The sequence below is a fragment of the Uloborus diversus genome, chromosome 1, assembly GCF_026930045.1.
Source record: "Uloborus diversus isolate 005 chromosome 1, Udiv.v.3.1, whole genome shotgun sequence".
NCBI lineage: Eukaryota > Metazoa > Arthropoda > Arachnida > Araneae > Uloboridae > Uloborus > Uloborus diversus.
In genome coordinates this window covers 240,600,945-240,673,033 of record NC_072731.1, presented here as the reverse complement: position 1 = coordinate 240,673,033, position 72,089 = coordinate 240,600,945, and the positions used below count along the sequence as shown (strand labels likewise).

The 72,089-nt window shown below is 31.7% G+C and overlaps 3 protein-coding genes across 3 annotated transcripts in view; 1 reads left to right on the top strand and 2 right to left on the bottom strand.

Moving 5' to 3' along the window:
* LOC129226088 (nuclear migration protein nudC-like) overlaps nt 1–5,655 on the top strand; it is a 15,982-nt gene extending 10,327 nt beyond the window's left edge. The window contains exons 8-10 of the mRNA XM_054860681.1: nt 1–75; nt 1,346–1,464; nt 2,913–5,655. The exon at nt 1–75 is cut by the window's left edge and continues 9 nt beyond it. Of these exons, the coding sequence (XP_054716656.1) occupies nt 1–75; nt 1,346–1,464; nt 2,913–2,964 (246 nt within the window). The 3' untranslated portion in view covers nt 2,965–5,655. The remainder of the gene's footprint in view (nt 76–1,345; nt 1,465–2,912) is intronic.
* An 8,955-nt stretch (nt 5,656–14,610) lies between these two features.
* Nucleotides 14,611–25,268, bottom strand: LOC129219530 (XK-related protein 6-like). Its single transcript, XM_054853874.1, has 3 exons — nt 24,601–25,268; nt 23,019–23,236; nt 14,611–15,251 (listed from the first exon to the last, which is right to left on the bottom strand). The coding sequence occupies exons 1-3, from the start codon at nt 25,266–25,268 to the stop codon at nt 14,611–14,613; spliced, it is 1,527 nt and encodes a 508-aa protein (XP_054709849.1).
* Nucleotides 25,269–38,138: 12,870 nt separating this feature from the next.
* On the bottom strand, nt 38,139–56,749 carry LOC129226078 (mitogen-activated protein kinase 15-like). The gene is made up of 13 exons (XM_054860670.1): nt 56,647–56,749; nt 55,924–56,022; nt 54,271–54,391; nt 52,068–52,198; nt 51,096–51,259; nt 49,839–49,978; nt 46,758–46,815; nt 46,516–46,650; nt 44,850–44,952; nt 43,424–43,493; nt 40,494–40,558; nt 39,600–39,746; nt 38,139–38,327 (listed from the first exon to the last, which is right to left on the bottom strand). Exons 1-13 carry the CDS (start codon nt 56,707–56,709, stop codon nt 38,139–38,141), a joined length of 1,485 nt encoding a protein of 494 aa, XP_054716645.1. The 5' UTR covers nt 56,710–56,749.
* Between the last annotated feature and the right edge of the window lie 15,340 nt (nt 56,750–72,089).

Below are 72,089 nucleotides of genomic sequence, written 5' to 3'. Positions count from 1 at the left end.
ATGGAATGGTGGAGCAGACTTGTTACTACAGATCCAGAAATCAATACAAAAAAAGTTTCTCCCGAACCATCGAAGGTATATATTATTCTAAATAATCCTTTTCCACAAGTAGTTATAATCTGTCATCATACAGGGTTCGTACCAATGATTTACTACTTGTTTTAGAAATAAAAGGCAATATTGAAGGTTCTTAAAAGGCCTTACATTAATAACATAACCTTGAGAACTGATGAGATTATTGCAAATCAAAAATGAATGTTAGTAGGGATTATTATTATTTTTTTTTAGTTTATGAGTTAGGAATGGAAGGAATGAAGAAAAATTAGTGTTCAAAATTTTTCTGAGCTTGGACATTTATTTAACTTAATAAATTCCTTTTTAAATAAATATAAAGGCCATAGCTAGGTTTCTATGTTAAATCGCCCTTGCCGCTTTTTCTACTATATTATTATAGTCATAATTTTTAAACAAAAAGCTGATTTTTGTCGACGGAAATAAAATTTAAATATTTTTTTTTCAGTACTTTTCTGAAAAGTCACTCACCAAAATTTGTCAGAAAATGTCTTTTATACTCTTCTACACTCTGGATTTTTTTCATAATTTTGGGCTTAAACAAATAAATATTTTATATTGCCAAAAAAAAAATTCATTTTAACTAAGTCAGTAAAAACTCATCTGCTAAGTAAAAAAGAGAATTAAAAAGGGGGGGGGGGGTTTGAGTGCAAAAAGAGTACCGTAGCGTTCAAATTTTAACTTTAGAACCTGAAAATGACATTTTTCTGTAATATGAAGGTGAAAAAATGCTCGCAAAAACTAGAATAAAATATCCACAGAAATCTATGATTTTTCTGTATCAGATATAAATTGTTCCAATGTTCCAAGGTAATTAGCATGTGGATTATAACTGTTTTTAACTAATTTAATGCTAAAATGTAGGGAAGCCTTCAATTTAGAAATCTATTGTTGAACAATGCTTTTACTTAAATTTGTAGTGTGAAGAAAATCATTGAGAAAAAATATCTGTTGCCATTTTTTTCTTGAATAGGAACAAATAAAATTCTGTTTTCTCTCACCTTTGTTTTGTGGCTCCTCTTTAGTTATTTTTCCGCAATCTGTCGGGAAATTTTAGATTTTGTTTTTGTTCAAGCTTGACTGTTGAACACTCGTCACTTCGACATAAACTTTATTTTTAGTATTGTTTTTTCTAATAAAAATCTTTAGCAATTTAATCAAATCTTCAATTTGTAGAGCCTGTATGAATATTTTTGTCACAATGTAATATTTACAGATGAATTTTTTATTATACTTGAGCTATACTAAGTATTTCAAATTTATTCCCATTCAGCTGTCAGACTTAGATCTCGAAACTCGAGGTATGGTTGAGAAAATGATGTATGATCAGAGGCAAAAAGAACTTGGTTTACCTACATCAGAAGAACAAAAGAAACAAGATGTCTTAAAAAAGTAAGTTCTACTTTTACTTTAAGGTATGAAAATTTGCTTGAAATTAAATTCATTTCAGTAACACTTAATTCAACTTCATACCTATTTCGGCATTCTCAAAATTTTGTCCCCAAATTTCTGCGCATCTTTGGTTCTACACAATCATGCTAACATGCCCTGTTGCATTCCGATTGTTCACGTTTACTCAATCACTAAAAATTATTTTGCTCAGTGGACCAATATATGTTGACTTTTCTAAGACTTAGAAATAAAATAAAATTTGTTTTATGGCCATGAGTGGAAAAATCAAAGGTGAAAATTGAAACTTCAAAAACCAAACTATTGAACTCCAAGCCACCAGAAATGTAAGTTGTTATGAGAGAAGTAGTTGACAAGTTTTTGAAAAGAATTTTAACAATTATACTCAAAACTAATGGTAACAGTATCAACTTTTAACCTTCAGATTTCTGCTCAAAAATACTCAGTCACCATGCGTCCACTTCTAGAAGTATTCTTCAAAAATTTTATACTTTTGGTTTAATACACAAATGCAACACTAGAAAACAAATCTGATGGAATAACCCTATTCCTTGTACTAATTTCTCAAAGCAGGTGACACAAATACGTCCCTATCTCCAATCAAAAATGAGCGTCTATTAATGATTCATTTCTAGTTCAACAGCAGACATCAAAATTGCTAATTAGTGTGTATTCATTAATACAGGAAGCATGTAATGATACACCACATTTAATTACTCCATAAAAATGTAGTTGGTCTAATACAATAAATTAAAAGTTTAACTTCTAAAAAACTTTCCATCACTGCACTTTTTGTATACTTCATGTAGACTTATTCAGATATAGGTTCTTTTCATGTACTGTCCAACCACGGATTGTATGGAATTTTCAAACGTCCAGATAAGACGAATCGATCTGAATGAGGGGGAAAAGTAAAAATTTGATGCGCGTATTCCGCTCATTTGAATGAGACTCTGCTTCTGCAAAAGCTGACATTGCTAAAAAGTAATAGATTCGTCCATTTCAGGCTGTAAAATGGATATTTTTTTCCATACAATCCGTGGTCAAACACTAGTGTCGCACATGCACACACACACACCCCTACACATATCCACACACTTATGCTTACACACAGACACAAACAAACACACTCACTCGTGATTGCGAAAATCATAATTTGAATTACAGGTGCCAAAATTCAATTTTTTTTTTTTTTTGTTTTGTTTACTTTTGAAACATGTGCAATTTTTAGTGTGCATTCATGATGAATAACATTGGAGGAGACACTATCTATAAGGAATAATTGTCTTTTAAGCATTGATTTAATTGGAATCACAAAGGAACTTCATGGAAAGAATTATCATTTTTCCCCAATACATTAGTTTATATTTTTTGTGAATTTTTTAAGTGTTTACTTGTATTGTGTTAATGCACATGTTTTAAATTTTTAGGTTTATGGAAGCACATCCGGAAATGGACTTCTCCAAGTGCAAGTTTTCTTGATGAAGTTTTAGGAATTTAATGCATTAGACTTTTCATTCAACTTTTGTACAGTCACATTCCTAAATTTCCAATGTAATATCTGAATTTCAACTGCTCACATTGGCTGGGTTTATTCAATACATGTGCAGGATTGTGTTAGTCATTAAAATTTGCACATTTCTTTAAAACAAAGTTGTATGTTTTAATGATGTACCTCTGTTGAAATTTCAAATGCTTAAAATCATATTTGACTATCATGCTATCAAAAATGTATTCTTTAAAGCTGTTACAGAGTTCGTACGCCCTTGAAAAACCTTGAAAAGTGCTTGAAAAAAAAAGTTCATTTCAAGTGCTTGAAAACCTGGAAAAAGTTTTAAAACCTTGAAAAAGTTTCTTATTGCTTAAATTCTCTCGAAAGTTTTAAAAAGTATTTCACCAATGCAATTTTCTGAACATGTGTTCAATATGCAACATCGTGAAAAATTGCTTTCATGTTTGGGATTTCAATCCTTTTGCATCTTGTAAATATTTTGATGTTTTTTACAACCGAAAGATATTTTGACATATGGTACCTTAGATTACATCATTTTTTGTTTTATTTCATTAATTAACAAATGAATTAATTTGGAAACCATGACAGCATTGAACTTACTCGGATTTCGTCGAAAATTGTTCTTGTGTTTGAAATTTCAATCTTTTTGCATCCTGCAAATATTTAAATATTTTGACTAATCAAATGTTATTTTCGCATATGCTACCTTAGATTAGTACTTTTTTGTTCAAATTTAATAATAATAAGAAAAAAATATTTTATGGGAAACATGCCAACGTTGAACGAACTCAGTCTTCGCGAAAAATTGCTTCTCGTGTTTGAAATTTCAATCTTTTTGCATCTTGCAAATATTTAAATATATTGACTAATCGGATGTTATTTTCACATATGCTACCTTACATTAGCATATTTTATGTTTAATTTTAGTTCAATATAAATTTATTTTATGGGAAACATGACAACATTGAACTTAATTCGCGAACATTTGCTTCCCTTGTTTGAGATTTCAATCCTTTTGCATATTGTAAATATTTTTATTATTTTTGGCAACTAGAAGTTATTTTGACACATACTACATCAGATTAGCTTATTTTATTTTTTATTTTAATAACTAAAGAATTAATTACTTTGGTCTTGTTTAATTATATGCTTATTTATTTTTGCAATTTTGAATTTAATTATCTTTAGCTATTTTTCGGTTATAACATATTTTTTGAAAAAAATTTAAATTTAAGCAATTGAGCACCTAACAAATTAACTTAGTTTGTATTTTAAATGTAAAATTGAATAATATAATTTTATAAAGTTGAATTTATAAGTACATGTGTTTTCTTTATGTCTGCTAAAATAATTAAGGTGTGTAACAGGGGGTGGTTGTGTTATGATTATTCACTGGAAATCCAGTAGTGTTCGTTATGCTTTTACCTCCCTATATTTTCAATTTTCCCCTTTACTTCAAATGTTCAAAATTAATACTTTAGTAAGGTTGTGGGTACTTGGAACAGCTTACCGAAAGTGGCTGTAATCAGCAAAGAGGTAAATAGCTTAAGGAGGGTCATTGATCTTCATTTGGGTCTGATAAATTGACTAGGACCAGCCTAGCTAGGCCCAGTGCTTGTTGCTGATTATCAACAGATACTAGGCCTGGTATTTCTATGAAGAATATTTTGACTGAATAAACTTTTTTTACATAAGAAATGAATTGTATGCATATCAAAAGTTATTGTTGTACATACGTATCTTCAAGTAATAGGGGTGATTAGTTTAAAAAATTATCCCCCCCCCCCCTTGCCCCGATTTGCTCTTGAGAAAAAATCAGGTAATTTTTTACGAACTCGCAAATCACACCTGAATATAATTGCCTTTCTAAATTTAAATTCTAATTTCAACAATAACTCGTTTGTTCCCAAAATAAAACTTTGTCATAATATATGTCAACTTCTTGCGAATCTTTTCAGTTTCGAAATATGGTCCTATGAATCTGAAGTTGCACATTTATTAACTTTTACAAGTTATTCAGTGAAAGCTGAATAGGCTCAAGTTTACATTCAGAGTATTTATCACTTCTTAAGCAGCTTTTGTATATTTTAAGTTGCGGAGACTGGACTGTGGACTTTCATAAACTTTTCTTATTTACTAATTTTTAAATTTACTCGAGGATAGTTGAAATGCCTTATTGGCTGAACAACTAATACATACATACACAAATTGATTTGCATACTTATGAATGATTTGCGAACCTCTAATGTTTTAGAACTTAACAGTGCAACCTGAAAATACTTTCTGGGTGGTGTTTTTGTCCTAACCGCCCTTATATTGTAATAAACCAACGTATTAATATTAGAAATAAATATTGGAACTGGGGGGGGGGGGGGGGGGAGTGACTTCAAAAACTCCTCTCTGGCAATGCCATTGAACTTTTGGTTTCTTCCCATAAAAGTTAAAACACTCATGAAAGGTTTTTTTTTTCTTTTTTAACATTAATTTGCTGATTCTAGAAAATATACATCTTTAAATGTGAAGATTGCAAGATTAAACCTCCTTGAATCTGCTTTTGTTTATGACCAAAGTTTTCAGACATTTTCTGAAAAACTTTTGACACAGTAGATCTTTCATCAAAGTGTCTCTTGTTGTAGATAAAGCAATTTTGTTTTCCTATACTTCTTTGTATTATTGCCTTATTTCTATGTGTGTGTGTTTGTTTGCAGTAAATGAAATCTGCATACAATATTTTTAGTACAAATTCATATTGCCTTGAAAAGAATTTTTTTGCCTTGAAAAGTGCTTGAATTTTTTTCTCCCTGAAGGGTATGAACCCTGTGTTAAATTTTTGGAAAATAATAGGAACAAAGCTTTCAGATTGGTATATTTTGTGATCTACAATGTCAAAACTTGAATTTAATTTTTAAATTCAGTATCAGAAGAAATTTTCTCATTCAAAGTTTTTTTTTCCTTTTTTTAATATACTGACCATACCAACAGCTATTATAAAGGTTTTTGTGACATTTGATTAAAATATTTCTACAAAACAATAGTAATAAGAAAAAAAAAACCCTGAACTGAAAGACTTTTATTAGAAAAAGAAGGAAAGCATAACTTCCAAAATATTTGTATGTTACATTTACATAGTATATAATTTTTGTATGGCTGCTGTCCTTCTGCATTTTACTTGAAGCTTTCAACATGGTTTATCTTTTGCATAGGCATTGAAGTGAGCACACTTCAATGTGATAATATAATCCACCTCAGAAAAGTTTAATTGGATCCTTTTTGCCTCTTTGTGATGATTCAGGACTTAATTTAAAGAAATCCATATAAGTAAAACAAATATGTGTGTATACTTATATGTTCCCTATACGAATCCAGTTTTTGTCGGATCTGGACCAAATTTGACTGTTAGGTACTTAGGCACTCGAGAAGGAACGTACGGGCGTTTTAAAACGCCAAAAAAGTACGGAACCGTTTAAATATTAAGACCCGAAAATGGCTTTTTCTACCCGAAATAATTATCCAACCAATTCAGTTTGGCACCAATCGAAAGCCCACGAAAAGTACCCATCAGGTTCATTCATTTCCTTCAAATTGCAAAAAGAAAAAGGCTGTAAAATCACCATGAATAAATTAAAAAGCATCATTAAGCCTAATGGAATCGCTATCACATTTTAAATTAGCGTGAAAACAATTCAGAAAGTTGCCACTTTTTCTCTCAACTGTGACTAAATAAAATTTTGTTTTGGGATAAACATTTTCCCTTTTGATTATTATTTGACAATTTATCTTCTTTCTTTTAGATTTTAGGTGTTACGTTTAATTTGTTTGATTTATTCCGAAATTTTTGATTTGCCGTTTAGTTTCTTTAAGAATGATCAGTTTGATGGGAAATTAACAATTTTTTTTTTTCTCTAATTGAAGTCTGATTGTTGAACATGCGTCACTTGATTGTTGAACATGCGTCACTTGACAGAACTTATATTTTCGAGGTAGAACATACAAAGCCAGGCAATGCAGCTGGTTGAGAATAAAATGTTTGTTGAACTTTATAAAACATATTTTATTGGGAATACAAATGAAATATCAAATCATAAATTCAAAAGAAATTACAGAAATAGTTTTTAAAAAAAAGCATAACTGAAAACATTATAGGTTATGAAAAACAATTAATACAATACTTATTCTGAAATGTTCTGCAGTTTATGGTTTAATTATAAATCTATACATTTTGGAATTTAGTGCATTACATGCAACTGATAGCACGCTTTATATAATCAAGGCCAAAAATACAGCATAAAGGTTTTTGTGCAGATTTAAAGAGTTAATGAATTTAATTTTGATCGCTAGATATAATTATTTTTAAAAAGATAGCATTTATATCAAATGAAATTAAAATTTATACAAATTGTATGTGTTTCTAAAATTTATACCACTTTAGTAAAATATATTTGTGTTAAATATCATCTAGCAAATGACTTCACAAGTTGTAAAAAATTAAATAATAGTTAAACCTTTTTGATGTAAATTTGTCATCATTAAAACATGATTGTATCAAAGCAATTGTTCCATAGTGAGTAATTATCAAGGGAATAATGACTGAAAATCAAGTCACTTTTTTCAACTCGCTGATTCGAATTATGTATTTTGCTGTGGTTTTTTTCCTCTTCTGTCTTCAAACTCCTGACATTTGTGGAAAGAATTCCTCCTCAGGTTTTGAATTTGGTACATATTCATAAGATTATTTTCATTATCCTATAAAATCTCAGTTAAGTACCTAATACATCTCTACAAGCTAATATAATGTAAGAAAAGTATGTAGAAAGATATTTAAATTTTATACACATAACTTAGCTGCCCTTGACTAAGAGAAAAATGATATGAAATCATAAGCAATGTATAGGGTATCTCCGCACCTCTTAGTCATACTCTAATAGACAACGCCTCCTAAATACTAAATGCCTATAGGGTTCTTGCTTTTAACATAGAGCAAAATGATCCCAGTAAGCACAATTTTGGTCTTCTCGCTACTGGCATCAATCAAAGATCAAAAGCATTAGAAATTAAAAGCGGAGAACACAATTGTTTAATTTCTAAATTTAAATTTTAAAATTTAACAATTTGATTTGAATTGTTCGAATCCATCGTCATAGCAACGCCATCCATGTATTGCCACCAGGTTGCATTGTTTGTGTACCGGTGGAAGATCACTTTTAAAGCAAATATGATAAGCATTAATATTTAGGAGGCATTGGAGTAGATTAGACATTCCAAGTTTCTTTTTATACTGAAATGTAAAATGATAGCAAAAGCTACCTCTGATTTTTTAAGCTAGAGGTTTTTTAGAGAGGCTAAAAGAGCTTTTTGTGTGTCAGGGTTTAGAACTCATATTACAGGATCATGTAGAGGCCTTTGATTTATTCTGCTATTTATGTAACTTGCGGCAAAGCACAAAACCTAGATTGATGCTATTCAAAGCAACTTATTGCATAAAATGATTAGTTTCAACAACAAAATGCATATTAGGATAATTGCAAACTTCAATGATGTTTGGTGTTTCCCTTGTTTAATTTCCTTTACTACATTTTTGAGAAAGATGCAGCCTCTAATGTTTGCCCTTTTTACTTGCAATACTATTTAATGCAAAATGAAGTGTTTCTGTATGCTTGAACCACTTTAATAGTTTATTGAAGGGATTTAAAATCACCTTATGTGTTAAATTATAACTGAACATGTTTGCAATTTTATAAATCATGATGAGCATAGCCAAAAAGAGTGGAAATGATTACCAACTAAATCCCAAAAATCTAAAATTAATCTACCAAGGGCTAGAAATCCTTGATGATGGATTTCCATGATGTAGAACACTTTTTTTAGTGAAGTGCTTTCATTTATTTACTTAATTCAAATAACGTTTTAGAACAAAAATTAATAATTTTGATGCAAATGAACTTAAAATTTAATACAATGAGTACATTTATCTAATTAAATTAACAAACATGAAGTTGAAATTTACCACCTTAAGCTATTTGTGAGTAAATCATTGGGCAATGCAGTGATTTTATAATATCAAAAATAATTCTGCATCATAAATGTCAACCGTTAATTAGAAACAATTTGAAAATATATTAAAACATAAAATAAATACACATTATGAATCTAGAAGTAATTAATATTTTTTCCCTGTACGGAATTGAAATATGATTAAACTACTTACCTAACAAGTGCAATTTGTTCTAGAGTTGTATAATAATATTTCTGTAAGGTGTTTTCTGTAACACCATAAGTTCTATATTTGATCAAATATCATAAGTGAAGCATTTTAAAGATTTTTTCACCACTTTCAACGAAAAATAAAAAGAGCATTCTTATTTTGGTTGTTTGGTCAAAAGAAAAATATCTTCTTTTTATTACAAATTGCTTCAAAGTGTAACATCCCGAAATGGATATCCATTGCCTCAGTTGATAAAGCTTCGTGCTAATAGTGCACAGACCAGGGGCGGATTCAGGGGAGGGTCAAAGGATCGTCAGCTGACCCCCCTGTGGCATGAATTGTATTATGATTGTTACTAAACTTCAATTTTCAGATCCGAAAAAATAGTGCATGAAATCAATGTTAATCTTTTTTTGGTTGGTTCTATCTGCAAGGTATTTTTTCTCATCAAGTCATATTTCAAAGGATTGACTGAGTTTGGTTAATGGGCTATTGCTCTTTTGAGATTTTTATTATAATTTTTAAAAGAAAAATATATTCAAAGTTTACGACAACGTTTACAGCTTGTTTACCAAAAGAAATATGACTTCTTGAAAATTTAAGGCAACTTGCACCAAGATCCATGTCACAAGTTGTACAAAATTTAGGGAAGGGAGGGGTGACAGGCAATTTGAAATGATAAAAAATTTGATCTCATTGTGGGGGGGGGGGGGGGGGCTCGTGGCATATGAGGAAGTCCACCATCCTCCTTGCCCCCGCCGCCTTAACTGATACTTTATGTTGGAGTATAACGCTGGCCATTGAATCTTGACCACCCCCTTACAAAAATTTCTGGATCCGCCCCTGGCATAGACCGTGAGTTCAAATCCTTATGGACCGAAAAATATTGTTTTAATGATTTTCTTTAGCAAAATTCTGATCCAAATTTCTATGAATATATAATCTAAACTCACTGCAGGGTTTTGAGCTGCAGTTCTGTTGTTAAAATCAGAAAACAAGACATTAATTTTTACACGGCAAATCACCATATATAAAAATTTTAACAAAATAAAAGCATTAATTTTGTTGCTTTATTATATATTGCTTTCGTGTATAGCATCCTGAAATTCAAGCCTATGAACTGAGCTGCTAAGAGAATTCTACTAATAATGCAATTCCTTTATACTTAATCAAATTTCAAAAGTAAAACATCATTTTAAAGGTTTTTTCACCATTAGCAAAAAATTAGCACATGTTGCATTTTTGCTATTATTCAAAAGTTACTTAAAAACTTGGTTTTTGAACTCCTTCCGTTGGGTGTTAATGTTTCGCACAGGTCAGCTGGTATGAAAACATTTGAAAAGCCAATTTATATAAATATCAAAAACATCATAATTTGAGCAAATTTTTTGTGTACATTGGAATGATATTATAGAGCATCAAGTAGCACGAAATGCACTATCTAAAAGTTGTCTTTTTTTGCACTAAGTTATTTATATGAACTTTACAGTACAAAAACTAAATAATATATAATAACTGTGCAAAATCTAAAAAAATATATATAAGTTTGATAAATACAATAAATGGATAATTCATTTAAAAAAGAACATGTAAATATGAATATATACATATAAAAACTATTATGGCACCTTCAGACATCACAGGTACATAGTACAGGGATGAAAGTTTTAGTTTGCAGGGATTTCCATCTCTTTGAAACAGTGATATGGAACAACATACAAGTAAAAAAATGATCTGAATGAGTAAAAATACGGAGAAAAGTCAGACAAATGAGACCTTTCCATTTTGAAAATTTCAGTCTTAAGAATTTTTACAACTTTCACCCCTGACATAGAACTAGAAAACTTATAACATGATTTGTTTCTATATTATTAATTTTCCAGGCTCCGCAGACAGTTTTTGGAAAAAAATAGTAGGAAAATTAGGAGCAAAAATTCCATAAATAGGAAAAAATAGGAAAATTATGCTTTAAAAAATAAAGGGAAAAAACAAAAATAATATTCTAAAAAAGGAAAAAAAATTCAACTAAAATATCATAATTACAAAAGTAACTATGAAAAAAAAACTACAAAGCTGTTCCATATTTATTAAGCATATTACAATCAATGAAAACAGTTGGAAATTTTATTCAAGATAAAAATGACGGGAAATTGTTTTGCTTAAGAGAATGTTTTATTTATATATTTCAACTAGCTATTAGCCAAATTCTTCATGGGGGATTTTCTAGGGGGAAGTGGGGGCGAAGTGACATTCATTGCGTCCGTGACCATGATTTTCTGAAACCAATAATATGGAATTAAAGAAATTACTTGCAATTGCTGCTATTTTAATCAAGTAAATTAGATAAATTTCGATTTAAATTAGTTTTAGACAGTAGTCTAAAACTAGAATGCAAATTACCCCTCCCCCTTCCAGAATAAAACCCCTCAAAAAAAAAAGCCTTCAAAAAAATTTTTTTAAAAATTCTAATCCCCCCCCCCCCCCCGCCCGGACACCCCAGTTAATTAGCATTTTTGTTTATTAGGGTTTATTATTTTACTGTTATGGAGTGCGGATTCTGTGATTTTTGAAGTAATTCTTTTAAGTAATAGAATTTTAAAAAGAAAGGAGTCTTCTTGTCCCCCCCCCAACTCCAATGCACAAAATACTGGGACTTTTTATCCCTTTTTGGAAGGGTAAGAAGTTATTTGCACCATATTTAAACTTTTTTGGGGGAGATGTTTGTGTTCTGCGTTTTTTCACTTAGTATTACTGTACTATTGGGGGGGGGGGGGGCAGCTAACAGAGACAGCTTTTTCTTTATCTGCAAGGTTGTTTAATTTACATATCTTCAATCAATACAGTAAAAGGAAATCTATGTAAAAAAAAAACAAGCTTACAAGCAGAGGAGCAGTCTTTTTTTTTTTTTTTTGCTGTAAATTGAGGTTTAATAGTTTTAACTTTGAGGGGGCGGGGAAGAGCAGATAGCCGGTACATCATTAATTTTGCACTTTCATACCAGATAATCTGTAGATAAAGTACACAAAAATACAGTAGTCGGGGTAAGAAGCCGGAAGCAAGATTATGCATTGAAAAAATAGGAAAATTTTCACAAATTTTAAAAATGTAGATGGTCTGCGGACCCTAATTTTTTCATCTTATTAAAAATTCCATGTTTTTCATTTTTAATAAGATAGTTCACCTGAAAATCTTTTCTTACAAAACATGACTCATCATACTAGAGCCTGATTAACTTTTTCAAATTGAGCAAATTCATTTGAAAGACAAAAACTTTTACTTACAAAATGACTTTAAAAATTAATGGAATGTGATATTAAGATTTCATACATCAATGATAAAAACACATGTTTGAATGGCATCAATAAAACAGATAAATATCACATTTCAAGAGGATTACAATTCATACAATAATAAAACCCCATTACATGATTTAATACATGAAATGGTTACAAGAATCAATACTTAGGGGGGGGGGGAAGGCTAGAGATTAAAACAACATTTTAATAGTCTTTTAAAAATAAATCAATGAATAAAAAAATTAGCTTCATTTAGCAATAGATCCTGAAGTTAAATTAAATACAACTTTCTTGTACATCTCATGATTAACAATTTTATTAGCTTTTGAATGCAATTACAGAAACTCATGCAGTAAAGTTAATTGCACAATAAAAATTATTTCAGAGTAATCTGAACTGTTTTGAAAATTCTTTTGAACATAAAACAAATCATATTAAAGATTTTTCTGTTTTGATATTTAAGCTTTCATATATCATTCTCAATAATGAAAACTATGAAGAGATGTGTACTCAAACAATTCTAATAAATGGTGAGCATAGTCATAACAAAAAGTAGGTGGGATGTATGTATGATGTGTTCTAATTAAAAGATTGATATATATATATATATATATATATATATATATATATATATATATATATATATATATATATACAGTCGACGCTCATTATAACGACCACACATTATAAAGACCGTCCCATTATAACGACCAGTGGTAGAAGTCCCAACTTTGTTCCTATAAACTCTATGTTAATTTGCTTTCGTTATAATGACCGTTCCGTATCGTCTAATCCAATACAGCGACCGAATCAGTGGACGCTATTTCTTGTGTTCTTTCCAATAAAACAAATCTGTAGCTTAAAATGACATTGATTATTGTTTACGGACACCTGCCTGAAGTTTTCAGTGTCAAATCCATTTTTAAGAGGGGAGGGGGGGGGGGTTACCATTCACCACAGCTAGCACAGAAAAAATAATGGGAGGAAAAATCGAGAAAATTCCAGATTCCTAAGAAAAGGAAGTTGACAGATGTATTGGTAGTTTGGTGTTTGAATCTAGTATTTTTAAAGATTTGGGGTTCTCGAGGGACTTTTAAATGTTTCTTTGGAAAGCAAGAGAAACACAATTTATCACCTATATCTGAAACAGAAAATAATGTTTTGCAAAAATCACGTCTGCTAAAAAGGCAGACCTCTGTTTCTGGTTTTATCTTCAGAAATTGTTGTGGTAGTAATAGTAGTAGCAGATCTGAAAGTGTGTAACATTTTCCTCCCTATATTTTCTACTTTAAAACTTGTTTAATATTATGTCATAATATTTTGCACACTACTTTTCTAAAAATTCCTATGATAAAAAACATTTGGGCATTTACTTGGGCATGCATGATGACGGTGTACATTTTTTTAATTTATACCTCTTATAACGACCACTCGTTATAAAGACCTTTTTCTCTGGGACGGAGATGGTCGTTATATCGAGCGTCGACTGTATATATATATATATATATATATATATAATGGTTATGGAATACTCACTTCATTATTCTGCCAAGGCAACTATTATTAGAACAAAGTTGTCCTTCGTAATTGGAATAAAGCTGCTTTTATAATTTGTGGAAATTTTAATTCTTCCTTTACCTGCCTATGCTTTTCGTTTTTTGGTCAATAGTCAGTTTCGATATGCAATTGTTATGAATAAATTGTATAATTTTCTACATATACTTTATAATTAAAAATGGATTTTGATAACTAGGGAAACATGATTGCTTGAAAACTAATATGTTCAGATAAAATATGTATGGCAAATTTAATTTTACTGCTGTATTTTAATCTGAAAAAGATATCTTTATTGCAATTAGTTGATAAGTAAAATACCAGTAATATTTACTGTTAGGGAAAAAAATGTTTTAATTCTTAATCAAAACGCTTTAAATATGGAGTGAAAACTGATATAGTACATAAACATGATGCTTCAATGCTGATGACAGATATATACATAAATAAAACTCTGAAAATAAATAATACTGTAAAATATTACTGAGCTGCATTTTGTTCAATAATAATTTCCAAAAAATGTGAGATCTCGGGTTAGAAAGGAAATTGCACCAAGTACAATTCTATGAATGATTTTTCATAGGAAATAGTAATACACATCTCCACCTTTGTGGATGATTAATAACATTTCTGTGAAAATATCGGTAATATGAGTACAAGAAAAATATTCCGATGAAAAAGCTCATAAATATAACCACGACGGCTGGAATGCGGTACCAGACATTTTCAGAGTACATAAACCACAAAATAGTAACCACAGAGTTTTCTAAAAATAAAACTGAATAAAAGAACGCATACAGATAACGAGTAGGTACATTAAATTCATCAGAGCTGTCCGATATTTTGAGCTTCATGAAGCAGAGAATGTACATAATTCCAAAAATGAGACCTTTGACGTACTTTGAGATATTTTTCACACAGCCTTTCCATGTTCCACAGGTTACAGATGGAGTTAGTACATTTACAGACCATAAACTCATTATAATCCAATGGAAAATGCAGAGCATAGCAAAACCCCAGGCAAATTTTGTTAAGAAAAGTGTAAATGATACAATTCGAGAAATATTTGTAAACAGAAACCATAAATATATAAAAATCAAGCCACAACAAGATATTGTAAAGTTCTTTTCCAAATGTTTGCACAAAGTTAGAAGTCTTGATAAATTCAAAAGACTCACAGCAATGGAAATCATTAGCATTTTATCTGTAAAGAAAAGAAGCTAAGATAAAATTTGTGTAAAAATCAAGAAATATTATTCTAACTTCTTGATTAATTTATCGAAGAAAAACAAATAATTAGAACACAAGTTTTTATAATTAAGTTATAGTTTGCAAAGGATGTGACTTAAGCTATGAACAACTCAAATGAGCCCAAAATTAATAGTCGAACCCTCTATAGCAAATCCCAGATATAGCTATCCCAGAGTTGTAGCAAACTTTTTGAATGGTCCAAACTAAATTCCTATGTCTTAATGCTATTTTAGACACTTGTAATGATTCCCAAATACTATAAAATGGGCTATAGCCATTCAAAATTTTTTTAAACTATAAACTTATCATCATCTGGTGAAAAATGTGAGAAAGACATATTTTTCATTAAAAAACCTGATCTAAAAAGTATATATACTTCAAATAAATTTTATGTGACAGAATTTTTGACTTTGAACATGTACAAAAAAACTTTCCCAGTTTTATGAGCTTCGGTATTTTCTGAAAGATTCAGAAACCTTTCGCAAGAACGTCTTAACTGTGGACTCATTTCTGATATTGGATGAAGAAACAGAAAATATTAGTCATGGACCGTAAATTTCATCCCCAAAATCATCTGTCAATGTGTTGGATATAATTTTAGATGTTATAGAGCTAATAGCCTACAGCTAAGCTGAAAATTAGGCAACTCATTTCCAACTGAAAATTTGAGGGAGTGGTCTGCCCGCAGAAAATAAAACATGAATCATTCTTTACACTGAAAAACATTTATTTAACATGTATTATAAAATGGTTACATTACAATAGTTTGGTCCTCCGAAGAAAATTAAATTATGTTAAATCAAAAAGATCTTACAATAAGTCCATGCAGGTGTCAAAAAGTCCTGTCGATGTTCCATAGTGAATCCCCACAGGTAGAAGGACGGCATCGCAATCTCCCCAGAATTGCACGCTGGTCAGTTCACACCTTAGGAGCCAAGTTCACCATATCAGGGAAAAATATCGAAGATGGACACGATCCTTTTTCTTTGGAGACCAAACGACCCACTTAAATTGGACTATAACTTTTCACTTTTATGGACGTCATGGCAGCACGCGCTTCCAAAACTGAAGACATCAATATCGAATCATTCAGAAAAGATCAGACCTCACCTGAGAGGCCAGTAGCAAAACTTATGAGGACATGGACGAACACATTTACAAACACAAACAACACAAGACGAGGAGACAAGTGAGAGAAAAAGTAGCCATCGAGCTACGGCCGGTCCGAGTATTTATAGCCAGATCCGACCTTGCTCGTAACAATGTGACGTTACCTTATTTGCATATTGCAAGAACAACTCAACCCAAGAAAAACGCAGCTTGCAGGTTGCACAATTCTTATTTAATTTGACATTCAGCACCCAACACCTCAACATGGTTTTCTCATGTGATCGACATGTGCTTTGTCGGAAGTTTACCGACATCTGCCGAATGACGGCAACCAATCATAGCGTGCCACATATTTTTCCGAACACTTCCGATTCAAACTCGGACATTTGAGTGTCGGTGACAGGTGGATGGGATTTCCCGTGCAAGGTTTTTCCCGGAATGGCAAAAGGTAAGTTACAAATTTTTTTTTGAAACAATATTGGTGAAATCCTTCAAGAAACAAAAATAAAGGCATTTAACCCAACAAGTTCCCCCCTCTTGAAGGAATTTCATCAAAAACCACATTATCTACATTAAAAAACACTTAACTACATTCATATTATATTTACAAAAGATACATTTGAAAAATAGTTCAAAAATTTGATACGCCCCCCTCTTTTAAGTTAATCCCAATTAAATATAATTTTACAAAGCTTATTTAAACAATTTCTTAGATAGGGGTTTAGTGTAAATGTCCGCGATGTTTACATTTGTCCTCACATATTTAATCAAAAAAATCTTTTGCTCAATTAAATTTCTTAAAAAATGGTACCTTACATCAATGTGTTTTGTACGGGAATTCTCAATGGGAGACTTAGAAAAATCAATTGTTGCAGTGTTATCACAATAAATGACTGTATCCCTAAGCTGGAGGTTTTCAATATTTAATTCACTTATTTCTGTAATTATCCTCTTCAGCCAGACCATTTCTTTTGCAGTTTCACCAAGTGAAATATATTCTGCTTCCATTGTGGATAACGCAACACATTTATGTTTAAATGTCCTCCAATTAATTGGGACCCGATCAATACACAAAGTTGATCCACCCATTGAGACTCTATCTTCCCGATTAGCGGCGTAATCGGAGTCGGAAAATCCCGTAGATCTACACTACTGATTGAGCTTAAACTTAGTTTGTATGATATTGTATACTTTAAATATCCTAGCAATCTTAATAGAAAATCCCAATGCTTCCTTCCGGGATTTGCTTGAAATTGGGAAAAAATATTCACCGCATAAGAAATGTCAGGCCAGGTCTTTCCCGCTATGTATGCCATACAACCCAACAAATTTCTGTATGGGAGCTTTTCTGCTTCCCTTTTTTCTTCCTCAGTTTTCGGGCAGTCGTCTTTCGACAAAACTGTACCCTTTGAGATTGGGAGGGTTGAATTTGGGACATAGTAATCGGAGAATAACCCCAAGACCTTCGAAATGTAAGAGCTTTGGTGAATAAAAAGATTATTTTTATCTTCCACAAATTCAATCCCCAGTAGCTTTCTGGTTTTCCCCATTTCTTTAATATCATACATACTTTTAATTTCATTAATTACCTTTTTAACTAAATTTTCATTTTTTGCTAGAATTATTATATCATCTACATAAATAAGAAGAAAAGTATTTTTGTCTCTATGATATACACAATTACATCCTTTTAATTTTTGAAAACCAAAACCACAAAGAACACTGTCTATTTCTAAGAACCAGTTTCTTCCGGACTGGTGTAGTCCATAGAGAGACTTCTTCAATTTACAGACAAAATTAGGGTGGCTTTTACTGACAAAACCCTCTGGTTGTCTCATGTAGATTTGTTCCTCTAAATCAGCATATAGGTTAGCATTTTTTACATCAATTTGTGAGTGACACCATTTTAAAAGACATATAAAAATAGAAAAGAAAACTCTCACAAGTGAAAACTCAATTACTGGGCTAAAAACTTCAGAATATGACTCAATTGACTGACGGTCCCCCCTTACAACCAATCTGGCCTTGTATCTTACAATTTCACCCCTGTCATTTACCTTGAGGTCGTAGACGCACCTATTTCCCAAAATTGGTTTCCCCTCTGGTGGGGGTACAAGGTCCCACACCTCTCTTTGCTTAATGACATCTAATTCAGACTCCATGGCCAGTTTCCAGTTGTCCACCTCGGGGGTAGCGATACATTGCCTATACGAATTCGTATAGAAATTTCCACTAAACTTGCTTCTTCACCTTCTCCCGAACTCTCACTCTCGTCACAGATTTCCCCTACTGTTGGATTTTTAGTTGAAAAGTCAAAAAGTTTTGGTTTATATTCTATTTTATTTTCACTACAATATTTTAAAACCTGTTTTAGTGAATTTAATCTTACTTTATTTTTACCGGCAATTGTATAATAAATATCAGTCCTATCCCCGGTCTTTCTCTTTTTGGCTTCTCTAACCCATTTAATTTTTTCACAGGGAGTCTTCTCAACACTCTCCTGGATTTCCTGTTCAAGTTGAACTTTACTCATAGGCCTGATAAAGTTGAATTTTCTCTCATTTTTATTTTGGACTTTTAATTCCCCCCATTTTTCATTTTCATTGAACTTTACGTTAATAGTCTCTGTGACTGTTCTGGTTTCAGGATCCCAGATTCTGTACCCTTTGGTACGTAAGGCGTATCCGACCATGATCCCCTTGGTAGCCCTCATATCTAACTTTTTTAGTTTAGACTTAGGCTGACCTACATAGGCAGTACACCCAAAAATACGTAGGTGCCTCACTGAAGATTTACGCCCAGAAAACAGCTCAAAAGGGGTTTTGTCCATATTTCCTATTACTGTCCGATTCCTTACATAATTAAAACAAAGAGCGGCTTCAGCCCAAAACTCATCCCCCAATCCAGAATCATTGAGCATAGACCTCACACCATTCATTATGGTTAAATTGTATCTTTCTACTACCCCGTTCATTTGCGGGGTGTAGGAGTTGGTCCGCTCTATCTTTATTCCCTGATTGGTGAGATAGTTCTCAAAATCTTTGTTAACAAATTCTGTTCCGTTATCGGAACGGATAGTCAAAATTTTTGAGTTCAGGAATCTTTCAGTCCTTTTTTGAAAGTTGACAAAAACACTAAAGGCCTCACTTTTTGCTCTTAAAAAGAAAACATATGATTTTCTTGAGAAATCATCTATAATTATAAAAATATATTTCTTTCCCCCCAAGGACTCGGTCTGAAGGGGTCCCATCAGGTCCATGTAGAGCAATTGAAGTGCAGAGTTAGTACGTCTTTCTGGCATAGATTTAACTATGCCGAGCACTTCCTCATTTTTCCTAATTGACAAGGGTCACAATTTGGTTTTTGCCCCTTCTTAATCTTTAGTCCCTGGACTGCACCAAGTTTACTTGTTTTGGTGATACTTTCCATATTTATATGGCAAAATCTCCTATGCCATTTTTCCATATCAACGCTGACCATATTGGCCCCTTCAGACGGGTCCTTGGTCTTAAAAACTTTTGTATAATTAACATTTTCACAATCAATATAAAAATTTGGTTTAACATGATAAAGTTTATTTATTAAATTTGCTGTAAATAGTTTAACATTTTCTTGATTAAAAACACAGATCTTTCCGGGCAACCATTTGAGCTTATAGCCCTGTCTGTCTATACAAGAACTAGAAATTAGGTTATGTCGCAGTGTTGGAGCATAGAAAACATTATTGAGGGTGATGGTAACTAATTTTCCATCTGATTCAATTTTAAAAATTACTTTCCCAATGCCCTCTACTTGGCTCTTCACGTTTCCTACAGCTACCTCCATTTGTGTGTTTTGTACAGGCTCTAGCTCGGCAAACAATGACTTATCTCGACAAAAATGAGATGTACTGCCGCTATCCAATAGCCATGTATCCTCACATTTTGGGTAGGTAGTGTTTGCAGAAATTTCGTTTTCATTTGGTGAACAAAACATTCCTGCCTGAGGATCTTCTTTGGTTTTGAATTTAAAATTTTTATCCTGTTTTACTTTGTTACGGCTCCAATACCTCGACGCAATATGCCCTTTCTTTTTACAAATGTAACAAACTTTATTTTTAGCAAGAAATTTACTCCTACCATTTGCCATTCCGGAGTTTCCGGGTTTTGAAAACATTGCCGAATTTTCTACATTAAGCTCTTCGGCCAAATACCTAATCCTGCCTTCCTCAGCCAGTAGTTCGTCTTTTACTTTAGAGAAGGTAAATCTCTCTTTTTCCCATCTGTAGATGGCTTCAACAATACTGCTGAAACTTGGAGGTAAATGCCGTATCAATTGAAAAGTTCTGAGTTTTTCTTCCATAATATATCCATTTTCGACTAATTGGTTAAAAATTCCCCCCAACCTTGCAGCGAATAATCCCACCATTTCACCTTCTTGCATTTTGCAAGAGAAGTAGGATTCCCATAGTGCGGCTACTCTGGCCAAAGATGGGGGTTCAAAATTTGTCTTAAGGGCTTTCCAAGCTTCACTAGGATCTTCCAAATTATCAATTAACCTTTTTATGTCCTTTTCTAAGTTTAAATAGATGATGGCTAAAGCTTGGCCACATCTTTTTCTGTCAGCACTAGTTAATTCCTCTTCTGGTTTCTTTTGGGTAATCTCCCATAAATCCCTTTCTATGAGCACCATTTTTATATCCTTGGACCAGGTAGCCCAACTTCTCAACATTTCTATAATCTTTCTCCATAATAAAAAATGATTCGATTTTCTCCGGGCAGGTCAACCACGCTCTGCTACCACTTGTTGGATATAATTTTAGATGTTATAGAGCTAATAGCCTACAGCTAAGCTGAAAATTAGGCAACTCATTTCCAATTGAAAATTTGAGGGAGTGGTCTGGCCGAAGAAAATAAAACATGAATCATTCTTTACACTGAAAAACATTTATTTAACATGTATTATAAAATGGTTACATTACAATAGTTTGGTCCTCCGAAGAAAATTAAATTATGTTAAATCAAAAAGATCTTACAATAAGTCCATGCAGGTGTCAAAAAGTCCTGTCGATGTTCCATAGTGAATCCCCACAGGTAGAAGGACGGCATCGCAATCTCCCCAGAATTGCACGCTGGTCAGTTCACACCTTAGGAGCCAAGTTCACCATATCAGGGAAAAATATCGAAGATGGACACGATCCTTTTTCTTTGGAGACCAAACGACCCACTTAAATTGGACTATAACTTTTCACTTTTATGGACGTCATGGCAGCACGCGCTTCCAAAACTGAAGACATCAATATCGAATCATTCAGAAAAGATCAGACCTCACCTGAGAGGCCAGTAGCAAAACTTATGAGGACATGGACGAACACATTTACAAACACAAACAACACAAGACGAGGAGACAAGTGAGAGAAAAAGTAGCCATCGAGCTACGGCCGGTCCGAGTATTTATAGCCAGATCCGACCTTGCTCGTAACAATGTGACGTTACCTTATTTGCATATTGCAAGAACAACTCAACCCAAGAAAAACGCAGCTTGCAGGTTGCACAATTCTTATTTAATTTGACATTCAGCACCCAACACCTCAACATGGTTTTCTCATGTGATCGACATGTGCTTTGTCGGAAGTTTACCGACATCTGCCGAATGACGGCAACCAATCATAGCGTGCCACATATTTTTCCGAACACTTCCGATTCAAACTCGGACATTTGAGTGTCGGTGACAGGTGGATGGGATTTCCCGTGCAAGGTTTTTCCCGGAATGGCAAAAGGTAAGTTACAAATTTTTTTTTAAAAACAATATTGGTGAAATCCTTCAAGAAACAAAAATAAAGGCATTTAGCCCAACACAATGTTTTGAAAATTTGATTGTGTGTGCAATTTTTCTTTTTTGGCTTGTTACTTATTACTTAATTGACAAGCGGTTCGCCAACTTCTTTCGGATTTTTGAAGGAGTTCGCAAAGGAAAAAAAATTGGGAACGGCTGTCCTATTTCATGCCTGTGAATGACATCAAACCATCCATAGTCACCGAAACCTGATTAGTTGAAGCAGAATTTTTACACACTTAACAAATGTAAAGAAATGAATGGTCCAGTTTCATTTCAAAAAGTCCCCCCCCCCCCTCGCACTTTTTTGCTGAAATTCAATTTGATCAGTCTTAGTTTATCTCCTTTCATGATTCGCTGTGAATGTGTGTAATCGGTTTGCAGTGATGAGCTAGCATTTTTTTTTATAGGTTTTTCATTACAGTTATCATTTTTAGCTAGAATTTAAATGTACATCCGAGAGTGTTGATTTTTTTAGCAATTGTATTTACAAGTATCATCTACCTATTTTGCTTATTAAACATGAAATCTGCGGATAATAATAGGGAGCTAACGGAAGTAAAATGTTCAAATCCCAGGTTCCTGTAGCAGCACCCCCAATAGGAGGTCACTTTAGACCTCCCGAAAAATTCTGTTTTCGGCAAATTTTATCCGACGATTCAACAAAAATTTTGGGTCTAATTTCATCACTCAGCGAAATTTGGATTTCCTTTCGGCAAAATTAGGTTTTCATTCAGCAACTTGAGAAATTCCACTCTCCCAAAAATTTAATCAATTACATTATACAATGTCTTACTTGTGTCTGAAGAGAGTACTCCTTTTCCATCAATCAGAATGTAAAGCTGAACAATTAGTTGTGGAAGGCACTGGAAAATAGCTTCAACAATAAAGAGATATGACACATAACGCAATTCTAAGTATTTTCCACTATTTTGTTTCGACTTCCTTTTCTTGTGAGGACAAAATACAACCCATAAATATTCTAGTTCATGTAAAAAAATGTAACCAAGGTACCTGAAACAATACAAATAATCCATTATATTAAGCAAATAAATAAAATGATCACATCTAAAGTATTATTTATTAAGAAAAGTTTAACCACTTAATACATTTAACCGTGTCTAACACGAGCGACCTAACTGGCAAATTTATACATGCCTGTGTCTCACACCTCCATCTTGTATCGAGCATTATTTTATTTCTACTGTCTGTCCCAGATTTGCTCCAGTAAAAATAGATAGAGCAGATTACAATTAAACTTATTCAACTTAAATGACCCTGATCATGCAGCCTTTTTCTTTCTGTAAACGATGTCATGCATTTCGATGATTAGCCAAAAACTTATTTAGAATTCTTTATTATAAAGCAGTTGCTTGATGTGGAAAAGGTAATTTTTTTCATTTTCATTGAATTTTAGCTGTTTTTATGAATATGATTGTAAGTATAATAATTTGGTTTTAATTCTCAATAAACATTCAATCAAATTGTTTACTTCTTTTACACTATTTTCTTAATAATAACCACTTTACTCACCCCCCCCCCCTCCCGCACTCCAAAATCGCCCTCCTCCTGACACAACTGAAATTATAAAAAATAACTCGCATTATACTGATACATTCATTTTGTCAAAAAAATATCCAATCATTTTTTGCCATTTTTTCTGAGCCTTACAAAGTTGAAGCAATTTTTTCATAAAACTATTTTTAATACATAATTACTAAGACCTTGCATTTACCTACACTTCTAGCACTGAATATGGCAATATATGTATGAAGATTGCATGGAAGAAGAGCGAAATGCCATTTTCTTGTTAGCGTTGAGTTCAATATTGTGAACAATAATTGTTTATAGAATAGAATTTGTTCCATTTAAACAAGTGGGAAAAGAGAAGGATCAAGGCAAAAAACACCCAAAAGATAATTATACAATGAAGAAAGGCTGGGGTTTTCAACTTCCAAATGTCATTTTTTGAACACTGGAAAGATTAACATTTTGCCTCGTCATCCCAGGGTCTTCATACAATTTTTTTTTTTTAATTAGAAAATGTTTCAAAATTTAGTGAACATGAAGAAAAAAAAATCTGAAAATGTTCATGGAAAAAAATTTTAAAGCAAAAAGTTAGTTATAAATTGTTTTTTTTTAATCATATGAAAATTTTAATTTTGCTTTTTGATAACAATTATTAAAAAAAAGTATTTGAATTGTATAATTCTTGAATTGTAATGATGCTTAGTATATGAAAAGTAGACAACTTCACTTTCAGAATGATTGAGTGCGCCTTGTGTTCATTTGTTCATTAGGTACTTAAAAATTTTCCCTTGAGGTATGGGGTAGCTAATTAACAGATTTTGCTCTTAAAAAATAGAACTAAACCATACCTAGCCAATACTCCAAATTGTGTCAAATGAAGTACAGCAATGGCACAGGAAACAATGCTGGATTCGGTTTCATTCCATATAGTCCGCTTCACAATCATCTTATTAATAGATAAATGATAGCTTACACTATTGAGAATCACAGTAGGAATGAGAGTAAATGCAGCGACAAGAGCAAACCACAACATGTTATCGTGATAAAACAAGTGACAACAGACGGCAATATCGGAAGCAATGTTACCGACATAAAATAAAAAACATATGACAAGACCCAAAAATCTGCCATAAGTCATTTTAGATGGATCAATCAGCGATCCACAGCATGGAAATAAAGCTTCGAAGAAGCTATTAGAATCGTCATCTTCAGGTTCAAGAGAAGGCTTTTCGATTTCCCATGCTTCACCAGTACCGGTGGGACTAGACTCCTCACTGAGAGGAGTGATGATATCATCTGGCTCTATTATTTCACTTGGACATATTTTTTGAACAGGTTTGGGATCAATGAAAAATGGTCTTTCATTTAAAGTGGAGTCTTTCTTTGGTAATTCAGGGAGATCCATTGCATTTTGATGAACAAGGACTCGTGTTTTCCCAGCAACTTCTTGATCACTTTCATCAAAATCATTTATCACTGCGTGAAGAGAAGAGCCATTCATTTTTTGAATATCCATGCCTGAAAAATATTTTATAGCCATATAAATATTCAAAGGAATTCAATTTGAATCTACTGAGATATAATCAAAAATACAATACATTACTCCAGAGTAGCTAATTACAGGGGTTTGGCCAGAGGATATTTGGGTCCGTTTACGGACCCTTCACAAAAATCCGATCAACCAAAACGGACCTTTCACAAAATCCCAATCAACCAAAACGGGCCCTTCACAAAATCCCAATCAACCAAAACGGGCCCTTCACAAAATCCCAATCAACCAAAACGGGCCCTTCACAAAATCCCAATCAACCAAAACGGACCCTTCACAAAATCCCAATCAACCAAAACGGGCCCTTCACAAAATCCCAATCAACCAAAACGGGCCCTTCACAAAATCCCAATCAACCAAAACGGGCCCTTCACAAAATCCCAATCAACCAAAACGGGCCCTTCACAAAATCCCAATCAACCAAAACGGACCCTTCACAAAATTTTGATAAACAAGATCGGGTTTTTCGCAAATTGTTTATTGAAAGAGCAAATCTGAAAGAAAAATAATGCTTCGCATTTTTCCGTGTATAAAACTGATAATTTTTGGGAACCTTTCTTGAAGTCAAATTAGAGGGATCATCTTATACAAAATCTGCTAATTTTGCAAAAAAAAAAAAAAAAGGGGGGGGGGCACTCTTGCCCTACAAATAATTACTACTGACAAATAAGTATAATGCTTGTTGTTTGTTTCTTGGAAAGAAATTAACAGCTAAAAATAAGTTTGGTTTTAAATAATTTTGTTTGTTTGTTTTATCACAGTTAATTAGCAGCGGTGTTGTTGTAAAATTTTCTAAAAAGGCATCGGTAAGCACTCCCCCCTCCATGATTTAATAAACAATGATAATATATATCAGTTAAATGAACTGCAAAGGGATGGTAAGGGTGGAGAAAAAATATGATCACTTCAGATAGGGTTACCAACTTCAAAATTATCAGCACTTAGCGTCTGGCGTTGAACCTTTATAATGACTTGATTAGAAAATATTCTCATCATTTTACCAACTTGTCAATATTTGTGTTTTTAGGGTGAGGTGCGATGTTTAACTGTTATTTTTGGAGAAAATTATATTAGGTTTGATTTTCGGTGCTAACAAGGATGATTAACTTTAAATAAACTCTTTTAATTACAGTTTTTTTCCTTTAGATGTCTTCATTTTGAAAAATGCAATCTTTTAACATCTGATATGAGAATCATATTTTGTTCTTTTTTCAAGCTAACTTCACTTTATTAGGATGCAAATAAATGAAAAGTCTCTTTATTTTCGTTAGAACTCTTATTTCAAGTTTTAAAAGCAAAATTCCATTTTCTTTTATGAGTTAAAAAAAAAAATGCGGAATCGATGGTTTAATTTTTTTTTCTTTTGCTTTGACTGTATCCACAAATACTAATGATATGTTTATCCTAAGACTGTAAAATGCAATCTTAAAATAATTTTATCAAAAATATTTCTTGTATAAAGCCGTTGTTATATTTTTGATGCCTTCACTTTGAGAATTGCGATCTCTTTGCATCCGCTATGAAAATCTGATTTTTTGAATTTTTGATGTTTAGTAAGCTTTGTTAAGAGGTAACCAAATAAAATCTTTTTTTTTTTTGTTAAAATCACGGAATTTATAAGTTTTAAATGAAATTCGGTGCTTTTTAAGAGTGTCTTGAGTCAAAAAGGTAAATGCTGAACCCTTGTCTGATTTTTTTTTCTTTTTGTTGCAATTACAATTATGTTAAACACTGTACAGAAATATTTCTAGTATAATTTAACATAATGTAGAATGGTAGATAAATATTGATACTTGAGAGAGCGAGGTCCCCCCCCCCCCTGGCCAAATACTAGAATTACACTCCAGAATGATATTCTCGACATAGAAGAGGAAAACACCCAAACTTAAGTTTAAATGACGCAGTTTGCGTCATCTCTAAATTCTAAAATTTAGTTTTAACTTTTTTTTTTTTTTTTGTGGAATTATTTGATTTTTCACAAAATTAATTCATTTTTCACAAAATTATTTGATTTTTCACAAAAAACAGACCCTATGAAAAATCCTGGACAGACCCCTGTATTAATATATTTTGATACAAAAAAATTAAATTAAATCACATCCTAGCCAATACTCCTAACAGTATTTACTGCAACAAATGTAATTATTTATCACTACATATGGTTTAACCAGTAGGGTGACCCAAAACAAAGTAAGAAAATTCAAAAATGAAAATGTCAATTTTTTCACATATGATTTTCCTGCTTGTATAATATAAGAAAATTTAAATTAGAAAACATATAATTTTATATTTCATAAAGAAAATGAAATTTCAAAGCATACATTTTCCTTCTTGAATTCAAATTATGTTTTTGCAATCAAGAATTGCATTAGGATTGTACTTGTCATACTTGTGACTGGTGCTTTTCCAGATTAGGTAATATGAGGCATATGCATAAAAAAGAAAATGGCATTAATAAAGATATAAAAGTTATTATAGCAAATTTGGACCATTACACTAATCATTAAGGTTATATTTATAGCATATATCTTTAAGGTTTCTTACAAATCTTAAGTTTAAGATTGGTATAATAATAATAGGAATTGAAAGTCTGAAAATTTTGTATTTAGTTGAAATTATTTTGCTGTTTAAGTCCTGGAAGAATTTGGTTTTAAACAAAAAAAAAAAAATGTTTTTGATGTTAAATCTGTTGAAAAGTTAAGCCTTGAAAAAAAAAAAAAAAAATAATAATAAAAATAATGAATGCAAAAAGCAGACAATTCATAACCATATTGACAAAAATTAGTCTCCCGTATAAATATTTAAAAAAAAAACCTCAAATAAATAATTGGAGATTTCTCAAAAAAAAAAAAAAAAAAAAAACTTATTTAAATAAATAAAATAAAATTGGTAACATAGACCCATTGAAAGGAGGAAAGGAAGGGTCTAAGAAAGAGAGTTGTTAAAGTAGCTTAAAAAACAATTCATACTTATTCATACTTAAAAAAAAAACAATTTAGTTCCAACAAAATCTCTTATACAGTGGCTCCCAAAAGTGTTCGTACACCTTGAAATTTTGTAGTAAAATCAAAGTAACGCAAAACTGAATTCTAATATAAGGTCCAATTTTTTTTTCACAGCATTCCTATGCCATTCTAAATAAAACCCAGTAGTTTTTTTCAAAATATTGCCAGATTTTATTTTTGAAATTTGTCAAAAAACGAAGAGACAGAAAAAATACGCCATTGCATTGTGATGAAACTGTAAAGTCATTTGGCTTTAATTTTTCGTTTATTTATTCCCTAATATTCTGCTTATTATTTTTAAATGGCAGGTATGCGTATAAAACAACAAACACGATTCGAAATTTGATTTCCACCCCGCACAGTAGCCGAAAACTGGTTTGAAATGTCTCTAAATTAGTTAACTTATACCAGTCTACAGTGAGGTGCTTGATTAAATACTTTAAAGAAAAGAATCTGATCGAAAACAAGATAAGAAAAGGTTTTTTGGCAAAGTTAACAAAGCGTAATCGGAGATTTACAGCTAAAAAAATTATGAAAAATACACATTTGTGTGCAGAAAAATTTTTCGCAGAATTGAATGAAACATTTTATGTTCAATTTTTACCTAAAATTGTCCGCCAAGTTCTCTGATTAGCTGAATTGAATGGGATCACTTCCCGCAAAAATTTCTTGTTTGTGCGAAAAACAGAAAGCTTACGCTTTCCGTCGTAAAATCAATGACAAATAAGTTCAAAACATTTTGGAACAACGTTTTACATATAGATGAAAATAAATTCAACATTTTGGGTTAAATTTTTGTATAATTGTAAATAGAAGAAAAATTGAGGAATTTAATCTGAAGAACTTAATTGGATCAGTTAATAAGGACGGTGAAGATGCTCTTTTGTGCGGGTACATATCAGCATCAGGATTTGCAAGTTTGGAATTTTTTGAAGAAATAATGCATCATGCTGTTCATTTAAATATTTTAAAAAAGAATTTTAAACCATTAACCCAAAATTTGGTAATCGGAAACAACTTTGTTTTTAATCAAGATAACGATAAGAAGCAAACGTTTGGTGCCTCAAAAATTATCTTTGAATTTAGAAATATCCCCTCAATCGCTAGATTTAAAATCATGGAACATATTTGGAGATATCTGGTGGCTAGTTTACGGAAATACACCATTGAAACGAAAAGCGAATTAGAAACAGTAAGACTCAAAGTGTGGCTGAACACTTACTCAGAAATTGCACAAAAAAGAAAGAAAAAAAAAGAAATCTATTCCTAGACGTTTAAAAGCTGTTGATGATATTGCATGATATTCTACTAAATAATAACTTATTAAAAAGTTAGATTATTTACTAATTTTTTGGCATTTTTCCTAAGTGTACGAAGACTTTTGTGAGATCAAGTTTCTGGCACTTTTTGATGATTGATTTCTTAAAAATCAAGTTTCATTATGTTATTAAAAATTTTCATGCAGTTTTGTTGAAAATAGATCATAGATCTTATAATTAAATACCCATTCCATAACATTAGTTTTAACTAATGAATACTGGTGTATTTCATTGAAAATCGTAGGTGTATGAACACTTTTGAGAGCCACTGTACGTGTCACAATGGTCCCATAAGAGAAATCAATTCTCTACATGAAACATTATTTCCTAGTATCATCAAATACAGAGCATTATTGTAAAATGCTTAATTGAAAATTGTCCCCCCTCCCCTGCTATAAATGCAACCATGGCAAAAATATTCATATTTTTAAAAAATGTAAACATTGTCTTCATTACTACGTGTTTTTATCCTTCGAAAGAACCATTTATCTATTGCAGCATAATTTGCCATTCGTTTACAAAATTTCAACCTAGATTCCCCCCCCCCCCCCCAACATTCTATTATACAAATTCGGTTGATATTTTATAACAACACTCAAACTTTACTCAATTTTTCTGCTTTTACCTCAATGTTTTTCCGCAGAGTGAATTATGTGCTATTAATTTTTTTTAAAAACTACAACAATAATAACAAAACATCTGCTGTTCAGTTAAATGAAACAAAAAAATAAAGTCTAAACTTCATGAACGAACTTCAGACTTTATTGGGCGCAGTATAGCCTATTGCGACTCTTGCGCTAAAAAACTCAATAGAAACGACAAACTTTAATGATTTAATTTTTATAAGTTTGAAAATACTGCAAAAAATAAAATCGTATTTTACACAAACAAACCTTTAATTATGCTAGTAGTGTCGATCACATCTCAAGGATGAACTCCAAGTACGTTCGAATCAAAAAGATTTAGAACTTTAAAAATGAGTAATTTCCTAAAACTTCTTAAAGTTCTAAGAGGATTTCAGTGTTCGAATCAACATTATGAAGAAAAGATCTCGAATCTTGCACAGAAATACGACAACACTCCAGATCGTTGACAGTAGATAAAAGAAACAAACAAGAAAATAATTAAACAATGACTTTTACAAACTAACAGCCTAGAAACAATGATTTTATTTCTGCACGCAAATAAGAAGTAAAATCACATCATCGGTGTAAACAAGATACAAGAAATCGCGCTGACTCGCTGACGCTTTCGGAATGGTGTTGCCACCCAGTATTTACCAATCACTTCGAACTTTGACAGGTGACGTCACCGGTTAAAAATGCTCCGTTTGTAACAAAAATATTCGTAGAGCACGCTTTTACGTTCTTTTCATCTAATAAATAAAAGAAAATGTTGTATTTATGGAATACAGCAAAAGTTGGTGTGCATATGCACCCATACAACACAAATAGATTCACAGTATGCTAGTCGCGTTTTCACTGATCACCCTTAGGATGTTCGAAAATTAGAGTTCAATACAAAAGCAGTCCCATCTTGAACCGTCCCTTACATGTTCTCAGTACAATACGACCGGAAACTCCATTCCGAATTTTGGGTTTCTTTAGGAATTATAAATAGAAAGTGATGCTTTATCAGGTTATTTGGCAGAGGCGGCGAGTGGGGCTTATAAGTGCTTAGTGATTTTTTTTCTCTCAAACAAATTAGGCCATCTTTGAAAGAAGAAGGGAGTGCGCTCAAGGATTTTCTCCCGGAAAATTTTCAAAATAGAAGTTTTAAAACTGAAATTTTAAACAATACTTTATGACGTTAATGTTTATGTAATTTCACCCAGAATGTTTCGAAATTGAAATCTTAACCATGAGACAATCTTTGATGATGGAAAAAGTGCAGGGCAGTCGCCCCGAATTGCCGCCATTGTTATTTGGAGAACTTCATGGTAGAGCAAAAAATCTCCGAGAATTTAAATGAATAGAAAAAACCGGGAACTTTGAAATGATAAAAAGCTTACTTAAGCTAAACTAATTTTTTTAGCACTATATTGTTATGCTTTGTCACAGAAAAAGAAGCCTTTTAAATGGAATGGGAAAATGAATTTTGTTGAACTCAATAGAGTAGATAGATACAATAAGGTTTTTCCGGCTGTCTATCTAATTTTGCATTTATATATGCAATTTCCTCATTAGGAGCTATAGTGCCAAATAGCTTTTGGAACTATTCAGTGGAGGCGTAACCAGAAACAACTTTTAGAAGAGAATATGATTTAATTTCAATGGAGGGGGCATATGGTTGGTCTAAGACGACAAAAGGAAAATTACCATATACTGTACAGAAAAAACGATTATCTTTTGATTCTCAAAGCTGTGGGGGGGGGGGGGGAATTATCAATTTTTATTTGAATCCTTGCATTAGTTTTATATTGTTCCAACCCCTTGGAGCGTTAGAACAAAAATGAAATTAGAACCTGTTCCCATCGAAGTCCGCCTGTATACCAATTTCTGTCTGAATAATTCTTAAAGTATAGCTGTTACTCTCAAGGGGAAACGTTCAGTATTAGAGAGCTTGATGCAGTTCCCTTGAAGTGATTTGCTGTGGCGTACTTAGGTGTGCGTGTGTGTGGAGGGGGGGGGGTATCTTCCTATAGTGTAATATATGATCAATGTCCTGAGAGGTATCATAGTTCAGTGTAGTGTGATCATCTAGGCGTGAAGAGTTATGGTGTGATATTTCCCGCGACTGTTTAAGTCATGCAAATTCTAAGCATGAGCCCTACTTAAAAAAAAAAGGCAGACAGGGCTGGTGGACAGAAGCTACGTTTTTATTGAATAACAAAAGCGCTTTTAATGAAGTTAATAATGTTGACTTAAAGATTTAACTGTATTAACTGAAACTAATTTGTAGTTTCAGTAATACTTCAACATTATAAACTTATGTTATTCCAAAAATATAGCTTAAATCAGAAAGTACCCTGACAGCCTTTTTTTTTTTTTTTTAATTAAAAAACATATCACTCTCTCGGGTTGGATTGAACCACCATCCTTTCTGTTAACAGCTGAATGCGCTATGGATGGTTCGCTGGATTTAAACTGTAAAACGATTTGTATGAACAAAGCTCTATGCATGCCCGTTGAAGGAAGTAGGTGGAACCCTTTTCTACATCTTTTCTTTTTTTTGGTTTTTGCAGTTCAGTCTGGCTGCCAATCACAAATAAGAAGCATCACTGCAATAAAGTAACCCTAGTAAATATAATTAGTTCTGAACTACATTTTGACTACCAGTAAAAAAAAACCTATTCAGTTAAAATCTTTTACTCTGAATGGAAATTTATACTTGCTAAAATTTGTCCAATTGCTGCAATCAACAACCAAAGTAAAAAAAAAAAAAAAAAACACTATGCACTTTATGTGTAAAATTGGTTTTAAAAAAAGAATATAATGCTTAAGTTGCGGTTCTAAATTTCTTTTTCAAGTATTATCTTACCTGGATAATGTTATTCAAAATGGTTATTTAGGGAATCATCATGCATTTCATATTTTAAAAATATTATGTTCTTTCTGTTCTTAAATATGTACATATTTTTTCGATTATGTGATAAGGAAGTTTCAAGCTACAAACTGCATATTTTTTTCAAGTGTCTGGTATAAGAAAAAGTAATTACAAAGAATCATTAAAAAAAGGCAAGTCAACTTTGCAAGTGCAAATTTTATTTTGAAGATATATGAAAATAAATAGTAAAAAATATGGCAAGTATCACAAACCATCATCCAAAATCTATTAGTTAAATAATTAACTACAGTTTAAAAACTTTAATGACATAAAATAGTGAAATTTAAATAAAGCACAATATTGGTTTTCAATTAGTCTATTAGCCCACTGTCTAAAGTTTTTAGCTCTTAACAAAACACGAGATGCAGTACAGTACATGAACTAAGTAAGATTGATTCCAAAGAAAAAAGTTTAAAATGTCGAGTTTTTACAAAAAAAAAAAAAAAAAAAAAAAAAAAAAAAAAAAAAAGAACAACTAACAGATGCTAGGTTGTTTATATTTCCTCAAATTTAAAATCATGTGTTCTTGAAAAATATACATGTGAAGTACTAAGAAAGTAGGAAAATAAATAACAAAATAATGCAAAGAAGTAACGCTAAGTAACATAGTCACTAACATACATTATTCAGAAATAAAGTATGAATTTAAAGTAGCTGTATAAGTTCTCAGTGGAGTGCACAATTTTCTCTCTGATGATAAACTATTACACTAAAAATGCTAAATTTTCTAGGAGAAAAACGGTGAGCTTCAAATCCAAAAAAAAAAAAAAAAAAGAGTACTTTTTCTTGCTAAATGCTTGGTCAGAATATCTGAATAATGCAAGGAACTATGCCTTATATTACATTTACTTTGCTGTTATATTAATTTTCAGTACAAAAATAAATTTATAAAGAAATATGTCTTCAGAGAATCTTAGAGTTATATAGCATGCTCACAAAATTTGTAATACATGAGTAGTGCACATTTTTATGGACATTATGCTTTAAAAACAAGTTTTGATTATTATACTATTCACAGTGGGCAGTGTATCAGCTGAATTAATTTCATAAGACATCAGTAAATTCTCATACATATATATATATATATTTATGTATATGCACAATTTTTAAAATTCATAAAAATATCAAAATAAGTTACATTTCTTTTAAGTATAATATCACTAGTTTTGTTAAAATCATTGAAATTGAAACAGGAACATTTAAAAAACTATCATAGGTAATATCTTGTGGACGGAATGAATATACTGCTGTACAAAACTTGACTATTTAATTTACGTCCAATCATGATTTATTTTATAACTTGAAATTCCAATAACAAAAAACAAATTATAACATCTGATAAGAACATTATTATATAATAAAAGGGTAGAAAGTTAAAAGTTATACAGCATATTTGAATAATCCATATATTTATATAATATGCCTTAAAAAGATTTGATACTTTTTAAAAACCATTATCAAAGCTTTATATCAAACGAAAAACAGCATTGAAAAAAGTAATTTACTAAATAACCAACAAAAATTAATAAAGCTCTATGATCTGTCACTGACATTTTTAACAGTTTGTTATTTGATTGAAACGCTAAAATTTTTGAATTTCTAAGAACATAATTAAAAATGCAATACACAACAGTAAAACAATAATTTTCTAAAACTCTCTTTTTTTTAAAGATAATCAAGAACTAGTTTTTGATTAAAATACTCATGGAAGAAATTACCATTTTACAAATAAGCAATTAAACATAAAATAATGGAATGCATATTCAAAATTATGCAATTTGATAATGACTAGATTAGATAGGAAAAACATTCAATGCATTTCAATGTGAAATGATCAACACTTCAAAGGCTCAACAGCATATATATAACTTAATCAATACGAAAACTTTCGATACATAATACAATCCTATGTTGAGAATAAAATGGCACAGGATAAAATGCACAGAATGAATTGAAAGCTGCACAAAGTTTGACTAGCAATTAATTAGTTAAAATATCTGAAAAATAGAATGCATTTCAGATTTATGACAAATAAATATTAAGGAAATTTAAAATATTCGACAGTATTTAACAATAACTACTAGCTATTCTGTAATTACATACCTTCTAATAATCATTTAAACTGAAAAAAAGGTTAATCTTTCAAAATTGCCATGTAAAGTGTTCATGTTAGACAGCTGTAGTTCAAAAGTGTGATTCTTTTAACAGTAATGTTTTTGAAAAACAACCACAGTGTGAATTCTTTGTTCATGTTTTTGTCAGTGGCCACGGATAATGAAACAAAATGATGTTATATTTTTGTAGCTTTATGAAGTATTTAAGGAAGCATAAAAATTTTTTAAGAAACTTGCTGAGATTTTCCATGCTAAAATAAAAGTTTTCTTTTCTGATTTTGATGCAATAGTACTTAACTGTGGTTAAGAAACATGAAATGAGTTATTCAATGATGTATAGTTGGGTACCCTGTGTAATGTGTATATTTATATATCCATGTCTATATGTATGTGTGTACATGTGTTTTTTTTTTTTTTTGTAAATCTTTATGCAAGTTTAAAATTGTGTAAGCAAAATTCCTGTCTGTCGGAATATGATTTCATGTATTGCATGCATTATGTATGGCATATACAATGTATTAACTCACCGATTAACACAGCTGTCTCCAGGGCCCCAACCAACCGTTTAAACCACACATAGTGGTAGGTATGGGGGACCCTGGAGTGTTATGTTATTACATATTCTTGGAAATTGGATCAAAACTAACCCAAGTGAAAAAAGTCGGTCAGAAAATTTCAAATCTCATGGTAGGATCCAACCCATGATCTTCTCAATTTCAGTATGACACTCTTAACCAACTGAGCTATATGGCTTTACTTGTGGGGCGCTATACATTGAAGCAATGCTTAGAAAAAAACAATTCAATTATTTTTAAAAACCCATACAATGTAAGTTGTTTATTTCTTGCCAAAAGCAGAGAAAAAAATCTTTGAAATGATGCTTTACAAAACAAGTTTGAAGAACTACTGAGAAAGTTATGGCATTGTTACAAAAAAGCATCTTTGAGAAAAAATATAGAGTTGGCTCTCTGTTTAACGACTTTCAAGGGACCACAAAAAATCGTCTTTAAGTAGAAAGTGTTGTTAAATAGAATGCTTTTAACACTATAGTGAACCATCTGGGACCGTGAAAAGCCGTCTTTAAATAGAGAAAGTTGTTAAAAAGAGTATTGTTAAACAGAGAGCCTACTGTATATGATATGTGTAGACATACACACACAGTATGTTACACAAATTATGATCACAACTATAAAATTGATAAAATTTGCTGTGGTAGTTGCCAAAATTACAACTATCAATGCAATGCCTGGGATTGAAAAGTAAACATTAGGGAACAAAATTACTCTTTAGTGACCAGTGATTCTCAACCAGAGATATGTGTACTGGAGGGGGGGAGGGGGTAAGTGAAAATCTATACAGGGTGTGTGACTAGGTGCCACAAAATATTAAAAATTACTTTGATAATGCAAGACTTTAACTGGTACAAAAGTTTGGTTTATAGTACTCCAATTAACAGAAGTGTGATAGTACAATGAGGCAAAAGTATTGAAATACTTTTTTAAATACTGGGATTGAGAAAGTTTACGAAGAACAGGCAGACATTGCTGTAAAGTACCTTCTGGGTTTTACCACAACTTACTTCCGTGAGAAAGGGTTTTAGAGTTTAACTTATCTGAAGATGAAGTAACAGGTACAGAAAAAATCTTACGTTGACAGATTTTCAGCTGTATTTGACCAAGCCGAAGTCCAACATTGGTGAACATTGTAAAAATAAAAAAACATGATAAAATAATGAACAACTTCCTTAGACTTTTTAAATTTTATGTTTGATTAACAAAAAACTTGTGATGAAATACCCATTGGAATAAAAATTTTTGTGTCATTTTTTTCAATTTAAATTACTAGTACATAATTAAACTTTAACAGTTTAGCTGTTGAAACTTAACAAATATAACTTATTTCAATAAAACTGAAGTATTTCTGTTATGGTTATGCAACAGAATTCTGTATGATGCACAGTTAATGAAACACTAAAAGAGATATATGGGTAAGAAAAGATTGAAAACCAATGCTTTAAAGAGCACAAAAAAGACAAACAATAAAGGAGAGATAAACTGTATTATTGAAACTTCATCTTTCTTAGTACAGTAAAAATTGTTCATGCATTTATTTTAAAGTATGTCTATATATAGTATGTATATATTATAGTAAGTCAAAAATGCAAATATTATGCATGTAGGAAGCCATCTCTTCAGACTAAACTTTTACGGTGTTTGTGAGGTAACTTCATGTTACTTTACACCAATACTAAAACACCACCACAAAGAATTTCATACACCGAAACTTAAGGTCATTGAAACAAATTGAAGTTTTCCAGATTCTTTTTTCAGAAGCATGAACAAATTCCTGTATGTAGGGCTACTAATTTTGTGCTTTGCAGTTAGCCATTTAGACTGGTAGGAAATGCCAAATTGCGAAACAAAAAAAGAAAATGGCAATATGTATAATTTTAAAAATAAGCTTTCTATTCCCCCCCCCCCCGCCCCTTTTTTTAGACATGCAAAATGAAACAATTTCAATGGAAAGAAACCGGGAGAAGTTATAAAAACAACTGGAATTTCAGAAAAAACAAGAATTAGAAGGTATGTAATCACACAATCTTTATAAATTAAGAAAATTAATAATTTATCAATTGATTAAAAATTGCAAAAGATTTAATTACTTTTATGTTGCTAATTAGTAATAATAGTCATAAATAAAGAAAAATAAAAAACAATTTCAAAATCCCAAACCTGAACGATGGTATCATAAAAACACTACTTAATTTTGAGATTTTTGATTTTAAAAAATGAATACAAAACCTTTAAAAGATATTCCATTAAAATGTTTTAAATTTCAAGTTAGACAGAAATGTCACCATTTTTTCTCTCTTAATGACTTCAAAGCTGTAACAGTAATGGTTCCATATGAAAGGTCTTGACTGTAACTTTGAAGCGCAGCTTTTGCTGAACTGCACATGGAATGATTAGCCATATTCCCAAATTGCTTTTTTCCTAATTTTCTCTCAGGTTTTTTATCTGCAGACAATGTTGTAGAAGAATCCTAACAATATATGAGGAATTAATAAGAATGAATTGTTTTTAACATTATTCTCAGTACAAACAGCATCAAACAAATTGATTACAATAAAATACTGTAGCAAATAAACAAATTTAAAATTATGTAGTTTTATAGATCATTTACTAATACAGCAGAATCTCATTAATTCAACACCCCAAAGAAACATAAAAACATGTCGACTTAAATGGATATCAACTTACTGATGTTCTATAATTTTAATTCCTAAAAAGATTTTGCATCACTAACTTATTAATGTTTAACATTCCAGCAAATGAAATTTCTTTTCCTTTTTTGAAAAGTACATAATAAAATCACTATTATTGTTTGAATACCTCATGATCGATAAATCCATAATTTTAGAAAAGAGATAAAAACTCCTTGTCAGTCTGGTCTGTTAAGTCCTGTTCACACTTGTTTGAAAAATATGTCATGGTGTCTTCTTTCTCTAGAGGACTCCCCAGAGTACACCCTTTCCTAGTCTTTAGAATAGCACTAACAACACAGAGTGTGGTGGCTAACCCCCCTGGATAAAACTTATAATTCTCTTAAAAAAAGAACTTTTCAGAAAATTATTAACTGAACAAGCAGGATAAAATGCTGAGTAAAGGTCAATATGAAAAAATACTGGTAGCAAAAATTGGACTACAATAGCAATTGCATGTCGATTTATAGGGGTTATCTGACTTATCAGTGTGTCGAGCTACCAAAGTTTCACTGTAATTACTTCAGCATTATAGTTCATACAGTAAGTAATCCAGTGGATTTCGTACTAAAATATGGAAAAGTAATTGTTGGTTTGAATAATTTTACATTGATACAGATTTAGTCTTATAAATATAAAATCCTTCACAATCAGACTCCTAATCATCCAAAAGCTTTTCTGCAAACATATGATAATAAACTTCCCACAGATAGCCAGAATAGCCTTTCCGAAAGAGGTCTTATGGTATGATTAAAAAAAAAAGATTTTTATGAAGGAAAAAAAAATTTACTTCTGAAATTCAAAAGTTTTATGAATTAAAAAAAAAACGGCACAGTGTAGAAAGTGTTTTGGCCAGGGTTTAATTTGAATGGGGTTAAGCTCCTGAAATTCTTTTCAATTTTATATGAATTTTATATATTAGAGGGATTTCAGGCTGTCTATGCACTAAAATCAGTTCTGAAGACTATACAGTTCCCATACTTCTTTCGATAGAAATTAAACCCTGATCATGGCCCTCGCCAAGTATTAAATGTACTTACAGCTGTTGCAACTTGTCCTCGCAAAATAACTGGATGCCGAAAACCAAGGCTAAATTTCCCCCTTTCAGACAAGAAAGGAGGAGTTAATGTTTTTCTTGCTACTGGTGCCATAGGTTGCTTTTTTGCAATTTGACTTCTCAGAAGAGCTTCTTTTCGTTCCTATAACATATTCAAAATTGAAACAGGAATCAACTACCATATGACATAAATATTCATAATAAAAACACATGGCCATTTTAAATGACAAATAAGGTGTCATAAACCAGTGTAATCGTAGATTTGAACTCCTCCACAAGCATACTTCATACACTGGGAATACACCTTAAAATTTAGTCAAGAATATTCTCATGTCCTGCCTTTTAAATAAAAATTTAGCAATTTGGAAGATGAAAAAAAAAAAAATAATAATAATAATAATAAATAAAATAAATAAAGAGAAAAAAAATAAAGAAAAGGAATTGGAATTTAATAAACATTGCTATAAATGTTTTGTTTAATACAATGGAAAAACTTTCTAAATGATAAAATCCAAACAGTTCACATCTTTTCTTTCCCTGTATTTCATCCAAAGGAAGTTAGTATTTTATAGAATTGACCACTATACAATGGTCTTTTCTGTTTTTGTGTATCAATTCTTTTACAAAATGTGAAGGTGTATTTACATGCCTTGAAAACAGGCCCAGATCTATAAATTTTGCCCCACCCCCCCCCCTCCCAAACAAAATCTGTAGGGTATGTGTAAATTATATTTAAATACAATTTTAGAACAAAAATCTTTTTATACTCATAAAACATCAGGTCAACCAATTTGAATAGAAATAAATAATCAAAACAAAGCTCTTTGAAAATATAAGCATAAGTCTTAAAAGTTTATTCGCATTATGGAACATTTTTGATAATACTTACATCGATGGTAGGAATTTCATCAAAGGTTCGATGTTTCACAAATATTCTTCTTTCATTTCTTTTATCTATATGAAATATTTATGAATAAGTGCATCATTAATGGACAAATAGAAAATTGCATAATGGTAAAAATATCATTAAAAATTTCAATTTCTCTGTTTCTAAAATATTTTTACAACATAAATAATTTCAAGCAGTAAATGAACTGGACTAATTAGGACTTTTTACAGTTAAATTGGTAAATAAAAATTATATGGATTCACTAATTAATTAAACATGTAGTTGAACCACAAAGTGAAATCAAACCCTTTAATGAAAATTCAATCCCAGTAAAAAAATTTGATTGAGACGTCTGCAATAATAATGGTATCAGGGTCCATACCAGGGCAGTGGAGTTGGAGTCGGACTAATTTTGAAGTAAAAGAGTCAGAGTCGGAGTCATTAAAAAACAGGCTGACTCCAACCTTCTTTTTTTCTTTAATATTCACTGACTCTCCTAACATCTTTTACAAAACTGACTACCAATTGGTTCGATTACATGTATAAAGGATTACTAATAAGAAAATAACTGTCACTGGAAACCAGCTGACTTGATTGTTTATCAAACTTTCTGTAACAGCTACCTATGCAGCCCCCTAGTTAGCTGGTTTCTAACTTCCTTTAACTAATAGCAACTGTCAGCAAATGGTTTTGTTGCCTAACATTTTTTAAGTAATCACTATCAAATAAAAATAATAATATGCTTTTTACTTCAATCTCAGCCATAAAATAGTAAAAGAAATGTATCCCTTGAGCAAGTCGGGGCCCGTAGTTTGGGAGAAAACTTTTGAGGGTGTTTGGTAAATTGGAATTTGTGTTGGCGCGCAAGCGGAAATCCAAAAGATCTCCTAAAATTTACCTGTTTTTACAAATCTAAAGACGAATCTAGGTTTTGTCAAACATAGCACTACCAGTCGGTTGAGAACTTGACATCCAATGACGTCCGCGGTTATTCACCAACCGATGCTTCATTGAACGCTTTCGGTTGATCACTGATTACTTGTGTGAATGAATAAGGCACAGGTGGAAAGTACTTATTATTGGTCAAAAATGTCATGGGGTTTATCAACTAGCTTAATCTTGCGGTCGACCAGTGGATCTACTGGTGAAACTATTAGAATGACTTCAGAAACAACCGGTTTACCGGTAACTCTATTATAACGCTCTGGTTAATCACTGGTCGACCGGTAGCAGCATACGAATGCAAACCTATAAGCTTGCTTCTCACTAAAAGTGAAAGAAAATAAGAATATGATTTCTTGGTTACAACACTCAATAGTTGCCGTAAAACTTAAAATCTTCATATTAAGGTTAATTCTAAAGCATTGGCAAATAAAATTAAAATTCAAAATTCAGAGAAGAAGACAAACAAACATAGTAAAAGTTATTTGTATAAAGCTGTTTACCGCCACATTTTATGTAAAATTTACTCAGGTATACCTGTACCGGTCTTTTTCCGCAATATAGTGCCCTAATTTCTTTGAAATTTTATCGATGAAATATAATTTAAGATTTACTGGGGAAATTTCTCAGAATTGAGTATTTATACATTTCATAAACTCTAAAGTTAAACTTGACGTGTCACCCGCCAGATGGGTGTCACTCAGCGCGAACCGCCCAACTTGAGTTACAGCTTTCAAAAATTAAAAGCACCACAATTTGATCAACATCTATTTGTCAAACACTATAGGGGAGCAATTTAATCCCTTTTTTTTAAATATGATTTTTAAGTAATCTCAGTTTTAAAATCACAACTAGTGGAAAATTTAATTTTCAAATTGAATTTGTAATGTTGTATGCATCTTATGTTTGCAGTAAAATACACTGCGTAAATTTCATAAAAGGAATTGATATTTTAATTTCTATTTAGGGTAAAGTAAGAAAAAAAAGAGAAAAAGGAAAATAATTAATAAAAAAAGCCGGAGTCGGACGTTTCAAAATTGTGTCAGAGCTGGTTATTTTGCTTCCGACTCCGGAGCTCTGGTCCACACATATAGTAACAATATGAGAGTTCCAAAAATACAAAAATTTAAACATAATATTCAGGTTTTACTGTCATGTGAGAGGCTTCTATTCATTCTCTGCATGCATTTTTAGTCCATTTTAATTCTTACAACAAATAAATAAAATTTCTTGAGGGGACAACATCACAGAATGTTACCTTTAAAGTGTAAGTAATATCTTGAAATGAAAATGATTTTCAAATATCAAAAAATATACAATACTAGCAGTTGTAGTTCTATATTAAGCATGTTCCTACACTACATTCTTTCTATAGGATTTCAACACATAATAAAATTTAAGGATGCATGAGGCAGTGAGAAGCAAAGGCATGTAAGTGGACTTTTTGAAGTTTCGCGTAAAAAACGTTTAAAATTCAGACCCCAGGTGGGTTTTCATTGACTTTTTTTCTTATAAATCATACTGTATAGCAGTACCTACCAGAGCTACTAATACCATCTCTTGCCCTAAAACAGAGGAGAGGTTCTTTTATCACTTGTACAAGTTATCTCTAAGATTTTAATTTTGGCACTTACATCCCTTGGCTACTTACTGCCTCACATGAAATGTTTCTTCTTTTAGTCAGTTTTTGACTGTGTTTAGCTACTCACATAAATAATGGTAAAAGTTGAATACAGTGAAATTCCGTTTCAACAAACTTCGTGGGACCATACATTTGGTTCGCTGTAACGAGAATTTTGTTGTAACGGAATTCAAGCAATGTAACAGCAATTACACTGAGACTAAAAATTCAATTCGTCGAAACAGAAATTTTGTTGTATTGGTATTCGTTTTAATGGGATTTCACTGTATTTCTTTCAAACCTAAGAGCATTGTACATGACATTATGACATGTTTCCATGGATAAAACAACTTGGTAGTCCATTTACCTGCATATGATGGCATTTGTATGGGTGGCATGGGTGAAACGCTCTTTTTTTCAGGATTTTCAGCAATCATCTAAATAACAAATTATCACATATTTATCGCACGAAGAAAAGTTTTACAGGAATAAACCAGTCAGTCAGAAATTATGTATACAGATAAAAAGACATAGGTTAGCATTTTGTGAGGACAATATTTTGCATGTTTAATACAACATGTTAATATTTATTTTCAAAAACTTTCCTGTTTTTTGTTTTGAAACTTGAAGACTAATCAAAATATTACTTATTCACTTAGTTTCTTTAATTTTTTGGTGAAGATGTGGGTGCGCAGGAACATTTTTTTAAAGTTTTCTTTTGCTTGGAAGTTAAAAACTTAAACTACAATAAAAATTTAAAACATAAATATCTGCACTTCCTTTTTTTTTTTTTGACAAGAGGTTTTTTAGGTTTGAGCATGAATTGATAAATGCTCAGTTTATTTGCTTGGTATACCAATGTGACAGATTATTAACAAATCTCTAACTCCATTATATTTTCTTGCTAACTTCCTTTTTTTTTTACATTTAATTACTTTCTTTTTCTGGAATGTTAAGAAGCATAGCATTAAAAAATCGATCCTCCTCGAAATTTACCGATGCTTGACTCATTAAAAAAATATAATCAAGTCAAGTTACTACAACAACTTCATGTAAAAATGCCTATCATTCACTAAAAGGTAGCTAGCTCACCCTGTATCTTGTAATTACATGCAGTTTGTAAAACGTTCAATGGTTACTTTTTTAAATAAAAGGTCCAATACAGATGAATTAGGTGACTGATAATGTTAAGACCAACAGCAGTGCAGTGGTTGAAATTTTTTCTCAAATTCTTAGAACAATGAGATTGATATAAAATTGCAGCCACTGAGGAAAATTTCAATTCAATCACTTCATAATGTATACTATCAGACCATCAAAGTTGACATTACTCAGAGACTGAAACAATTATTGAAAATGGCGATTTTAAATAAAAGGCTACCACAAGAAAGAAAGCATGGAATAATATTTGTGGTTTGATACTATGGAGAATAAAATTTGAATTCATATTTGTCAGAACTACTCAGAATCTCACAACTGTTTATTTCAGAAAAACAAATTAAAGTAGGATTGATGTCAAAAGTTTAAATCAATGAGATAAAATATAGTATATGTATATTTTTTGGTTTGAATTTAATTCATCAGAAAACATAAGGTGAAACAAGTGCTATAAGTAAATATAACAAAAGGAAGCACATATGAAAATATGGGATAACAATTGCTCAAATAAAATGATAATAGTAAACAAAATAATTAATAAATGCTCTAAACACACTATCCTAACATTAAAAGGAAGAGCAAAAATTATGAGAGAAATAATGCATGAGAAATAAAAAATTAATCAAATTTCATACCTCATATAGTTTATCTCTATACTGATCGACTGAAAGTTTCGTCCCATCGCATAAAGGTGGCACAGATTTACTAAGTTCAGATGGTGGATCTTGGCCATGATACCTATGAAATATTTTGCTATGTAAAATCAGATTAAACATTTCCAGATGCATGCTGAACTAAAAAAACAAAACAGCAATTTTGAACTTAGTAATAGCTTTACAAATGGAATAAACTGATGTTTCAAACACTTTAACAACACATACTTTGAATACCTACTAAGACCTTGCTGCAACGATATCCAATCCAATGATAAATTCTTCTACAACAATGCTATTTTGTGGTCCCCATGAATTCATACATAATGTAAAGAACATGGCAACATCTTTTTTGGACCATGTGTTTGAATTTTTCAAAACTCAGTGCCATTGTTAACGAACCCTCCTAAGATAAAACGTTTACTTATCTACTAGTTGTAACAATATTTCTAATTATTGTGGCTCAATTTTATGGCATTTGGTGAAAATATGTGAAAGGTTTAACATTTTTTCGTTGAATTTTTGCAGATTAGATGGAATTTCAGATTATTCATATGTGAAAATAAGTTCTTAAGCAAAAAGGCTACTGTACTTCTTTCGTTATTTATTTATTTTTTGATAAAAAGTAAGTCCTGGATGTGGGTTCCTAAACCAGGCCAGATTCCTAAAACAGGCTGAATTTCTGAGGTACAATTAAATCAAACAACAAATAGTATTTAGCAGTTTATCATTTTTTCTTAAAATTACTATCATTGTGTCATAAATAAATCAAAACTTTTACACCATCTTCCAATATAGCACTCTAAAGTGATTTGTATGGATCCTCAAAGCATCAGCATATCAAAGTTTTTAAATACATTCACATAGTTTTTAGAAATGAGAGAAGACCAGAAATGTTTTTCAAATTCATCACTGAACCTTTGGAATAAATAGCCTTTTAAATTAAGATGAGGAACATGCTGAATAACGCATTGATTCATTAGCATAGCAATTACTCACAGATAACACCAAAAATGCACCCAATAACATCAGAAAGCATAGCCTATACAAAAAGTAGTGAAAACATTAAACATTAATCCAAAAAGTAAGCAACATAAAAAAAGTACTACACCAGATTTATTGAAGGTCTATTACTTGCTGAAACCTGACATTTACAGCCAATGAAAGTCGAGATTGCTAAATTTTCGTAAAATCTCTACAACTTACTTAGTACTGATCTTTGTTCATAATAAAGCTAAAAGTCTTTCTGTCCGGATCTCTGTGACGCACATAGCGCCTAGACCCTTCGGCTGATTTTCATGAAATTTGGCACAGAATTAGTTTGTAGCATGGGGGTGCGCACCTCGAAGCAATTTTTCGAAAATTCAATTTTGTTTTTTCCATACCAATTTTAAGAACATTTTCCTGAGAAAAATTATAAAATCGACGAGTAAATTACAAAATCATTATAACGTGGAACCGTAACATGGGCAAGTCAATTCATCAGAGCCAGAAATTCATCCCATACATTATTTATAAATATACCAGGCAAACCAAAAGACCTTTTAATTTTCTACTACAGGCAAAGCAGTGCGGGTGCCACTAGTATATAATATGAAAACAATCTTGAAAGATTAGTTCTGAAATTAAACTAAACAAAGTAAGTTACCTGGCCACATAAGCATGCTGTAGTCCATCTTTCGCAGTCATTCTATGATTTGGATTCAGAGCAAGTAATTTAGATAACAAGTCATGAGCATCATTTGAACAGTTGAGTAATACAGTCCTTAAAAGACGTTTTGGCCTATAAAATAAAACCATGACTTAGCAAATATATATTTGCAAGCAAAAAAATTCATCACAAATAAGATTAGTAGAAATTGTTACATCAAAAACAAAAATAATATATACTTATTTGCTGCTCTCCCCAGAACAAATGCTGCATATCCAGTGCATAAACTATCAATATCTAAATGGAAAAGTATAACATTATTAAAGTACATGTGAGGTACATTTATAATAATACATAACACAAATTTTTAGATTAGATGGAAATTTACAGACCAATAAACTTCTGCTCTCTTTAACTATGAATAGCAGGGTTGGCAAAAACCCGGGTTTTTTTAAAAAAGCCCATGGACCCAGGGTTTTTTTAAATAACCCCCCCCCCCCCCAAAAAAAACCAACTAAAGTTGGTTTTTTTTAAAAGAAATGTGGGTTTTTTTGTCTTTTTTTAGGGAAAATGTGGGGTACTTGTAGCATATTGTAGCATAAGTATATGGACAAAGTGTAAAAATTATCTTCGGGTAAAAAGCTCGAAAACTAGTTAAAATTCAGAGTTTTCTGAAGAAAAGTATAAAAGACGAAAAAACCCAAGAATGTTAAAGTTTCAGATTTTTTTAATTTTCATTATTACCAACAGTTAAGGCAAAGTTACTTCTTGAGTGATAAAATATATTGTTCGTTTTTAATTACTACATTTTTTTTTTTTTTTTTTGCATTTTACTTTACAGTATTTCATTTTGTTATGCAAATATGCATTTTGTTATGCAACTGTAGAACCTCAAGTCGTTTAAATCCCTTTTTACTGAATTCCAGCTTAATCAAGACATTTCTTTGAATTTTATGTTGCCTGTTTTTCTATTTATGTGTACAGGGTAAGAAATATTAAACTTTTTTGTAAAATAATGAAAATACTGTACCTGTTCTGTTTTCTGTAGACCGTTTGAAAAATCTGTTTATTTCTAAAAAAATTACCTTGTGTTTATTCGAGATTTGTGACGTGTTGGTTAGCAGAAAATAATTTACATGAAAGCCTTTTAACTAGATTAGTTTCCTCTATACAATCTACAAATATTGAGAAAATCAGACGTGACAGGACTTGATCAAGATAAGTTGAGTTATTTATTGACCAGTTAAAGAAAAAAGTTAAATACATTTATTTAAAATCCTTGAAGTATATTTTTAATGCCGTTAAGAGTTAAGAAATACTATTAAAGCTCAAAATTCATTTTTTGTATTCATTGTCTGTGGTGAAGAACAAATAAAAAAGAAGTTTAAATTGTAAAAGTATTTAAATTAATTAATTTTTTTAAAAACTTCTCACAAAATTTTAAAAAACCCAAAAGTGGGCTAAATAATGGGTTTTTTTAAATGGGTTTTTTCAAAAAAAAAAACCATTGGGTCCAACCCAATTGGGTCCGATTCGGCCAACCCTGATGAATAGCAATAAAGGAACATAACAATTAAATTAAAATTAAGCCAGAACAAATTAAAACTGAAAATGCTTTCACTTTAAGCAAAGTTTTTATGAATAACTAGCTGCATCACCCGGCTTTGCATGGTCTACCTTGAAGATAGAAGTTATGTTAAGTGACGCGTGTTCAACAATCAGGCTTGGAAAAAAAAAACAGTAAAATTTTTTGGCAGACTGCAGAAAAATAACCAAAAAGTATATATTTTAAATCCTAGAATTACAGAAAAAGCCTTTAAAACTAAAGCCAGAATTTTATTTCTTCATATTTGAGAGAAAAAAATGGCGACAGATCTTTCTTCTCAATGATTTTCTTCACGCTACAAATTTTAATAAAAGCATTGTTATAAAAGTTGAGATAAAGCACTGAATAATAATTTGAATGAAAGCCTTTGAAAAATAGGGATTTTATGTTGAAATCTAGGTGTCATAGTTAATAGTTTTTAATTAATATCCCCACTAATGATTACCGGAGAATTATGTTAAATATCGAAACATAAAGACAGGAAGATTACGAATCCATCGATACCTAGTTCGATGGTCAGTTCACTATCGTTCAGGAGAAAGAACTCGGATATACACACATAGGTACATACGCTCAGTTTTTAATAATACAAGATAATTCAAGAGTTCACATTTTAAAATAACTTAATTTTCTCTCAATCAAGTAGATTTGTTGTTTTGCAACAATTTTAGAGACCAAGTTAAGACATTACACTATGCAGCTAATCATTGGGGATATGTGAGGAGTTCACAGCTAAAGTGGATCAAGTCGTTCATGTACTTGATCTACTTTAGCTCTGAAGGCCTCATATATTTCAACATAATTACTAATAGAGAAAGATAAATAAATTTGAATTAAAATGGAAAATTTAATCAGAAAAGTTGCATAATATTAATAATTTACATCTTTAAAAAATCAATATTTTGTTATTTTTATCACTTTGACACTTAACAAAACTGTAAGGTGGAATTTAAATACAGGGTGGCGACAGGAACTGTGAAAAAAAGTTCCCTGACTTTTCCCTGATTTATACAGCATTTTAACAATAAAAAAATGAAGATATTTACTTAAGTACGCAAGTTGACTCTATTTCAAATTAATTTCAGTATATAAGGAAAAAAAAATCTTAGATTGCTTTTGTAACAAACAACTTTGAAATGCAAGAAGAAAAAAAGCAATTAGTTAATTTCATATTATAGGTATAAAAGAAGAATACAACTTGGTTATAAAATTAAAAAAATACTTAAGTCTGAAGAAAAGAAAAGCTAAGGCATTAATGAAGGCTTCCTCTTTGCCTGTATGGTTGTTTATTTTACGTAACACTGAAAGCGCAGAAGGAAATTTCAAGCTAGGTAAAATAAACAACCTAACAGATACAGAAGCAATCTTAGGAAGTTCATCCTGTGGTTAATAAGTAAGATTCAATACTTTGACGTTGAGGAAAAAAGATGCACAAATATGCGGCAGTGTATAATTGCACCTCATTAATTTTCCTTTTTTTTAAATAGATAATTGGCGGAAAATGCGTAAGGAATTAGAGTACTTAATTTTGTAAAGCAAAAAAAAATTTTTTCTTCATAAAATCAATTTTTCCTGATTTTTTCTTATTTTTTCAAAATTCCCTGATATTTCCCTGATTAATAAAGTTCCCTGACTTTTCCCTGATCTGTCGCCACCCTGAAATATCTTCGTATAAAAACTGACACTTTTGTTAGCACTCGGAGAAAATAGTTACCTGCTTGCATAGGATGAGGTAAAGCAGCCATTATACGTTCAACTTGATTTAAAGTAGATGTCCCAGGAAACAGTGGCTTTCCACTAATGACTTCACCCATAATACAGCCAACACTCCAAAGATCCACACCTTTCGTATAGCTAAAGATTTAATTCATTATTAAAAAAGAAGTTAACTTCGCATTAAAACATTGAGCAATTTAAAAGAAATTGCAAATATACTGTTTGAAACTAAGCATTTTAAAGCACTTTTTTTTTCCTTTTTTCACACTGAGTGTAAAATAAAGAGTATTTTATTTAAAAAAATATGCAAAAAATTATGCAGCATTTTTACCTATTTAAATTTAGGAAAAAACGAGCTGATGTGTGTATCACATGACTTCCTTTTACTCCTATTTAATGCCATTTTCTTATTATTGGCTGTTTTAATGTGATTCAATAGTTTACTCTCAAAATATCAACAATAGTGGCCAAATTGAAACCAGATTAAAAAAAAATCCCTAAATTTGTCGCCAAGTTGGCGACAAAACTTGGCGACCAAAAGACTGGCGATATATTGTCAAGTGTCCACCAAATTATAGCACCACTTGAGTTTACATCGAAATTAACAATGACTTCCCCCCCAAAAGACCTCCTTTGGAGCATCCGAATGCAACCAAAAAGGGAGGTGCACAACTACAACCCACTAGGAGTCTACGTACAAAATTTCAACTTTCAAGGACATGCCATTCTTGAGTTATACAATATACATACACACATACATACAGACGTCACGAGAAAACTCATTGTAATTAACTCGAGGACTGTCAAAATGGATATTTCGGGTGTCTGTATGTTCCTAGGCATATATCCACATGTGGTCGGGTTGAAAAAAAACCTCAACATTCATTTGGGGGTGAGTAAAATGGAAATTAAGGCCGATTTTTGAGTGAAATTTTTTTTGAGAATATATTACTTCCTTTTTTGTAAAAGGAAGTAAAAAGGTTGTGTAATTGATACATTTTTATTAATTTCATATGTATTACGCACAGAGGGGAAAAGCACCTTTATCGACATAAAAAACAAGCTTAAAGATTAATAAGCAATTTTAAAAAAATTAAGTAGTATCCTGTTCACTATGTCACATGAATTTTTTGTATACTGAATTTAAAACTATGGTGCTCAAGAGCAGTTAATTAACATTTGAGTTCAACTATCAAAAGTAACAGTTTTAAAACTTCTTCAATTTTAATTCCAAGCAAAAATAAAAACAAGATACCATTTGGAGCCCAGCAATATTTCAGGAGCCCTGTACCACCTTGTAGCAACATATTCAGTCAATGTTGGATCTGTAGCATATTCACCTTCTTGCTCTAACGAGCGTGCCAAGCCAAAATCAGCTAGTTTCAACTCACAACGATTATTCATCAATATATTTGATGGCTATAAATTAATATTTTGACATTAGATGCATGCAAATAAAATAGATGGCAGTACAGAAATATGGATAAAAGATTGAAATAATTCAATTTTCTTGGTATTGAAAGGTGTACGGCAAAAAAAGGGAATTGTTCAAAAAGGAAAATAATCTAGCCACTTTAGCGGCTTGTGATAAATGTAAAAAGTGCAATGCTAATTTTTAAACAACATTATTATTATTCCTCGTTTTTGTAGGTCTAAAATGAAAAATATTTTTCTAGCAGAAATAATTCAAATAATTTGAACAAATAACTTTGATTATTCATGAAATACACCACCAGCTCAGTCATTTCTAGCAGAGGACTGCAGTTTCGTGCTTATTAGCACCCATCAACCCAGCATAGGAGTGACTGAGCTGGAGGTGGAAAACTTTGATTATACAAACCTTTATTATTGTCATTATTATTGTTATTGTTATTTTATTTTTAAACTGTTGCTAAATATTGTCTAAAAATAGTTCCCATTTCATTTATCTCTTAGATGTTCAGATTCAAAACTTTACAAGAGAATTTTTTGATTGTAATTCAATTCTAGTTTGTTCCACTTACTTTTTCAAATTTAAATATCAAACAAATTTATACAGTATGTGCATCTAAATGGCTGTCCTGATTAAACAAAATCCAGTTTAATAGGGCTTGGATTAAAGAGAGTTAACTCTAACTGTAATATGATAAAAGTTACATGTAAACCACTGCATTTCAAATTAAAAAAAAAAAAAAACAAACAAACAAACTCACATTGGGAAACATGAGAAAAACCATGAAGAACATACTTTTATGTCTCGGTGAATAACATTTGCAGAATGTATATAAGCAAGTGCAGATAATAACTGAAAAATAATAAATCCATGTTTCCATTCTTCTTTCATTACTCCTTTTTTGATCATTTGGTGTAGATCAGTTTCTGAAATAAGAAAATGAAAGTAAATGTTTATTTAAACCAGGGTTTGTGATTTTTTTAAAAAACAATCAAAAAAGTCGGAATTTTTTAAATTTAAATCGGATTTTTTATTTAAATCACATTTTTTAAATTTTTTTAAAATGTTCAAAAATTTGTAGATATTAATTACTTTACATTTATAAACATAATATATTTCATACAATAGATGAATCTATTAAACTTACTTTTAAAATTAAGAGAAGTTCTCTAACTGTTATAATATTTTAAGTAGAGACGTACCGAGTACTCGGTAACTACTCGGTACTCGGCCTACTCGGCCAATTTGCCGAGTACTCGGTACTCGGCCAAATTCTGATCAGATACTCGGCCAATACCGAGTAGTTGCAAAAAATTGAATATTGTCTAAGACAGATACTAAAATTTATAAAAAAAGAGCAAGAATTATATTCTGCAATCATTTACCATTAAAATTTATAAGTCAAATTTAAATTTTGAGAATAATGAAGTTTGTAATGCTTCAATGGAATAAATCTTTATTTTAATGTCTCCAAAGTTAATAAAACTTATTTATTAAAAATTATGCAAAAAAGAAAATATGGAAATATATAATGGTATAGAAAATATGGAATTTTTATATTAAAATTGGATTTTTGCTTCAACCAAAAATTAGTTATAAGAAATATAAAAATATTTTTGCTTAAAAAATAAAAGGAAATGAAACAACGTTGAAAGTACAGTGCAGGAATACTGCAGACACATGTTTTGGCATTACAAGGAATTCTTTTTTTTCAATGCACAAAATGGGAGCTCGTGGATTTAAAGACAAAACTCGGACTTTTTTGTTAAATGTCTTTACATTCTTTAGCTCACATGTTATGCACTGAAAAAGACATTCCCTGTAATGGGGGGGGGGGGGGGGCAGAAACACATGTCTGCAGTGTTCCTGCACATTTGTTTTATCTGATTTTAAAAAGTATTTATATTTGGCGGACTAGAACTATAATTGATTGGTATACAGTGAAAACCCTCCTAACGGACACCCCTCAAAGGCAGACACCACTCTTATGCGGACAATTTTTAATTCCCCAGTTCCAATGCAAATAACATTCTTAAACCCCTGTCCTGCGGTCATCGCTCTATTGCGAACAAAAAAAATTGTCCTGTTAGTGTCCGCATTAGAGGGATTTTACTGTAATTTGCCTTAATTCCAACTTGATTAATCATACCTTTTATTTATTTTTAATTTTAAAAACAATTTTTTTGTAAAATTTTAGACAAACAAAACTGTTTATGTAATGCATAATTAAATTTCAGCAGGAATTTAGTTTTAAAAACTATTATATGGACAAAGAGGTCTATACTACTATTCCATTAAGTTCAAAATTCATCACATGCGTGTAGATGGTTCTTCTTAGAACATAATTGATACTTGGTAACTCGGCCGAGTAGTGAAAAGCCGAGTACTCGGTAACTCGGTACTCGGCCGAGTAGTGAAAGGCCGGGTATTCGGCTACTCGGCCCAAGTGCTCCTTGGTACGTCTCTAATTTTAAGATTCATAAATACGTTATAATGCTTAGATAAGATGTGATTTTGTTTAATGCTTTGCTTAAAGATAAGGTTTCCATTATCATGTACGTTTTTAGTCTAAAATAATATGTTAAACAACTACTTTTCTGAACTATATTAGTCATGGCGTGTAAGAAAAACTCAAAATTTTTATTTTGTTCTAAACTAATTTTGGAGTAAAAGCAATACAGAGTGAAAATCTGTTACACACACAGAAAGAGGGATCTATGTAGTTTTGCCTGTTGAGGTTAAGATAGTATAATGCAGTGTAGTTAAATTTAGAGCAAACCATTTTAAAAATGCAAAATTAATTTATAAAAGTAAAATCAACTGATTTTAATTACTGATTTTGTTAAAAAAATCACTTAATACAAATCAATTGATTTAAATCAATTTTTTTTTTTAAATCACTTGATTTAAATCATGATTTTAATCACTACTTAAATCAACAAACCCTGATTAAACATGAATCTTGAGATACAATCAACTTATAAAAACCTATATTTACCCATAAAATCAAATATTAAATAAATATCTTTGTCATTTTTGGCCTTTACAACCTTCAGCAATGTGATAATGTTTGAGTGATTATGAAATTCTTGAAGATACCATATCTCTCGAAAGGTTCGCTAAAAAAGAAAATTTAAGAAATTAAAAAATTGAATGCAAAATGAAACACATATGCAAGAAAAGTAGGTACAAAAGTTGCCAGGAGAGATGCATGACATCCGTTCTCTCCGGGGATTAAAAAAAAAAAAAAAGAGGCCTAGATAAATCATGAAAAAATGTGTTGGTCCAATATTCTTAACAATCGAAATAGTAATAGTTTTATTTCTATTATATGTTTTAAAATAATATTTTGGTTTGGAAAGAGTTAATTTTTTATAGTGTTCTTACTCAATGCTAACTTCATAGAAAAAATATTGTAAATTAACCTTAAAAAGGTAAACACGATTATAACAAAAGAAAAAAGATAACATTAAAATGCATATTTGCAATAAACTAATTTATAAAAATTTGCAAATTTGTGCAATTTAACACTGCATTTTGTTTTCTACTTTTCAGCACAAATCCATTTTTATTTCATAATTTATGCTGAAATTACATGACTTCATAAGCTTTGGTTTATTTATTTATTTTTTTGTATTCACATCTGTATGAAATGAAAAATAAAATTAATATATTTTCAAAAAATGCATTTCATGTAGATTTTTCTACTCTGTTTAATATTGTGATGGAAAACTAAAAAAAAAAAAAAAAAATACTTTTCCAGGGCCGTATGCAAGGAGGTGGTTTATAGGGTTCAAACCCCTTTGAAATTTTTCATCCTAAGAAATGCTTTCCATTATTTATTTATTTTACTTTTTTATTTATTTTTTAGTGACAAAAATAATATTGTTGTTATTATTATTACTCCAATTTTATTTGTGAAAAAAAATTAGAATGACTGAAAAATTGTACAAACTCAGTGTGTGTTTATTGTAGCTGCTATTGAGAAATTTATTTATTATGTAAAAATATGACATTTTATAAGAACATCTCCTCCTTCCATTTAGACAATCTATTGTAACAAAAATCAATAGAATACACATGAAACCAAATTTGATAGACCATATAAAAGTTTCAAAGAATGTGTTAGGCAAGGGTGGCCACCAAGGGCGCTCATATGCAAAATTTTAATGGGAGGGGGGGCTCAGATATTTTCCCCATTGTTTAGCAGGATATTTTACCCATAGAAACTGAGTACAGTAGTTAAGTATTTTATAAAAGTTATTAAAATTTGACATTTTTAATAACTTATTGATTAATTGATGGAAAAAAATGTTTTTACATTTTCACAAAGAAAAAAGTACTAAAAGTAAGGAGGTTCTAATTTCAAGGGGGGGGGGGCGACCTTGGTGTTAGGTAAACCCCCTCAGGAAAAAAGTCTGGTTACGACCCTGATTTGCCAGATGAAATAACATGTAGCCCCTTGTGAAATACCATTAATTATTTTTTTATTTGCATGATGAGAGGTCAAAATTGTTCAAAAGCATAACCAAATGATTCAATTTAAAGGCACACTGATTTTTTACAAGTTGCTTCCTTGAAATATATTTTTTTCAGCAATGCTGTCAAAATTGTTATACACCTTTTTATTAATTATTTACAGATAAATTACCTGTGCATCGGTTCTATTTCTAAATGCATCGTAAATTTTTTTCACAGCAACTATTTTCTTGTTTTCCTTGTCAATAGCTTTCCAAACAATACCATATGCCTTTAAATAAACAAATAATAATTATAATAAAAACATATGATGAAAATGTAAAATCATTTCAATGAAATTTTAAAATTTTGAACACATGTGAGGGAATTAAATAAATAGAAATAAATAAATAAAGCTATTTTTTTTCTTCAACAAATACAATTTTAATAATAAGCTAATAATAATATTGCTAATTCAATTTGAACAGAATACATGATATTTTATCAAAAAAAAAAAAAAAAAAAAAGACACTCATAACTCTTATATAAACAAGAAATAAATGTTTTGTAAAGTTGAACACCACAACTTGCTTGAAAGCAGGTATAAACAAAAAAAAAAAGGTAAACAATCTAAAGATTTTTAAAGAGCCCGCGACTGGATTTTGCTATTAAAACATAAATTGTCGTTCAACCAAGCAGATGAAAAAAAGAGCATGTCCAACAGTAAGTTTAAAAATAGTTACTTTCAAATTTTCAATGAAACAGGTGCCTGCAATGTACCTCCTATCAACTAGTAAACAAACAATGATAAGAGAAAAAATACTGATTTTACGTTATTTTTCGAGAAAACTTTGGAATGTACATTTTTTATTATTCCCATGAATTGTAGAATTTGTATTTTTTAAAAAGTACTTACTCCTTTGCCAAGACGTTTTAAAACCTCATACCTGTCGGTCACATATGGGTCAACGTCCCCCATGTCGCCATCTGACTTGCAAGCTAACACAATAAAATCAACATTATCCACCGAACAACAAAAATTACTGGTTCGGCCACTTGACGCTCGTGGCGACCTCTTGCGGTTCGGAACGCATTTCGATTGCGGTGTGAAAAAAGAAACTCGAGATCCTATTCGATTTTTGCCCTTGCTTCAAAACAAAAGCAAATTATTAAGTGTTATAAAAATGACTCATTTTGGGAAAAGTTTCCATACATTGCTTTACAAAGGAATCTACATTTAAATTCAAGTAAATTCTTTTTTTCTAAACTTTTTTTCATTTTTTAATCGCTGAAAAAAATTAAAATAGAAACAATTTGTTCTAGAGAATTTTGCTTTACCTTTTTTATTGCTGCTAAAATTTTTTTAAAAAATCGTAATTTTACAATTTTTTTCTGAAAATGAAGATGTGTAGCAAAAAAAAAAAATAAAATAAAATAAATAAATAAATAAAAAAACAAATAAATAATAATATCTCTATTCAAAAAAAAAAAAAGTTCTGTGGAAGAATTTGCTTCTGTGTGTGCGTGTGGGGGTGGGGGATAGTTGGTGTGTGGGTCGTTATGAGCCCTTATACTGCCATGAGAAGGTATAGGGCAGCATCTGCAAATATTTTATTTTATTTAATATATGTTTTTTTTTTTTTTTTTTTTTTGCCTTTTCGTCATTTGGTACAAGATTGTTTGATTGTTTTCCGCTGAAAATGAAGCACGGAAGAAAAAAAAATCAATTTGCAACAGTGCCCTGTCCGCACAAAACCCAAAACGAGTTTCTTTGCAAATCGTAGCGGCGACTCGTACCTACCACGACTACACTTGTGCTTTCAACTGCAAAGGAGCCCTTCCGCTTTTCAACCCTTCCACCAAGTTCCAAATCATCGATCGATCAAAAAATGCTAGTATTAATGAATTCACGTGTTTAAACAAAGAATTGACTTAATAAGTTTGTGTGTTATATTTTTCTCACGTTATATTTTCATAAAAATTAAACATGGACTATTGTGACCATCTCTCCCGATTTTCAAGGAGGTGTCCCAAATTTTTTCGACAAGATCATCCTTATGTATATAATAACGAATTTACTGATCGAGTAACGCTTTTGACGTCACCAACAGTGAAACTCGCGCCATAGAATTATAATTTGATAGTATTTTTTGGTAATGTTAGACATGCAAGGAAATGCTTTATTTTGACAAGGCTGAACTAATCAACTGAACTTTAATGAAATCAAATGGTGCAGTTATATTGAACAAATTTTATTTCAGAAAATTATTTTAGCAGTGCCGTTGCAGAGTTTTCAGAAATCTTCAAATATATTTTTTAACGGTTTTCATCAAGATTGCAGTACATAAAACTGAACTCCTCTCTTTAAGCAAATTCTTTTATTCCACAACTATTTACAGTTTTTTTTTTATCTTTTGTCATAAAGAAAACATTATGACAGCATTTTTCAGACTAAAAACCTGGGATGCGTTGTTCACTATATCCGGGCACGTTGTAACGAACCAACCTACCTCAACTAATTTAAGAACTCTTTTTTCTCTTAAATACAATAGTTTTAACATTATTCTAATTATTTGTACATTATACATTCAATTTCATGTCTCATGAAAGCAATAATCAATAAAATTAAAAAAAAAGCAATAAAAAAACAAAAGTACATTTCATATTTTTTTAACAAAAATTATAAGTTTAGGCTGATACTTGAGTGAAAAAATTTTTGCGCTGACAGCACTTCCTTTGCCATGTAAAAGAAGGAAAGAAAAGGTAGAAAAGCGGACCAACGTCCCTATTACCTCTCTTATAAACTAATCTAGAAAATCACTGGGCATAATATGACAGGTGTGAATTTCTTTTCCATTTCCATTCCATTCCATTTGTAGAAACAAGAACTCCAACGATTAGGGTCCTATCAAAATTCGTGATTGCAAAAAACATACTTTGAATTCAAGACGTCAAAGTTCAAATGAATGCCAAGGGAAAAACGCTGGGTTTTTTTTTGCTCAAGATGAAGTTTGCTCCAAGTTTTAAGGTTAGTTGGATATAAGTTAAACAAAAAAGAAGTTGTAAGCGTTTTTAATTTAACGAAAATTTTAAGCCTAAATTCAATTCAGGAAATGAGCATAGGGTTTTACTGGATGGCTCTTAGAGACGTGGTGACTTTAGCTCAGAAACTGTTTCTGAGATTTTCTAGGCTTAGTTTTCTTTTAAAAATCTTTTTTAAAAAAATCATATTTTCATATTTTTTGTTTTCAGTTTGTGAGTTTTACGTGGACTATGAAAAATTTGCAAGCTGGCAGGATTTGACCCTTGGGCCGTAAGTTGGAGACTCCAGGTCTAGAATAACCATAACCAAACTGCAGACAAATAACCTCAAATAGAAGCTATATCCATTTCTCAAAACGTTTTTTCATTCCAAAAATGGACTCTTAGCAGCCCCGAAGGAACACATGCACGCAGTATATTCCGTAGTTAGGCGAGTCATAGCGTGGTTTTAAATGCGTTTAATGTGAATTCGAAAGGATGGAACCTTTTCGAATAAATCTCACGTTGATAAATGTATCTCCATATTGTGCATGCTACAAGTATGATTCTTGAGCAGTTTTTTGCCCCGCCTACAATAACATGGATTTAACTTAAGACTCAGAACAGAAAAAGCACTGTCAACGACTTTTGACTTCATAAATGCTGCAAGTGGTTGTTCTAAACTTGATTCTGAAGTGAACTTGGCCTTGACTTTGACATTTTCGAAAACCGACCACAGAGGTAGAGATATGATTTCAGTACGTGATCACGTTGTGCAGCTGTTCCCCTTTCAACCTTTGAGACAACAGCAGAATGGTAAAATTTGAGGGCGGCTACTCGGAGCAAAGTGAACTAAGATTCAATAAAAAAAATGGTCGTGGATTTTCATAGATGGACGTTCAATGAAATCAAATTTTTTAATGTTTACTTTTGTCACCGCATTGCAGCTAAAACAGCACAAAAGAAAAGGAAAGCATACTCAGTTGTAAATCTCCAAAATAAATAAATAAATAATGTTCATATGACTTTCAACGAAAGCAAAAGCTTGTTTCAAGGCTGCAAAAAGAGGGTTTCCCTAAGTCTGACACTAGAGTTGCGGGGCACAATTAACCTGGCAACGTCGTAATGCTGTGATTATGATCTGCGTTTCACACCTTCCTTTTTAGAACTAATGCAGGGGTGCCCATCTAGGGAGGAGGGGGTCATGGTGCAGAATGCACCAATAAAATTTTTAAGCGAGGGATATTTTTAGGGGTGTTTTCCTCAATTTTTGGGGCTCGGAGGGTGTTTTCGTGAGATTTAGGGGCTTCGCCCTTGCTCTTGGAGGACTGGAGGGGGAGGCACCCTTGACTAATGACTATTATTGTTCTGAAATTTTGTATATCTCACTCAAAAAGAATAAGTTTATTACCGTGTTAATTTGTTCACTAATGCTAAGTTTAGTGTAAAATATTAAAATTGTTGAATAAGTTATCCATTATGACAAGAATTTATTTTTTTTAACAGTTGCCTAATTATTACAAAATGTACAGGGTGTTCACATTTATCGTGGCTAAACTGAAAATTTTCAAACTGTTAAAGAGAAAAGTGTAGTTCCAGTCAGAAAATATTCCCGAGTTTATATTTCCTTGCACTTAAGAAGGGAATTCCTACTGTTTCTCCGAAACACGCATTTCTTATAAGTTTTGTAGCACCAAAAGACGTTTTTCTTGTAAGTTGTAACTCCCAAAGACACTTTTCTTGTAAGTATTATTACTTGTAAGTTGCAACACCGAAACACGTTTTTCTCACAAGTTGTAACTCCAAAAGACATTTTTCTTGTAAGTTGTAATGGGGTTGTTTCCTTTAGTCAAAAGTAGTACTTTTAATCACTGAAATCGATAGAATAAGCAAAATAAATAAATAAATAAAAATAAAACTAACATGAACCCAGAAAATTCTTTCATTTTCCCAACAGTTATTTTTGAATTAATTTTTTAAAATGCCTGATTTTTCAAACAAGGCGTGGTCTTCATGACGTCACAAATGATGCTCTTTGGCGCATCTTTGTACCTCGTTTCCACGTTAGGATAATCAAGAAACGAATTAAAATTGCTCTCTACGCTTGCTATCAACCATATCGTTGCCAATATACGTGAGTAAAGATGCGAATTAAATATTTTGCTCTGTGAATGACAACACAAAATGACATTTCATCATTTGTGATGTCATCGGTAAAAATGTAAACAGTAAAAGATCACCGCTTTAAGTAATTTTTTAAAAATATTAAACTTAAACAAATTATTTAAAAAATGGTTAGATCCTTTGTTTTTAAGCATGCTCTTTCAGAAAAAATACTTTAAAAATATTGCAAACGACCCCATTCTAAAAGACCCTTTTCTTGTAAGTATACGAGATGAGTATTTCTTGTAAGTTGCATCTCCGAAACACGTATTTCTTGCAAGTTGTTACTCCAAAGGACGTATTTCCTGTGACTATGAAACGCGTATTTCTTGTAAGTAGTAAATTCAAAAGACTTATTTCTTGTAACTACGAAACGCGTACTTCTTATAAGTTGTAACACCGAAACATGTATTTCTTGTAAGTTGTAAATACGCATTTCTTGTAACTACTAAATGCGTGTATCTTGCAACTTCTTAACACGAATGTGTCACTGCAAATCCTCATACGTATATAACAACGAATGATCGAGTAACGCTCTTGACTTCATCAACAATGAAACTCGTTCCACGGCATGATAATTTGATAATATTTTTTGGTAATGTTTGGCATGGGCCGGGAAATGCTTTATTTTGAGGAGGCGGAACTGGATCCAGGATTTTAACTGTTTTACTGGTAAGACTGTCATTTTAAGAGAATGAAGAAACGAAAAAGGGGTCAACAATGAATGCTGGAGTTTAGGGTTAGTCCACTGGAGTTAGGGTTAAAATTTCAACTATCAAAATGTCACCAAACAGGCAATTGCTTCGTTCAAATGTAGAATCAATTTTCATCTGTCATATCTTGACGGGAGATTTTTTAGTCCATAATTAACAACCAAAGATTCTTTTCATCAATACATTCATCGCAACAATGATCATTAACAACCTGCGAGATTTTACTAAGTCGCAACTTCAACAAACTATAAAGGGCGCTGCAGCCACTGTATAATGGCTGATGAAAAAGGTAAAAGAAACAAATGCCACAACTTATAACTTGCTTTGACGCTTAGTGAACAGGGGCGTAGCTAAGGGGGGGGGGTTTTGGGGACAAAACCCCCCCCCCCCCGAAAAGTTAGTCTCAGAAAAAAAAAGAGAAAAAGAAGAGAGAAGAGAAAGGAAAAAATTCCAAGCGATTACACACACACACACACATATATATATATATATATATATATATATATATATATATATATATATATATATATATATATATTATATATATATATATATATATATATATATATATATATATATATATATATATATATATATATATATATATATATATATATATATATATATATATATATATATATATATATATATATATATATATATATATATATATAAAAGAAGTAACCCCCCCCCCCCGAAAGTCGGGTCTAGCTACGCCACTGTTAGTGAATGACAGTAATTTTTCATCGTGTTTGTGGGAAGCTCTCTTTTCTATTCTTCTGAAATTACATTACACCATAAACTGTTTGAAGCCTGTAATTTACCCCAAAGAAAACACGTGGAATGGAATGTTTTACCTTTTTCTTTTGTATTCTTAAACACCGCAAGGTAGCGTATTCGAGCTCTGGAGTTGCGAATTGCTGATCGATAGGTATAGTTGGGGGCAGACCTAACCTGGCAGTAATACGGAAGGTTTCGCAGATCCTAATCACTGCATCAGGAAGCCGCCAGGTTAGCTTTGTCCCAATTATTCCTGATCTTACTTTTACGGAAAAGTGATCAACAAGAAAAATTTTCGCTTTATTAATTTCAGAATTTTAAACTTTTTTCTTCTTAACTGCTAAAAGTGTGGAAAGATGGCAGAAATACATTTTCTCCCTCTTCGCTATGCCTAAAATGCGAAACAAAACACATGAAACTCAAATGGGGTCGTTTCCAAAATTTTAAAAGTATTTTTTTCTGAAAGAGCATGCTTAAAAACATAGGATCTGACCATTTTTTAAATAATTTATTTAAGTTTAATATTTAAAAAAAATTACTTAAATCGGTGCGCTTTCATTGTTTACACTTCTGTCGTGTGACATCACAAATGATGAAGTGCCATTCAGTGTTGCCATTCACAGAACAAAATACTTAATTCGCATCTTTACTCACGTGTATTGGCAACGATATGGTTGGTAGCAAGCGTAGAGCGCAATTTTAATTCGCTGCTTGATTATCATAACGTGGAAATGTAGTAGAAAGATGCGCTAAATTGCATCATTTGTGACGTCATAAAGACCACGCCTTGTTTGAAAAATCGAACATTTTAAAAAATTAATTTAAAAAAAAACTGTTGGGAAAATGAAAGTATTTTCTGGGTCTATGTTTTTTTTTTTTTTTTTTTTTGCTCATTCTATCATTTCTATTTCAATGACTAAAAGCAGTACTTTTGACTACCCCATTCTGTACATTTTTTTTAATGTTCCCATGTCAATAGTTTATTTCGAGAAATGATTGTTTTTGTGCTTAATTTTGCTGGCTTTCTTTTTTGCTCATGAGTCATAATTAAATTCCTTCTATAACTTCTTTGTCTTTCTTATAATTCATCGTTTCAGTATATCATTATCCTTTACAGACATAAGGAAATGCATATCAGTAATTTTTTAAATATTAAAACAAAATGAGCAAAGGAGTCGTTCGAAGTTCGAATATGCTATAGTTATCCATAGATTTTAAAGAAAAACAAACCTTAATAGCAAATCATTTAAGGATTTTGGTGGAGAAAAAAAGAGCATTCCCGTGCTTCTTTTCCGAGTTACTTTTCACGCTATGACGCTGAATGTATCAACCATTTTGAAAACAAACGCTTTTCTTTCTGGTTTCCATAGCAATAAAATATTACCCGGAAATAACAATCAAACCCCATCAAATGTATTGATCTTGTCCTTTCTAATAGCTATCTTATCAAACACGTGTAATGTACGTTAAAAAAGTTTCAAGTTGTGCTATGTTTACGGAAGTACGTATAAAATACTTTACATTGATAAAAGTATTTTTAGATATAATCGCGTCAGAGTTTTATCGATTAATAAAGTATTCCAAAGAGCGATTGAATTAATTAATATCCCCAAGAAGGAAAATAAAATACTACGCTTATTTGTCTGTTCTCTTTTGAGTGTAATATTCACTGTACAGCAATCAACAATGTTTTCATCAAAAGTGCGGATACAAGGGAGGGGCGGTGAGGGTGGTCGTCCCGTCCTCGAGGTGAACTTTTCACCTGCAGATTTTCGGTATTGAACCATTGAACTACCAGGGAAGTTCGGGCCTCCGGATAAAGTTTCGGAATTGAAGTCCTAAAATGGCTAATGTCGGCCATCTCGTTTTACGTTGGGTTAATGGATGAGGTTTGGAACTTTTGTACTGGAATTCAGGTAGTACAGTAAAAATAGGGGTCGGACCCAAACATCAAAAAAAAAAAAAAAAAGCTAAACCTGGTGCAAATTGTTTATTACCCTCCCAAAAAGAACAGGTAAAAAGTCCCGCCCCATTGTGCGTCGGGTTTTGGAATGGAGGGCATCTAAAAATTGCTGTTTTGGGTATTTTTCCAGAATTTTTAGAGTAAATTTAAAGTGAGAATATTATGTTTTACTAAATTTAAAAGCATGACATTAAAGGTATTTGACCCCCAAGAGGGATGACATAACCCACCAATGCTACAGAGCCCCCCTGTCCCCGTAAAACGAAGCAGTACCCCCGAATCCCCCTCCATACATTTCATATGGAAACATTATTTTATGCTAAGTTAAAGTTAGAAATCGAGTGTGTCCATCTTCCAAGATCGATGGTGCACCTCCTCTCAAAGCTACAGCACCCCACCCCCCTCCGCCAAATAAAATAAATCCTCACCCCCCCCCCCTTTTATTTCAAGTAGAAGTATTATTTCATGAAAATCAAAAATGCATTAAATCAGGACTATGCATCCCATAAGAACAGTAGCTCACCTCCCAAAACGAAATTATATACTAAAATATTATCCTTCTCCCCCCACCCCCTCTAATGGTGCACATTTGATGAAATGGCCAGAAAAATTACGCTGCACTGTTTTTTTGCTTTCAAATGATTTCTCCTAAGCTTGTAACAAAAAGTCTTCGTTATCAAGATGTTTTTTGGAATCTAGATCCTCAGCAAAATCGTTATTGTTGCAGCTATGTCTAACACAGTTTGTGCATATAATTGAGCACTTCAGTCCACTTTCAGACTTTTCAAACATTCATTTTTCTTATAAACCCCTCAGAACAAGCACAAGATATGAGGCAAAGAAAGTCTTCTAGAGCGGAAGGCTTGGCTGTTGTAATAGGACGCAGATTATATTTCTGTGGTACTTTCTTTGCACCCATCAAAAATGACACTAGCTTTCCCATACTTACAAATTACCTATACCCTGCATTGCTGGCATATTTCCTTGAAGCTTACAGATCATTACCAAAAATATGATCAAGCAGGTATCTTCCATCTATTACATATGAGGCAGTGAGAAACAAAGGGATGCAAGTGGCAAAATTAAAAATTTGGAGATAACCAGTACAAATGGTTGGTGAACCTCTCCTCTATCTTGAGGCAAGAGATGGTACTAGTAGACCTGGTAGTTGCTTCTATACAGCATGATTTAGAAAAGAAAATCAATGAAAGCCTACCTAAGATCTTATCTTTAAACGCGTTTTATTCAAAACTTGAAAATGTCCACTTACATCCCTTTGCTTCTCACTGCCTCATATAAGACACCAGCTGTTCGTTCTGTGATGGTGGATGAACCTTTTGATTCAGATAATAGCACTTTAACGATTCAAGATTTCTTTCCTTCTGAAACCAGATTCATCGAATACTGATGGAGGATCAGCGCATAACTCGTACCAGAAGTTTTTAAGAATTTGTTATTCCATCTTTACTGTTCATACCATTCGGTGTAAAAGATGGTTTGGGCTTACACATCTTTACAGATAGTAACTACTCTAGTAACAGAAGCTAAAGACATAACTGTTTACCTCCTTTACAAAGAAATGCCACAAAATTGTTTGCCTTCAATATCCTTTGATGTTACTACCCGAACGTTAAAGGTCTCATCGCAACTCACCTTATCATCAGCGAGCAATACCATATTACCAACTTAAGAGGGAAGAAACTTCTGGAGGCTTTAGAAACGGATTGTGATTTCCAAACAGAGAGACAAAAAGGTGTAAATATTTAGCATTCTATTCTTGTATTGCTCATTGCTCTCATCAAGACTTGTTCTATCGTTGAATCACTACAGGTTCTAGACCACCTGAATTTGTCACTGCGTTAGATCGTTGGATAGCTGATGTTTTAGCTGATGTTTGATGTGATCAAATTTTTTTTATCGCATAATGCACTCAAAAGTTTGAGATAGTGTTGCAAGTATATGTCTGCATATTTAGCATAATTCACATAACCAGCTGCGTAAAAGTGAGGTAGCTCGGTGTTTGCAAATGAGAACCTCCACCGACTTAGAGGGTGCAGAATTACAGGATTGCCCGTCTCACAATTGGCAATTTCGGTTTGTCCCCCCTTATACTGATGGCAAAAGATTGTAGAATAGTTGAAGTTTGTTAATCAAGAAGAAGTAGGGAAACTTTGGTCAATTTGGACTTTTTTCATGCTGCACAAGAATTTTGTTTTCTAGCACTCTAAACAGTTTAATAACTCCAGTCACAAATAATTTGGTTACTGAGCTCGCCTAGATCTTTTAGAATTATCATTCTGACGTTACCATATTATTGTGTGGCATTTTGTACTTCAGAAAAGTTTAAATCAGGGAAATTTTTTCGTGAACTTCACTGCAATAGTTGATTTCAGAATGTAAATTCAGGCCCCCCCCCCAAAAAAAAAAGCGATGGCGCACCCCTTAAGTGTGACAGAGTATCCATCCAGAATAAAAGCCTTCAAAAAATAAAGAAATACACCATGAAAAAACTGCCTTAAAAATTCCAATGACACAAAGCTGCTACATGAACCCCTCCATTCCCCCCGTCTGTGCACCCCTGTTAATTAGAATTTTTTTCTGTGAGAGTTTATTATTTTACTGTTATAGAGTGGTTTCTGCGAGGTTTGAGAATTTTTTTTAAGTAATAGAAATTATTTTTATTTAAGTTGAGGACTATTTCGTCCCCCCCTTCCCCCCAAAACTCGACGCGCAAAGTGCTGGGACTTTTTACCCCTTCTTGCTAGAAGGGTAAGAAGTAATTTGCAACAGGTTTCACCTTTTTTTTTTTGGATGTTTGGGTTTGGCCATTTTTTGGCCTAATTTTACTGTACTAAGGATGCGTTGTGGAGTAAGTGCTGAAAATCAATCGCAATCCTCTTGAAAAATATCCACTCTTTTTTCATAATATCAAACTTTCCTGTCGTAATTTAATTAACATCTTCATCACAATAATATTTAGTGTATGTATTTTTGCTCATTTTAGTTCATTTTCATTTTTCTTATTAAAGAAAGACAAAATGTTAAACAATAAACAGGCGATTTATTATTATTATTATTGTTACTATGTCTCATAAAATGCAGAAAATTGATAAAACTATACACAAAGCATAATAATTGTATAAAATTTTTATTTATCAATTTATGCGGCCTCTCTATTGTTACTTTATAATTTAAATGTGGACTTCAATTGTAAAAGGGTTCCCCTCTTCTGTTCTATGCAGCCCTGTCATTTAAGGGATCAGTTGCCCCCCCCCCCCGTCTTGAATGCAGTTACGTGTAAGTGTGTGTAGTATTTACTCTTTCTTGAAATTTTTTTCACTGAGTATGTACCGTTTGCCTTCCTCCTCTCGTAAATTCAAAATGACGCACCTGTTTCTACGGAGTTTACTTCAATTTGTTGATGTACACGAATTGCCTATCGCTATTTGAAGCCACTTTAAAGTTTATCTGAATGCTCTCTAGATATCTTTTCAGCTATCTGTTTCATTTCCAACACTGTCCATTGAAACCTTTCATTTTCATTTGCATGCTGTTATCTCCTCTGCTTATTGCAAGAAATGCTGTGAATACACCTTCGTGTTTGCATAAAAATAAACATCCACATCTAATATTAGTCGTTGACAAACTCACTAAACTACTGTGTCTAACAGAAGGTTACCTTGATTTGGTATAACTTTGATATACCCCCCAAAAATTACGCGCCAAATCTGGCACTCCCTACGGACTTTTTAGGGTTGCTGTCTCTTATTTTGGTGTTGCCAATTTAGGATTTTTCAGCTTTTAGGTTTTTGTTGGTTCCAAATTTAGTATTTTCTTGTATTTTGTACCAGTTTTTGAGTTTCTTTCTTTTTTTAAAAAAAGTTTTGTGGCAACAATTTTTGGATTTCATATATGTTTTAGCTCCATTTCATTCATTCGCCATTTCTTTGTGAAGTGATCAAGCAGATTTCTGACTTGCTGTATTTTGCTGCAAATCTGATTGTATTTTCCAATTATATATTTTTTTTCTATTAATTATTTTTATCTTTTAGCTTTCAATATGCCTACTAAATGTAGTGTTGTTGAATAGTTTCAGGGAATTTTGAGCCATAAAACAGGTATTTTGCTTGGCGAGGAAAAAAGTCGCCAAATTTCCGATTTGGGGGGGTATATCAAAGTAGTTCCCTTGATTTATTTTGAAAACAAACCGGAACATCCGACAAAGAGAAATTAAGGTTTTAGCTGACTCGTGCGAAGTATTCGCACTTGAACCCACTCCACGCACACTTATACATCGCTGCATAGTTCTCATGACTAATTCTTTCTTATACAATTTACGTTAAAGTTATAACTAGTTGCCTGAATATTTATTTAATTATTGGGGCAGAGCGGCTTCGTGTGAGGCGACCATTTTTTTTTCTCAACCAATTTTTGAACTACTGTGCCAGTAGGATTTACAAAAAAAAAAAAAGATGGCATCAGACGAAACCGTTGTGACTCGGAGAATTAAACTGATAATTTTTATGTTTTAATAACAATTTAAAAGCTATTTTGTTGTTTAGTTACTTGTTTTGATTGAAAAAAAAAAGGAATAAGAAAAAGAGGTGGGGAGGGGGAGGGGCGAATAATTAATTTGCTTCTACAGTTGACTCCCGCTACAACGCGATCCGACTTACGCGAAATGGCTATAACGCGAGTTTTTCAGGAGCAACGCATTTTAGAGCTAAAGCGAATTTCTCGCTCTCAACACGAAAATATTTGGAAAAGAATCATAATGCTAAGTTTCGGTTTTGTTATTGACTACTAAATATTGACTTCGTGAATGTACTTTCATTCTTTCAGCATCATTGACTGCTCAAGTTCCCACACACCACACTATAAACATAGCTTAATTAGTGAGTATATCTACTAGTATTAGTGTGTATATATCTAGTGTGTATCACTATCACCACTCCTCATATATTTTTCTTTTATTTATTCTAAATATGAAAGGTGATGAAATATTTTGGCACCTAGACACGCTGTTTCATCCAAAGCTTGAAGATGGAAACAAAAAGCGAAAGTTTGCGACAATTTAAGAAAAGTTAAAGATTATACGCGTGAACATCTAGAAAGTGGGTCGAAGGTAGCACGACAATTAGGTATAATGAGTGAATCTTTCATACGAATAAAAATCAGCAGAAGGCAATCCGTATAAGTCCAGAACTTAGTTTTAATATGAAGCTCGCAGAGTAGTGTTTAAGCAAAATCAGCGCCGTGTCCAAGGGGAGGGTTTTAGGGGTTAAACCCCTTCCTTGGGGGAAAAAATAAGCAAAATGAATAAAATATATATTTGACTTAAATTTACTTTAATGAGAAAGTTTGCGTTCAGCGTTTTTATTCTATTTTAATTTTCTCTCTGAAGTTTTTTTGCGATTTACAAGTGCTAAAGCCTTACAAACTGATGTAATATTTCGAAAAAAGTATGGTGGACGAACCGCTGAATGATCTACCAATGCAAAGAAAGAATATTGCTTATTGTAAGGAGCTTACGGTGAATTTGGCATATGTTACATCTATGAAGATGCATTAGGGATTGTGCTTGGCTATGTAATTTGCATCTGCAAAGAGCTCTTTCTTGTTTAGTTTATTAAGCATTATTTCAGAACATAACAACCTGATATACATTCTACATAATAAAAGAATTTGTGAAGAGTTTTTAATACTCATTGCAATATACTACAAAGTAAACAGATTTAATTAAAAAGAAGCAAGCAAAGTTTGATTAAAGCGAACCTGTGAAACGAAGGAATACTTTGATAACTTGTACAGCTAGAGGTATCTTTCAAGAATACAGCAGTCCTTACAGGTGAATAAACGCCATACCGGGATCGGCAATTTGTCGTAAAACTAAAAGCTGTAAGGGGGTTGAATTCTCCCCCCCCTAAAGTTTAAAACCCCTCCCTTTATGAAAATCTGGACACGGGCCTGAGCAAAATATAAACAATATGAAACTGGAATTTACTCTTGTATTGTAAATTATGGAGGGGTGTTACTATAGATGTAAATGTTAGAAAAGTAAATGCAAAACTATTGTATTTAAGAATATATTAGAATGACGATCAGAGATTGCGCAGCAGAAAACATCATCTTCAATTTTTAAGTTATATATCTATTGTTCTCTTACAGTGCAGTGCTGTGTTACTACTACATACTGTACCGTACAGTACTGTTTTATTTTTGTCTCTCTTTCCCATTGATCATTGATTTTGTGCATCGTAACAGTATTGAATAATGCAGCTTTTTTAAAAATACGGTAAAAATTCAGCTCTTTATGTAAGAAACTGTTATCTATAGTTAAAAAATTGTCCAAAACATTTTAAAAGGTGTTTAAAAATGTCTAAAATGATTGGATATGTTAATAAAAAAAATCATATGCAACACTTTTCCACAACGCGAAATTTCGACTTACGCGAGGAGTCTTGGGACGCATCCCTCGCGTAAGTCGGGATCTGACTGTACTGTGGTGACCGAAAATATTCCCCATTTTGATCTTTATCAAAAGAGCAGCTTTTTCTTCATGATACAACACGAATTAACCGCAATCTAAAGCAGAAGAAAAAGAAAAAAAAAAGAAAACATTCACAGTTGTTTTCGTTTTCAGTGGCATCAATTTTCCACATCAAAAATTAACTATGCTTCATTTGACAGCTTTTATGATTATGGTGTCAAATTCCTGCTCATTTTCTACAAACGAGATCCCTGAAAGAGACAAGCTATCCATCCATGTGTCCGGCAGACAATTATTTCTTCTGTCTTTACCAAATGCATTCACTAATAAAAAATAACAGGTATCTTTCTCTGCATCTAAAGCAGCAGTCAAACGGACCGTACAAGAGATCAGACAATTAGAGCAGATATAAAGAACATCGTTAAATAAATAAAAGAGATGTGCAGATGTCGTTTTGAAAACAAAAAGATTTGTAAAGAATGATTCTTGTCGTAAAATTACTTTAGTTGTTTCTTTCCCCATTAACCATGCTAGAAGGAAAAAGGAGTATTCGTTACTCTCGGCTTGAAATTAGCATGCCTCAATCGTCTCATACATCAAATTAAAAGGCTTAACGTAATTTTTGTGAAAAAACACAAAGAACGTAAATGGGAAGGCATTCTCATAACTCAAACAAATTCGTCATAATTGACACAAAAGTAATTACATTAAAGCAATTGGAATTTTCAACAGAAGGGCTCGGGGCAGGAATGTGATATGCCACATGATATGAATTTTTCAGTAGGCCAATTTCCAACTGATAAAAATACTTGCAGAATTTTCAAGAGGGCTATACACATTCAATATTCTACAATACTAAAGCCAGATATGTTTTCTCCAAATGACATAATCCATTGTTCTGTTTATTTCAATTTTAGTTATGAGAGACAAAAATTTCGATCGAAAAGTCACTATTTGTGGCTTGTCACATTTCTTCCCCGAGCCCTCCAATGTTTTTTCACTTAGATATGAATCTTTGGAACGTCAACACAAAATATATTATGACCAATATTATCACTCAAAAGGAAAAACATATTTACGAAACTGCATTCTTCAAAAGGATTCTTTGAATGAAGTTTGTTTTACTTTTGAAACAAAAAAAAAACAAAAAATTGTTAGTGTTTTTAATAATATTTTAAATTATGTTTCTGGACTGCTGCTGGCATTTTCACCGATCCCAAATGACGAAT

Coding starts and splice junctions, on each gene's coding strand:
- LOC129219530 (XM_054853874.1), bottom strand. CDS start 25,268: ATGGATATTCAAAAAATGAATGGCTCTTCTCTTCACGCAGTGATAAAT. Junction 23,237..24,600: donor CAATTTGGAGTATTGGCTAG/GTATGGTTTAGT, acceptor GTATTGTTTCAG/GTACCTTGGTTACATTTTTT. Junction 15,252..23,018: donor AGTACTCTCTTCAGACACAA/GTAAGACATTGT, acceptor TTTTCTTTACAG/ATAAAATGCTAATGATTTCC.
- LOC129226078 (XM_054860670.1), bottom strand. CDS start 56,709: ATGGGGGACGTTGACCCATATGTGACCGACAGGTATGAGGTTTTAAAA. Junction 46,651..46,757: donor CTGGGGAGAGCAGCAAATAA/GTATATATTATT, acceptor TTTATTTTATAG/GCCAAAACGTCTTTTAAGGA. Junction 39,747..40,493: donor ATGAAATTCCTACCATCGAT/GTAAGTATTATC, acceptor AATATGTTATAG/GAACGAAAAGAAGCTCTTCT.